The sequence below is a fragment of the Lactuca virosa genome, chromosome 8 (genome assembly GCF_052849685.1).
Source record: "Lactuca virosa cultivar CGN04683 chromosome 8, Lactuca_virosa_CGN04683_v6, whole genome shotgun sequence".
NCBI classification, from domain to species: Eukaryota; Viridiplantae; Streptophyta; class Magnoliopsida; order Asterales; family Asteraceae; genus Lactuca; species Lactuca virosa.
In genome coordinates, this window is record NC_136433.1 from 312,529,072 (window position 1) to 312,601,160 (window position 72,089).

The window sequence follows — 72,089 nt, forward strand, 5'->3', positions numbered from 1 at the left end:
AATCCAAGATACATAGGGCCTTTTGAGATTCTCGCTAGAATCGGCCCCGTAGCTTACAAACTCAACCTACCCCACGAACTTAGTAATGTACATCCTATCTTCCACGTCTCGAACTTGAAAAAGTGTCTATCCGACGAGACTCTTGTAATCCCACTCGACGAGATCGAGATCAACGAGAGCCTCAACTTCGTGGAAGAACCTATAGAGATTATGGACCGAGAAGTCAAACGAACAAAACAAAGCCGCATCCCAATTGTGAAGGTTCACTGGAACGCCAAGCGAGGACCGGAGTTCACTTGGGAGCGTGAGGATCAAATGAAACTTAAATATCCTCATCTCTTTGCTTAGTTGTGCTGTAATAACTTAGCTGCTTGAATCCAAAATTTCGAGACGAAATTTCCTCTAACGGGGGGATGATGTGACAACCCGAAATTTTCTTTGTATAATTTCCACGGTTAAATACGTCAAATAATAATATTCAAAAACATTTCAAATGCATTTTGGCCGGATTTAAACCCGTTTGGTGTTTTATTTTATTTTTCATCAAACAATTTATTAATTGGAAGTGACGTAATTAGTGGCGTGTAATAAACCGGACAACCCGACACCTTAACTAGGTGTTCACGGCCAAACATGGGGTGTTTGGGCCGTAAACACCCTTCTATCCAAGAACTCATGCATACAACATGAGTTTACCCCTTGTCGTCACTTTTTACCACCTTCCACTCAAGAACACAAGTTTTTCTCTCAAGTATCATCATCTTCTTCTTCCAAATCCGCCCAAAAATGTAAGTTTTCTTCCTAGATACTTTTAAACAACACTTAATCTAGTGTTTCTACACCTTCTCATCCAAAGGATTCCAATTTTTACTTAGATCTTCAAAGAATCTTCAAATCTTCAAGAACACCAAGAACACATTTGCGTTTTTGGGTCCTAAATCACCTCTACAAGCTTCCTATAAGTAAGTATACTTCATCTAACTAGTTATTGGCTTAGTATTCATGGATTAAACACCCAAAAACCCCAAGAACATGGGTTTACGGTTTTGGAACATTCCAAAACCGTAAACACCCCAAATAAGGGTTTTGAAGCCCCAAACTCCTTCCAATGCTTGAGTAATGCACTAAGGACTTACATGCATGAACTAGGAACCCCAAAAACGTGTAAGGATGAGACAAACATGAGTTTACGGTTTGGGAAGGCCTCCTAAAACTGTAAACACCTTCTAAGAATGTTTAAGTGCCTTAAAGACCTTCCTATGCTTGTGTAAGTGACTAGAACCTTGCATGCATAGCCTAGAACCACCAAAACACAAGAGAAACGAACCAACATGAGTTTACGACCGTAAACTCATGTGTTTACGGCCGTAAACTCCCAAGGGAGTGGTCCAAGGACCGTAAACTCCAAGAAGTGTCCATTTCTAGCCCCAATCACTTCCTAAGCCATGGATTCGAGTCTAGCATAATTCCTTGAGTAGTTTAAGACCTTTGAACACCCAATGGCACCATTACCATGAGTTTACGGCCGTAAACTCATGGGGACAATGGTCCAGAAACCGTAAACACACTTAAGTGTAACCAATTGAAGTGTAAACTACATAGTGAGGCCATACACTCCTTAGATGCAACCTTTAGCACTCCTTGCACTTGAAACAAAGTGTCTTCATGCATTAGAGTGTCTTTACTTACCTAATTAGTGATTAAATAACTAATTAGATACATTTATGTATCACTACATGTTACATAGGATCCGTGTGTGTGTTCAAGTCCTCACTTGACACCTAGCATCCTACCCGACACTTCCATCCACTTCACTCATTGCAGGTGAGTTCATACCCCTTAATCAACCTTTTAAATGTTTTTAAAAGCTTTTATGGGGGGAATACAAGTTGAATCAATCAAGTTATAGTATCAATCACATGTGATTTATAACTTGCAACCAAAAGGATTTTTATACTTTTAACTGCTTTACCAACAAAACTGCTTTAAGTGTTTATCAAACTCATTTTCATGTTAAATTGTTATAAAAATATTTCTAAAACTCTTTTAAACTCCTTCTGTTCCCAAACCATATCTACACCAATATATTTATATAAGTAAGACTTGAAGGACTTAGGACTGATAACTCACCTTACTTCCTGTTCTTGTTTGATTGTGGACTTAGGGTATATTGTTATCTGTCCGACTGTCGTTGAATTCTTAGTTATATATTATATATATTCGTGTTGAATATTAAAGTCTTCACTTCAGTACAATACCTTTGTGTATCAAAGGCATGCAACCAACCTTACTATTTAACTATAATAGGTATAGTTAAGGATTACTACTCGTGTATACTATTACAATGGTACCTACCAGAGTCCGAACAGTTATGAGTCAATACATGTTAAACACTATAAAAAGAGAATACTATATACTATACAAGAGAACACTCTATACACTATACCAGAAAGTACCTTATACATTATACAAAGAGAACATACTACAACAGAATGTGACATACTATCTCTCGATACGACACTTCACTGTGCTATCACCATGTAACCAGAGTCTCCTGGAGGGAGAGCAGGCATTATGTGTATAGATCTATACGGGACAGACACTCCCACATCCCGACTGCTAGCTACAGTCCGAGCCGACTAGGCCCAGGGGTGACAAAATGTCACATTTCTACAGATGACTCGGAGGGTCATCAGGGATTCGATCGTCAATCAGCATGGTTACATACAAGTTCACATTTCGACCTTTAATTAATACATTAAGAATTAAAGGCAAAACAGACTCCCCGAGGTGTATTGTACATTTAATACTACCTGGAGTCTGCATTTTCATTTCATTAGCTGGCAGTGATGCTGCTGGGGTAAAACACTATTTTCCCAAATTACTTTACGTGAATGAAGTCTAAAACTATATTTTCCTACTAATAGTTTCTCTGGGAAAACTTTTACATTTTCAAAGGGTCAAACATACATACAACCGGGTCTTGGTAGAAGACCACTTTTACTGGAAAACATAGGGTTTTCCTAGGGAGCATACTATTTTCCAACATTGAGATCAAATATTATACTACATGGTTGTAATCATTTTTTTTACAAGCAATGACACTAAATACTCATGAACTCACTAGCTTTATGCTGATACTCGCTTTCAAAATAACTTGTATTCTCAGGTCATCAGTAGACAGGTGCAGATGCAGCTTTTGAGAAGATGGAACACATACAAGACTCCTCTTTAATTTGATTATACTTTTGGTGTCTAACAAACTGTACAGAACACGCTTGTATTACAATTATTATATTAATGCAATGGATGTTGTTGCTTGTCTTTACTATTATGCATTGTTATGATACTGTACATGACGTCCTCCACCCCAGAACGTATTCCGCCGTTCTCGGTTTTGGGGTGTGACAGATTGGTATCAGAGCATTGTTTATAGTGAATCAAGTATATCAACCCATAAAAGATATACGAACTATAAACACATCGGGATTAAAACACTCTGAGCAAGAATATATACTATTAAATAAGGAAATATTTAACTAAGTATATATATACATCCATTCACACTAAGGGTCAGTATCATACTAGAACAGAACAAAAGTATTAAGATTGTTGAACAGCACAATTAGGCTTAGAGACATATAGTCAAATATGGGAGGATGTAGCCTGATCAACTACATTTACCTAGGAGTGACTAGCCTGTGCCTAAGAGTGGTTGTGGTGTTGCAACAAGTCTAAAAACTTACCAACACTACTACAAGAACATTTGAACAAGAATACTATAGGAGTATTCTGCATTTCCTGTAATTTACATATGTGAGAACTAAAAAGGTCGTTACTAGTAGGGCAATAGTTGCTAAGTGGATACACTACAGTACATGTGACTAAGACGCTATAGACTTAGAATCTGTGATCTTTGCTTTACTTCCTGTTCCTTGTTTGGTTGTGGATTTAGAGTTAGGGTCACTTATTCGAAGGTCTATCCTGTCTCGATTACATGTAATTGGTATGCATTATGCAAGTATTGGGTCGACTAATAACGATCATCTTATAAGTATCTTAGGATTAGTACGTCTACTAACTATCTTCTCTCCATTCTTGCATAGATACAATGGCTGATTCAAGGGTAACCCAGAGAGGGGTGCCCGTCGCCAGCAGAAGATTATCTACTCATCCTCTCTCTTCCTAAGAAGAATAGCCTTCCTCTTCAATACCTCCGTCTCACCTGTCTGTAAAACATTCCCGACTTTGAAAGTACTATAACTAGCCCTCTAAACTGCCAACATTCTCCTTATGGTTTGATGTAAGACCAATTGTTAAGTCGTTTTTCCTGAACTCATTTTACATCAGTAATACCAGTAATATTGGCAGTTGTCTAATCTATTTGGAAGTTCATGCCCTTGTGTTTTCTTACTCTATTGATATGCATCTATCTAATTGTTGGACTATGGCGATTTATTCCATGAGACACTCTCATCATACTTACAATTGATTCTCACTGTTGTCATCATCTTTTAAAATTTTTCAGTAAAAGATGCCTCCTCGCAAGCGTCCGACCAGACGCACGCCTATGGATCAAACACCACCACCACCTCCCCCACCGCAGTTCGACCCGGTGATGTTTCAAGCAGCTGTGACTATAGCTGTGACCGCCGCGCTGGCGCAAGTCAACTCTGGTGGTGTTAGTGGAACGGGAACTGGCACAAACTCCAGCCATGGTGAAATCCACCCACGTGCACGAGAGTGCACCTATAAGGATTTCATCAGCTGCAAACCTACTTACTTCAATGGAACCGGAGGGATCCTTACACTGTCCCAATGGATTGAGAGAACCGAAGCGATCTTCGAAATGTGCTCATGCCCCGAAGGAAGTAAGATAAAATTTGCTGCTTGCACCTTCACCCAAAGGGCCTTGACGTGGTGGAATAGCCATGTCAAATCACTCTCCCTGGTCGCAGCCAACGTCATGGGCTGGGACACACTGAAGGACCTCATGACGAGGGAGTACTGCCCGAGGGGCGAAATTCAGAAACTTGAGGAGGAACTCTGGAACCTCAAAATGCAGGCTTCCGACATCGTAGCCTATACGGCCAGGTTCTGCGACTTGGTGGCTCTATGCCCTAACATGGTGCCCACCGAAAGCAAAAAGATCGAGCGATACATCTGGGGTCTAGTACCCCCATATCGAGGGAACGTTCTATCATCAAAACCTGCGACCTTCGAAAGTGCCAAGGAATTGGCCCAAAGGCTGATTGATCATGAAGTTCCCTCCACTCCATCAGCTACTACAACCACCACTTCTGCCCCAACCCACACCTCCAACAACAAAAGAAAGCGGTGGGATCGAAAGAAAGGAAAATCAACCAAATCCTCTTCCAATAACCAATAAACAGTGGCTGTCCACGCTGCCACTACTCCTAATGCCCCTGTGCCCGCCAAAACATATGCGGGGAATCTATCCAAGTGCGATAAGTGCTCTTTCCATCATAACGGCCCCTGCCGTGAGATGCACTGCACCAATTGCGACCGGAAGGGCCATACCGTCTGGTTTTGTAGAACACCACCCAAACCTATTTCCCAAATCCCCAGTTCGGGAGCAAGCCAGGCCTGTTACGGCTGTGGCGAAGTAGGGCATTTCAAAAGAAACTGTCCGAAGGCTGGGAACGCAGGAGGAACTGGCAGACTACTTGCTATTGGCCACAATGAAGCAGTGGCAGACCCCACCGTAGTGACGGGTACGCCTTCTCGATAACTCTTATGCTTGTATCATATTCGATAGTGGGGCAGAAAGGAGCTTCGTTAACCAAAAATTCAAACATTTACTTAAACAATCACCGCAACCACTAAAAGAAACCTTCGTCGTAGAAATGGCTAACGGAAAGACAGAGAGTTCTAACGAAATCTACATAGGTTGTACACTAACGTTAGATAATCATTCGTTTCCTATCGACCTCATACCGGTAGCGATCAAGAGTTTCGATGTCATCATAGGCATGGACTGGCTGAGTCTCCACCGTACCGATATCCTGTGTTTCGACAAAGCCATCCGTCTAAACCTACCCAATAACGAAACCTTAATGATCTACGGAGACAAACCCAGTACGAGTCTTCGTATCATCTCTAGTATTCAAGCTCAGAAGTACCTGCGTAAGGAATATCGTGCATTCCTTGCACACGTCGTCGACACGAGCCAGAAAACGAAAGACCTAAAAGACTTCCCCGTAGTACGCGATTTTCCTGACGTCTTTCCAGAAGAGCTAGCAGGTTTACCTCAGCAACGTCAGGTCGAGTTCCGAATCGACTTACTCCCCGAAGCTACCCCCGTAGCAAAATCGCCTTATCGCCTAGCGCCTGCTGAGATGCAAGAACTGTCCGGTCAACTTAACGAACTGCTCAACAAGGGCTTTATAAGACCAAGCTTCTCACCCTGGGGAGCACCGGTCTTGTTCGTGAAGAAGAAAGACGGATCGTTCCGTATGTGCATCGATTATAGGGAACTCAACAAACTGACGGTCAAGAATCGTTACCCTCTTCCTCGCATAGACGATTTATTTGACCAACTGCAAGGGGCGAGCTACTTTTCCAAGATTGATCTAAGGTCCGGGTATCATCAGTTACGAGTGCTCGAGCAGGATGTTCCGAAAACAGCCTTCCGAACTCGCTACGGACACTACGAGTTTGTAGTGATGCCGTTCGGACTAACCAATGCGCCCGCAGTCTTCATGGACTTGATGAATAGAGTATGCCGTCCTTACTTGGATCAGTTCGTCATCGTCTTCATTGATGATATACTTATCTACTCTAGAAGTAAGGAAGAGCATAGCGATCATCTGCGACAGGTCCTGGAAACCCTACGATCGGAGAAGCTTTACGCAAAGTTCTCTAAGTGCGAATTTTGGATCCGAAGAGTCGAATTCTTAGGACACGTGGTTAGCGAAGAAGGAATCCATGTGGACCCATCCAAGATCAAAGCTATTGAGAACTGGTCAACACCGAAGACGCCTACAGAAATTCGCCAATTTCTAGGCCTCGCTGGCTACTACCGAAGGTTCATTCAAAAATTTCTCTCGGATTGCGAAGCCTCTTACGACATTGACCCAGAAAGGCGTGGCCTTTGACTGGGTAGAGAAACAAGAGAAGGCATTCCAAACCCTAAAACGAGCCTTGTGCACCGCACCGATACTGTCCCTCCCCGAAGGGATAGAAGACTTCGTAGTATATTGCGATGCATCCAATCAGGGGCTCGGCTGTGTTCTGATGCAACGAGGTAAAGTCATCGCCTATGCCTCAAGACAGCTGAAGACACACGAGGTCAACTACACCACGCACGACCTCGAACTAGGAGTGGTTGTGTTCGCCCTAAAGATCTGGAGACACTATCTGTATGGTACGAAGAGCATCATCTATACCGACCACAAAAGCCTCCAACACATCTTCAACCAGAAAGAACTCAACATGAGACAACGACGGTGGGTCGAGCTACTCAATGACTACGAATGTGAAATTCGTTATCATCCGGGTAAAGCCAACGTAGTAGCAGACGCTCTAAGTCGGAAAGATTATTCTGGTCGAAGAGTCAAGTCATTAACAATGACTATCCATTCGCGTCTCTCCGCACAAATAAAGGAGGCTCAGTTCGAAGCCTTGAAACCTGAAAATATAGAAGGAGAATCCCTGCGAGGAATGGATAAGAACCTACAGGTCAAGGGTAACAGAACCTTATATCTCATGGACCGGATCTGGACCCCGAGACACGGTGGCTTCAGAGACTTGGTCATGAAGGAGGCGCATAACACTCGATATTCCGTCCACCCGGGTTCAGATAAAATGTATCTGGATCTCAAGAAATTATACTGGTGGCCTAATATGAAAGCGGAGATCGCTACCTTTGTAAGTAAATGCCTTACTTGCGCCAAGGTCAAGGTCGAATACCAGAAACCATATGGTCTACTCCAACAACCGGAGATACCTGAATGGAAGTGGGAGCGGATCACTATAAACTTCATAACCAAGCTACCCAAGACAACGGGTGGGCTTGATACCATATGGGTCATCGTCGATAGATTGACCAACTCCGTACATTTCCTACCCATCAAAGAAACTGACAAGATGGAGAAACTCACAAGAACATACATCAGGGAGATTGTACGGTTGCATGGTGTTCCTATATCTATTATCTCCGATAGGGATAGCAGATTCACTTCGAGGTTCTGGCAGTCCCTACAAAGCTCCCTGGGAACGAGGCTGGACATGAGTACAGCCTACCATCCTCAGACTTACGGACAAAGTGAGAGAACCATCCAAACTCTCGAAGATATGTTGCGAGCATGTGTGATCGACTTTGGTAAGGCTTGGGATACCCACTTACCCCTCGTCGAATTTTCCTACAACAACAGTTATCACACGAGCATCAAAGCTGCTCCATTCGAAGCCCTCTACGGCCGAAAGTGCAGGTCCCCTCTGTGCTGGGCTGAGGTGTGGGACACTCAATTAGCTAAAGGACGAGTTCCTGAAAGCACTCTCACAGGTCCAGAGATAATTCGGGAAACAACGGAGAAGATCGTTCAGATCCGTGAACGATTGAAAGCCTCCAGAGACCGACAGAAAAGCTACGCAGACAAACGAAGGAAACCTTTGGAATTCCAGGTGGGAGACCGGGTCCTTTTGAAAGTCTCACCCTGGAAAGGCTTGATACGCTTCGGAAAGCGTGGAAAGCTGAATCCAAGATACATAGGGCCTTTTGAGATTCTCGCTAGAATCGGCCCCGTAGCTTACAAACTCAACCTACCCCACGAACTTAGTAATGTACATCCTATCTTCCACGTCTCGAGCTTGAAAAAGTGTCTATCCGACGAGACTCTTGTAATCCCACTCGACGAGATCGAGATCAACGAGAGCCTCAACTTCGTGGAAGAACCTATAGAGATTATGGACCGAGAAGTCAAACGAACAAAACAAAGCCGCATCCCAATTGTGAAGGTTCGCTGGAACGCCAAGCGAGGACCGGAGTTCACTTGGGAGCGTGAGGATCAAATGAAACTTAAATATCCTCATCTCTTTGCTTAGTTGTGCTGTAATAACTTAGCTGCTTGAATCCAAAATTTCGGGACGAAATTTCCTCTAACGGGGGGATGATGTGACAACCCGAAATTTTCTTTGTATAATTTCCACGGTTAAATATGTCAAATAATAATATTCAAAAACATTTCAAATGCATTTTGGCCGGATTTAAACCCGTTTGGTGTTTTATTTTATTTTTCATCAAACAATTTATTAATTGGAAGTGACGTAATTAGTGGCGTGTAATAAACCGGACAACCCGACACCTTAACTAGGTGTTCACGGCCAAATATGGGGTGTTTGGGCCGTAAACACCCTTTTCTCCAAGAACTCATGCATACAACATGAGTTTACCCCTTGTCCTCACTTTTTACCACCTTCCACTCAAGAACACAAGTTTTTCTCTCAAGTATCATCATCTTCTTCTTCCAAATCCGCCCAAAAATGTAAGTTTTCTTCCTAGATACTTTTAAACAACACTTAATCTAGTGTTTCTACACCTTCTCATCCAAAGGATTCCGATTTTTACTTAGATCTTCAAAGAATCTTCAAATCTTCAAGAACATCAAGAACACATTTGCGTTTTTGGGTCCTAAATCACCTCTACAAGCTTCCTATAAGTAAGTATACTTCATCTAACTAGTTATTGGCTTAGTATTCATGGATTAAACACCCAAAAAACCCAAGAACATGGGTTTACGGTTTTGGAACATTCCAAAACCGTAAACACCCCAAAGAAGGGTTTTGAAGCCCCAAACTCCTTCCAATGCTTGAGTAATGCACTAAGGACTTACATGCATGAACTAGGATCCCCAAAAACATGTAAGGATGAGACAAACATGAGTTTACGGTTTGGGAAGGCCTCCCAAAACCGTAAACACCTTCTAAGAATGTTTAAGTGCCTTAAAAACCTTCATATGCTTGTGTAAGTGACTAGAACCTTGCATACATAGCCTAGAACCACCAAAACACAAGAGAAACGAACCAACATGAGTTTACGACCATAAACTCATGTGTTTACGGCCGTAAACTCCCAAGGGAGTGGTCCAAGGACCGTAAACTCCAAGAAGTGTCCATTTCTAGCCCCAATCACTTCCTAAGCCATGGATTCGAGTCTAGCATAATTCCTTGAGTAGTTTAAGACCTTTGAACACCCAATGGCACCATTACCATGAGTTTATGGCCGTAAACTCATGGGGACAATGGTCCAGAAACCGTAAACACACTTAAGTGTAACCAATTGAAGTGTAAACTCCATAGTGAGGCCATACACTCCTTAGATGCAACCTTTAGCACTCCTTGCACTTGAAACAAAGTGTCTTCATGCATTAGAGTGTCTTTACTTACCTAATTAGTGATTAAATAACTAATTAGATACATTTATGTATCACTACATGTTACATAGGATCCGTGTGTGTGTTCAAGTCCTCACTTGACACCTAGCATCCTACCCGACACTTCCATCCACTTCACTCATTGCAGGTGAGTTCATACCCCTTAATCAACCTTTTAAATGTTTTTAAATGCTTTTATGGGGGGAATACAAGTTGAATCAATCAAGTTATAGTATCAATCACATGTGATTTATAACTTGCAACCAAAAGGATTTTTATACTTTTAACTACTTTACCAACAAAACTGCTTTAAGTGTTTATCAAACTCATTTTCATGTTAAATTGTTATAAAAATATTTCTAAAACTCTTTTAAACTCCTTCTGTTCCCAAACCATATCTACACCAATATATTTATATAAGTAAGACTTGAAGGACTTAGGACTGATAACTCACCTTACTTCTTGTTCTTGTTTGATTGTGGACTTAGGGTATATTGTTATCTGTCCGACTGTCGTTGAATTCTTAGTTATATATTATATATATTCGTGTTGAATATTAAAGTCTTCACTTCAGTACAATACCTTTGTGTATCAAAGGCATGCAACCAACCTTACTATTTAACTATAATAGGTATAGTTAAGGATTACTACTCGTGTATACTATTACAATGGTACCTACCAGAGTCCGAACAGTTATGAGTCAATACATGTTAAACACTATAAAAAGAGAATACTATATACTATACAAGAGAACACTCTATACACTATACCAGAAAGTACCTTATACATTATACAAAGAGAACATACTACAACAGAATGTGACATACTATCTCTCGATACGACACTTCACTGTGCTATCACCATGTAACCAGAGTCTCCTGGAGGGAGAGCAGGCATTATGTGTATAGATCTATACGGGACAGACACTCCCACATCCCGACTGCTAGCTACAGTCCGAGCCGACTAGGCCCAGGGGTGACAAAATGTCACATTTCTACAGATGACTCGGAGGGTCATCAGGGATTCGATCGTCAATCAGCATGGTTACATACAAGTTCACATTTCGACCTTTAATTAATACATTAAGAATTAAAGGCAAAACAGACTCCCCGAGGTGTATTGTACATTTAATACTACCTGGAGTCTGCATTTTCATTTCATTAGCTGGTAGTGATGCTGCTGGGGTAAAACACTACTTTCCCAAATTACTTTACATGAATGAAGTCTAAAACTATATTTTCCTACTAATAGTTTCTCTGGGAAAACTTTTACATTTTCAAAGGGTCAAACATACATACAACCGGGTCTTGGTAGAAGACCACTTTTACTGGAAAACATAGGGTTTTCCTAGGGAGCATACTATTTTCCAACATTGAGATCAAATATTATACTACATGGTTGTAATCATTTTTTTACAAGCAATGACACTAAATACTCATGAACTCACCAGCTTTATGCTGATACTCGCTTTCAAAATAACTTGTATTCTCAGGTCATCAGTAGACAGGTGCAGATGCAGCTTTTGAGAAGATGGAGCACATACAAGACTCCTCTTTAATTTGATTATACTTTTGGTGTCTAACAAACTGTACAGAACACGCTTGTATTACAATTATTATATTAATGCAATGGATGTTGTTGCTTGTCTTTACTATTATGCATTGTTATGATACTGTACATGACGTCCTCCACCCCAGAACGTATTCCGCCGTTCTCGGTTTTGGGGTGTGACAGCAATTACTACTAAAAGAATACCAATCACCGTACCTTTTCAGATGGTAGAAATAGCGAAACAAGGCAACATTGAGTGGTATTTTATGGGCAACACAGAAAACTTCAAATTTTAGCACTTTCGATACCGCATTAGGGTACAGTTGCACAAGATGGACCTTGTAAAAACAAAGCACCTCCAAAAAGAATGTAACATCCCAAAAATCATAACCAAAAATTTCATTTTTGATGTAACGATTCATAAAACGATTTCTAGAAAACATCATCAAGTTAATTCATTTCTCAAAAGCCATTGATCATATGTCTCATAAACAAGTCATAGAAAAGTACTAATGTTAGAGTACAATCCCAAGAACATCATAATGCGGAAAATAATGGTTTGATGCGCTGCTACCGAGCCGACTCATTTCCCTTCGAAGAAGAAGGACCTAAAACAAAAACTGAAAACCGTAAGCACAAAGCTTAGTGATTTCCCCTATCATACCACATACCATACATAACACATACATAACCGGGTACTAGCTACCCCTTAGGTCTCTTTCAACCGGTAACTTTCCTAGCATATCAGGGTGCTGGCCTGCCCCTTCGGCCCTGTCGGCCGGTAACTTGCCTAGCATATCAGGGTGCTGGCCTACCCCTTCGGTCCTATCGACCGGTACCTCGCCTAGCATATCATGGTGCTGGCCTACCCCTTCAGTCCTTTCGACCGGTACTGGGGACTATTTCACCCCTACTTCTACCACATAACATCCTAGTGCATAAACATATAAGTCATATACTTCCTATCTTATTCAGGTACTGGCATACCCCTTCGGCCCTATCAACCGGTATTGGGGTCTATCCTACCCCTCCTACCTCTATCACATAACATCATAACATACTAGCACATAAAGCATAATAGATACCAGATAATTACCACAAAGACAATCATCTCTACTATAACTCTTACTAGTCGGTCGGCATTTGTCACACCCCCAAACCAGACGGCGGAAACGTCCGGGGGTGGATGACTTCATTTGTAGTATCACAACACATGCATTATAGTAATCAGAGTACAACCAACCACTGTATTTAAAAAGTATAAGTATTTACATGTGTTTCATCATTGTATACTGAAACCAAATAGTTATACAAACTAAGAAGACAAGACACAAAAATAGCTCCATCTTCTCAAAAGCTCGGGGAGTACCTGTCTACTGGTTCCCTGAGAATACAAGTAATTTGAAAAGAGAGTATCAACATAAAGCTGAGTGAGTGCATAAGTATTTATGTTTGAATGAATGTTTTCTGTTTCTTAAATATGTAAACTGTTCCAGAAAATCCTATATTTTCTGTTGTATATGAAAAGTAGTTTTAATTACATAAAACTGTTTTATTTGTAAACCAATGTTCTGTATTTGTATTCCTTTTGTAAACTTGTATTTGAGAGTGTGCCTGGTTTCTTCAATTGTTATTGTAAACTGTAATGTAATACTGTAATTGTATCTTGTAAACTAGTACTTTGAAAACGTACTTATGTTTAGTTAATTATACACTAACGTATTGTTAATATCTTTTATATGAGTTATTATAACCATACTGACTAGATGGCCTGACCCAACGCTATGAATACGTTGAAAGTTGTTGATAACAACTGTCACTCATAGGCGTGTAGGTCTGACTGTAGCTAGCAGTCTGAGTGCGGGGTTGTCAATCCCAATATAGATCTATACACACATTGTTTCGATCCCCGACTGGAGATGTTATAATGTCGGGACTTTAGCTATATTGTTTAAATGAATTAAACAACCTGTATCAAATGACTCATAAAAAGCATATAAGCGTTACATGTATAATAGTTATGAAAACCCAATCATTCTGAAATAAATGATTGACAGTTTGTTCTTGAATTAGTATTCTTAACATGTATCTAAAAGATGTATATCCTTGGTTAGTTTTGAATCAAACCTTTGTTCTTGTAAAACAATGTACTTTAGTATACTTGAATCGTGACATAATGTTCTGTGAATCATAAATTATACTTATTATAATTTATATGTACTTTCTGAATTGATACCGAGTATTCATGAATGCAACCCCTTGCTCAACATGTTACAAAGGGTAGTTGAACTTAATGAACTAACTTTTATACTTGTATACATATACAAATATATATAAGTAAAATTTAAATGACACTCGGACAGATAACTGATACTTATAATCCCACATCCAAACAAGGAAAAGGAACCAAAGTGGTTTATCAGTCCTAAGCCTTTTAAATCTTATTATATATATATATATATATATATATATATATATATATATATATATATATATATATACAAATATGATTTTTGGGAGAAATATAAGTTTATAAAAACATTTAAAAGAAGTTTAATAATTTGAAATACATTTTGGTGACTTAATGTCATTTCGATACAATCATTGAAAACTATTTGATTTGATGATAACTAAAATCCATTTTGATAAGATATTTGAAACCATTTGTTTATAACACAAAATCTTTGTGTTAGACTTGTATCCCCCCCCCCCCCCTTAAAACAGTAAAAACTATGAAAATACGGGGGTATGAACTCACATGTAGTGAGTGATTCGAGTGAAAGGTCGATATAGGATGTTAAGTGTCAAGTGAAGCCTCGAGCACAAACGGATCCTATTAAGCATATAATGACACATATATGGATATAATTAGTGTATATAACAACTAATTATGATAGGGAACCACTTTAGGGACTAGGAAACACTTGAATTGAAGTGTTACAATCACATATGATTGCATTAAAGGGGGTTTACGGCCACACAAAGGTGTTTACGACCATGGAGTGTACGGTCAAGGAGTGTACGGCCAATGAGTGTACGGTCAAGGAGTGTACGGTCGTACACTCATGGAAGAAACATGCAAAAGTGGTGTTTACGACCCTATCTAGCATCCATTAAGTGTTCACGATCCTATGTTAGGACATAAGATGAGTTTGCGGTCAAGACATGCACCAAACAAGGGTTTACGGCCACAAGACGAGTTTGCGGTCGTAAAATCTTGGAGTTCTTGCATTAGATGATGATTCAAGACTAGGAATCAAGTGTTTCTCAAGCTTAACTAGAAGATAGAAGTGATACTCACACTTTTGAGGGCTCCTATGGAGTTCACGGCCCAAGAACAAGTGTGTGTTCTTGGTGTTCTTGGTGAAAGTGATGAAGATTTGAAGATCTATCCAAAAGAGATAATTTCATGGATGAAATCACAGCATTTTACTAGATTAAGAAGTTCATAAACCAACAAATGGAAGAATCACTTACACTTTGGAAGATTAGGATGAAAAATCTTGATGATACTTGAGAGAGAATTGACGTTCTTGACTTGGATGTGTGAGAAATGAAGGAAAATGAATGAATATCATATATGTGGGCATGAGTTGACGGCCACCTTGAGTTTACAGTCGTACACTCATGTTTACGGCCGTACACTCATGTTTACGGTCGTAAACTCCTCTTGATGGAGTTCTTGGCTCGAAAACAACACGATGAACTTAAGTTAACTCATGCCTAAACCCAAACCTTGAATGTACTAGGCTTAGAACACTCAAACAGACCCTAAACAATGCTAAAAGATAGCAGAAACGAGTCTGACTGTGATTGAATTGAATGACTGTACAAGATAGAAATTTCGGGTTTGCACATCATCCCCCCGTTAGAGAGAATTCCGTCCCGAAATTAGAGTTTAAGCAATTAAGCAATTACAAATAACTAAGCAAAAAGATGAGGATATTTCAGTTTCATTTGATCCTCGCGCTCCCAAGTGAATTCAGGTCCCCGCTTGGCATTCCAGCGAACCTTCACTATAGGAATATGGCTTTGCTTTGTTTGCATGACTTCTCGATCCATAATCTCTACTGGTTCTTCCAAGAAGTTGAGGCTCTCATCGATCTCGATTTCGTCGAGTGGAATTACAAGAGTCTCGTCGGACAAACACTTTTTCAAGTTCGAGACGTGGAAAACAGGATGTATGTTACTTAGTTCTTGAGGTAGTCGGAGTTTGTAAGCTACTGGACCGATTCTAGCAAGAATCTCGAATGGTCCTATGTACCTTGGATTCAGCTTGTCACGCTTTCTAAAGCGTATCATGCCCTTCCAGGGTGAGACCTTCAACATGACGCGGTCACCAACCTGGAACTCCAAAGGTTTTCTTCTTTTGTCAGCGTAGCTTTTCTGTATATCTCTGGAAGCTTTAAGTCGCTCCCGGATTTGTACGATTTTCTCCATAGTTTCGCGAATGATTTTCGGACCAGTGAGAGCATCGTCATGAACTTGACTTCTAGCTAGCTACGTGTCACCCACTTCAGCGCAACACAGAGGTGATCTGCACTTGCGGCCATAGAGAGCTTCGAAAGGAGCAACCTTTATGCTAGTGTGATAACTGTTGTTATAAGAGAATTTGACAAGGGGTAAATGAGTATCCCATGCCTTTCCAAAGTCTATCACACAAGCTTGCAACATATCTTCTAGAGTTTGAATCGTCCTCTCACTTTGTCCGTCAGTTTGTGGATGGTAGGCTGTACTCATGTCCAATCTAGTTCCCAAAGATTTTTGTAAAGACTGCCAGAAACGAGAAGTGAATCTACTATCTCGGTCAGAAATAATAGATATTGGCACACCATGCAGTCTAACGATTTCCTTGAGGTAAGTTCTTGTTAGCTTCTCCATCTTGTCGGTCTCTTTGATTGGTAAGAAGTGTGCGAATTTGGTTAATCTATCGACGATTACCCAAATAGTATCATAACCACCCGATGTCTTGGGTAACTTGGTTATGAAAGCCATTGTAATCTGTTCCCACTTCCATTCAAGGATTTCAGGTTGTTGCAATAAACCTGAAGGTTTCTGGTATTCTACCTTGACTTTGGCACAAGTAAGGCACTTACCCATAAATGTAGCAATTTCGGCCTTCATGTTAGGCCACCAGTATAGTTTCTTGAGGTCTAGATACATCTTGTCTGAACCTGGATGAATGGAGTATCGGGTTTTATGTGCTTCATTCATAACCACGTCTCTGTAACCACCGAACTTTGGTGTCCAGATCCGGTTCATGAAACAATAGACTCCATCATCCCTGACTTTGAAGTTTTTATCCATTCCTCTCAAGGTTTCACTTGCTACGTTTTCAGGTTTTAAGGCCTCGAGTTGAGCCTCTCTGATCTGTGTGGACAAATGTGAATGGATTGTCATGGTCAACGACTTTACTCGGTGTCCCGAGTATTCTTTCTACTAAGGGCGTCAGCTACTACGTTAGCTTTACCAGGGTGATAAAGAATCTCACAATCGTAGTCGTTCAGTAGCTCCATCCACCGTCATTGTCTCATGTTCAGCTCTTTCTGATCGAAGACATGCTGGAGACTTTTATGGTCCGTGAATATTGTGCATTTCGTGCCATATAAGTAATGTCTCCAGATCTTCAGAGCAAATACCACTGCTCCTAGTTCAAGGTCATGTGTTGTATAGTTGACTTCATGTGTCTTTAGCTGTCTTGAGGCATAGGATATAACCTTTCCTCTTTGCATAAGAACACATCCAAGCCCTTGATTAGAAGCATCACAGTACACTACGAAATCCTCTGTTCCTTCAGGAAGAGACATGATTGGTGCACTACACAGAGCTCGCTTCAGTGTTTGGAACGCTGTTTCTTGCTTTTCTCCCCAGCTAAAAGTTACACCCTTTTGCGTCAGGGTGGTAAGAGGCTTAGCTATTCGAGAGAAATTCTGGATGAATTTGCGATAGTAGCCAGCAAGACCTAAGAATTGATGGATTTCTATAGGTATTTTGGATGCTGACCAGTTCTCAATTGCCTTTATTTTGGAAGGATCGACGTGTATTCCTTCTGAACTGACCACGTGACCTAGGAAATCAACTTTCCTGATCCAAAATTAACACTTTGAGAACTTCGCATAGAGTTTCTCTGATCTAAGAGTTTGCAATACTTGACGAAGCTGTTGGCCATGTTCCTCTTCACTTCTTGAGCAGATAAAGATGTCGTCAATGAAGACTATGACGAATTTGTCCAGGAATGGACGGCACACTCTGTTCATTAGATCCATGAACACAGCAGGTGCATTCGTCAATCCGAAAGGCATCACTACAAACTCGTAATGACCATAACGAGTTCTGAACGCGGTTTTGGGAATGTCATCCCCCAAAATCCGTAACTGATGATACCCAGATCTTAAGTCTATTTTTGAGAAGTAGCTCGCACATTGAAGTTGGTCGAACAGATCATCAATGCGAGACAGAGGATATCGACTCTTGATGGTAAGTTTATTGAGCTCGCGGTAGTCTATGCACATACGGAATGATCCATCCTTCTTCTTTACGAACAAAACCGGTGCTCCCCAGGGTGAGAAGCTTGGTCTTATGAAACCTTTGTTAAGGAGTTCGTTAAGCTGGCTGGATAATTCCTGCATCTCAGAAGGTGCAAGACGATAGGGGGATTTGGCTACAGGAGTAGCCCCAGGGATTAATTCGATTCTGAATTCGACTTGTCGTTCGTGAGGCACTCCTGGAAGATCATCGGGAAAAATGTCAAGAAAGTTGCAGACCTCAGGAATGCTCACGATGTTTTTCACTTCTTGCTTTTTGTCTACCACGTGAGCTAAGAAAGCACAGTACTCTTTGCGAAGATACTTCTGTGCCTTGATGCAAGAAATGACCTGGAGGTTCGTTCCGGGTTTGTCGTCGTAAATAATAAGAGTTTCGTTAGTTGGCAAGTTCAGACGAATGGCTCTTTCATAGCATAGGATGTCAACATGGTTGGAGCACAACCAATCCATACCTATTATGATGTCAAAACTTTTGATGGAGACCGACATAAGGTCTATTGGGAATGAAAAGTTATTCAAGGTAAGAGTACATCCTAGGTATATATCGTTGGTGGATTCGGATTTCCCATTAGCCATTTCGACTGTGAATGTTTCTTTTAGTGGTTGGGAGTTTTGATTTAGCAAGTGTTTGAAATTATGGCTCACAAAGCTCTTCTCAGCACCACAATCAAATAGAATGCATGCATAAGTGTTGTTGAGAAGGAACGTACCCGTGACCACTGCAGGGTCTGCTACCGCTTCTTCATGACCCAAAGCCAAAATTATCCCAACTCCACCGACATTTCCAGCTTTTGGATAATCTAATGCCCCACATCACCACATTGGTAGCATGCTTGACCTACTCCAGCGGCAGGTACTTGGTTAAGCGGTTGGGGTGGTGATTTACAGAATCGGGCAATATGCCCTTTTCTGTTGCAGTTACGACACTGCATTTCCCGACAATTTCCGTTATGGTGAAAATTGCACTTGTTGCACTTGGGGAGGTTACCAGCATAAGGCTTAGCTGGTGCAGGGTTAGCATGAACAGCAGCAGGTACAGTAGCAGCATTGATTGCAACTAGCTGTTGCTTCTTTGAGGATTCCTATGAAGACTTGCCCTTCCTCTTGTTCCAACATTTCTTCTTGTTGTTGTTGTTGTTTCCCTTCGGTTGTTCTGGTGCAGCAACCACTGAGTTTTGACGGGCTCCGTGGTCAATAAGAGACTGTGCTAGCTCTTTGGCACTGTCAAAAGTAACAGACCTCGAAGCTAAAACACTTGACTGAATTTGGGGCGACAGAACCCAAATATATCTCTCAATCTTTTTGCTCTCCAGAGTAACCATATCCGGACAAAGAATTGCCAAATCACAGAATCTACTGGTATAGGTTGATATATCAGAACCAACCATTGTAAGACCCCAGAGCTCTTGCTCGAGTTTCTGAATTTCCCCTCGCGGACAGTATTCCCGCATTAGCATGGCTTGTAAGTTCTCCCAGCTTCTCGAGTTAGCCACTACCAGATTCGGTGACTTAACATAGCCATTCCACCACGTTAAAGCTCTATCCGAAAAGGTACAAGCAGCGAATTTGACTTTGCCGCTCTCTGGACAGGAGCAAATTTCGAAAATTGCTTATGTCTTCTCAATCCACTGTCTTAATGCCATAACTCCTCCAGTCCCATTAAAGGTCATGGGTTTGGCATTTGAAAAATCTTTATAAGTGCACTCTCGCGAGTGCCCATGACTCTTGTCATGGTTAGAAGGATGTGTACCAGCTCCCGACCCACTAGCACCAGGAGTATTGATATGAGACATGGCAGCCGCTACAGCCGCCGTGACCACTGCTTGAAACATAACAGCGTCGAACTGAGGAGGTGGTGGCGGATATGGCGTCGGTGCTTCATTAACAGTGTTACGTCTTGGATTTCTACGAGGAGGCATCTTTTTCTATAAAAGTTAAAAGATACAAAGATGGTAAGATATCAAGAGTAAGTATGAATTTTGATATCTCTGAACTAAAACATTTAGTTCAACATGAATCTTGTAATGAATTGGAAATAGAAGTCTACGACAAGTACAACTTGTAACAAGATGATATGAAATTGAGTGGTTAATTTTTTTTAAAGAGTATGAAAATGCATGTCGATAATATTGGCATATTGAATACATAAAGTCTAGAAAACTTGACCCTAAACAGGTCTACAATATACCAAATTCTGGGAAAAACATCGACATCATACTGACCTACCGAAAATGAAATTTTCGCGGTCGTACTGAAATACATGAAAAATAACGCTTAGAACATATCTGTAGACTTAACTATAACCAAAAGAGTGAACAGAGAACGAGTAGAGTATTATCCATTTCTTAAACCAAAAGAAAGCATAAGTAGAGCATTTCCTACTGGCGACGGTTATCATTTAGACGAACCCTCAACTCAGACAGCTGACGCTCCACATCAAGCAGATGTCTTTCATACACTGTCTGGCGTGCTCGGAGATCTATGAATTCAGCTCGAGTTACAGCTAACTCTTGCAGCAGGGCCTCATTGTCTCTCATTGCTCTGTTATGTGCAAGTTCAAGATTGCGAATACTATCCGTATTGGCATTCGTGTCAGCATCAAGCTCCACAGTTTGTTGAATGGCTGCCACTCCTAGCTCAACATTTCGAGCCACTCAGCGAACCAAAATAGGGAGAATTCTGTCTGCAGAGCCTCCTTCACTTATGTTGTAGAAGCTTCGATCTCCGTTGTAGGGTAAGGGTTGACCTTGCTCTCGACTCCACCTACCCAAGTTCTCAGCCCATGAAGGTGCCGGACCTAGGAAATTTTGTCGTGGATTAGGATTTTGGGCAACTGGTGGTGGATTATAGGCTTCTGATTCGGAATCATTGTCTTCAGGAAAATTTTCTAAAAAATCATCATCTAATGGAATTTCATGATTCTCTTCCGGCTCTGCATCTTGTCCTTGATTGGGAAAATAAGGGTCTCCAGGTAAATGAAATCCAGCCATTGTTATCTAAGCCAGAATAGAGATAAGAGATATAGAATATAGTTAGTAACGATAGATTAAGGATACAAGTTTCTACGAGAGAGACTTACAGTTAACAAGTAATGTATTCTTTATGACTTGTTCTAGGTATTACTATAACTATAAAGTGTATACTAATTATATATAACTTGGGTATAACTGGCCTTTGATTAAATGACCCGGCTCTAAATCCACAACCAAACAAGGAACATGAAATGAAGCTAAATCACATATTCTAAGTCTATATAACTTTAATTATATATGACTGTAGTATACCCTTAATATTTATAGTTCTACCCTCAATTGTTCTATTGTTTTCACATGTTTGTTATTAGTATATAGTGCCTAAAATACCTCTATAGTATTTTAATCTTTATGTTCAGTTCTAGAGTTCTTCTAAATATGTATGGTTGGTAAGTTTTAGACATGTCGCAACACCACTATCACTCCCAAACACATGTTGGTCATATCTCGAATCAATATAGTTGATCAGGCTATATTAATCCCAGATATGATTACATAACTGCCAAGGTTTGACTGTAATGTCCAACATCCAAATACTTTTAAGTTCTTATGACTGTGATACTGTACTTATAGGTATGAGTGTTAGTATACTTCTTGTAAAAATACTTAAAATTTTAAGAAGTATACTTGTAGTCAGAGCTCTTAGCCCCAAATGTATTTATAGTTTGTATATCTTTTATGGATTGATATACTGAGTTCACTATAAACAATGCTCTGATACCAATCTGTCACACCCCCAAACCAGACGGCAGAAACGTTCAGGGGTGGATGACTTCATTTGTAGTATCACAACACATGCATTATAGTAATCAGAGTACAACCAACCACTGTATTTAAAAAGTATAAGTATTTACATGTGTTTCATCATTGTATACTGAAACCAAATAGTTATACAAAAGAAGAAGACAAGATACAAAAATAGCTCCATCTTCTCAAAAGCTCAGGGAGTACCTGTCTACTGGTTCCCTGAGAATACAAGTAATTTGAAAAGAGAGTATCAACATAAAGTTGAGTGAGTGCATAAGTATTTATGTTTGAATGAATGTTTTCTGTTTCTTGAATATGTAAACTGTTCCAGAAAATCCTATATTTTCTGTTGTATATGAAAAGTAGTTTTAATTACATAAAACCGTTCTATTTGTAAATCAATGTTCTGTATTTGTATTCCTTTTGTAAACTTGTATCTGAGAGTGTGCCTGGTTTCTTCAATTGTTATTGTAAACTGTAATGTAATATTGTAAATTGTATCTTTGTAAACTAGTACTTTGAAAACATACTTATGTTTAGTTAATTATACACTAACGTAGTGTTAATATCTTTTATATGAGTTATTATAACCATACTGACTAGATGGCCTGACCCAACGCTATGAATGCGTTGAAAGCTGTTGATAACAACTGTCACTCATAGGCGTGTATGCCTGACTGTAGCTAGCAGTCTGAGTGCGGGGTTGTCAATCCCAATATAGATCTATACACACATTGTTTCGATCCCCGGCTGGAGATGTTATAATGTCAGGACTTTAGCTATATTGTTTAAATGAATTAAACAACCTGTATCAAATGACTCATAAAAAGCATATAAACGTTACATGTATAATAGTTATGAAAACCCAATCATTTTGAAATAAATGATAGACAGTATGTTCTTGAATTAGTATTCTTAACATGTATCTGAAAGATGTATATCCTTGGTTAGTTTTGAATCAAACCTTTGTTCTTGTAAAACAATGTACTTTAGTATACTTGAATCGTGACATAATGTTCTGTGAATCATAAATTATACCTATTATAATTTATATGTACTTTCTGAATTGATACTGAGTATTCATGAATGCAACCCCTTGCTCAACATGTTACAAAGGGTAGTTGAACTTAATGAACTAACTTTTATACTTGTATACATATACAAATATATATAAGTAAAATTTAAATGACACTCGGATAGATAACTGATACTTATAATCCTACATCCAAACAAGGAAAAGGAACTAAAGTGGGTTATCAGTCCTAAGCCTTATAAATCTATATATATATATATATATATATATATATATATATATATATATGATTTCTGGGAGAAATATAAGTTTATAAAAACAGTTAAAAGAAGTTTAATAATTTGAAATACATTTTGGTGACTTGATGTCATTTTGATACAATAATTGAAAACTATTTGATTTGCTGATAACTGAAATCCATTTTGATAAGATATTTGAAACCATTTTTTTATAACACAAAATCTTTGTGTTAGACTTGTATTCCCCCCCCCCCCCTTAAAACAGTAAAAACTATGAAAATACGGGGGTATGAACTCACATGTAGTGAGTGATTCGAGTGAAAGGTCGATATAGGATGTTAAGTGTCAAGTGAAGCCTCGAGCACAAACGGATCCTATTAAGCATATAATGACACATATATGGATATAATTAGTGTATATAACAACTAATTATGATAGGGAACCACTTTAGGGACTAGGAAACACTTGAATTGAAGTGTTACAATCACATGTGATTGCATTAAAGGGGGTTTACGGCCACACAAAGGTGTTTACGACCATGGAGTGTACGGTCAAGGAGTGTACGAACAAGGAGTGTACGGTCAAGGAGTGTACGACCGTACACTCATGGAAGAAACATGCAAAAGTGGTGTTTACGGCCCTATCTAGCATCCATTAAGTGTTCACGATCCTATGTTGGGACATAAGATGAGTTTGCAGCTAAGACATGCACCAAACAAGGGTTTACGGCCATAAAAGGAGTTTACGGCCGTAAACTCTTGGAGTTCATGCATTAGATGATGATTCGAGGCTAGGAATCAAGTGTTTCTCAAGCTTAACTAGAAGATAGAAGAGATACTCACACTTTTGAAGGCTCCTATGGAGTTCACGGCCCAAGAACAAGTGTGTGTTCTTGGTGTTCTTGGTGAAAGTGATGAAGATTTGAAGATCTATCCAAAAGAGATAATTTCATGGATGAAATCATAGAGTTTTACTAGATTAAGAAGGTCATCAACCAACAAGTGGAAGAATCACTTACACTTTAGAAGATTAGGATGAAAAATCTTGATGATACTTGAGAGAGAATTGACTTTCTTGACTTGGATGTGTGAGAAATGAAGGAAAATGAATGAATATCATATATGTGGGCATGAGTTCACGGCCACCTTGAGTTTACGGCCGTACACTCATGTTTACGGCCGTAAACTCCTCTTGATGGAGTTCTTGGCTCAAAAACAACACGATGAACTTAAGTTAACTCATGCCTAAACCCAAACCTTGAATGTACTAGGCTTAGAACACTCAAACAGACCCTAAACAATGCTAAAAGATAGCAGAAACGAGTCTGACTGTGATTGAATTGAATGACTGTACAAGATAGAAATTTCGGGTTGTCACAGCATTGGTGCCTTAGACCCACTTCTACTAGAAGGTAACACACCTCGTAAAGCTGAGCGTCAAATATCACAGAAAGGAATCTCTAACAACTGCTCTGATGACTCACCGACTATCATTATCATAACAACACTTAGTCAAAATCCATAATACTTCTTAGGGTAAAACGACCATTTTACCCCATCGGTCTAATTTGGACCATACCCAAGGCCCAATTCCATATTTTCTTTCCCAGCCTACTAATGGCCCCCTAAAGGCCTACTAATGGCCCAATTTTCTAAATTGGGCCCAACTCTTCAAATGGGCCTTTTCAAAAGCCCAATAGATCCTTAGCCCAAAATAAATAATTTCAAGTGGCCTAATATGGCCCAAAGGCCCAATACTCTAAATCTCAGTCCTAAGCCCATAAACTATGCTCCACAGTGGGCCATGGGGCCCAACTATCCAGGCCCAAACTTTTAAGGCCCAAAAGCCCAAGTTCGTCACTCTGCATGCGTACACGCGGCGTACCTGGCACGTACGCCCAACGTATGCTGGCTTTGACCAAAACGAGAAGTTGACCCAGTACACGTAGCGTACTAGGGTGTACGCACGACGTACCGGCCAGCTTTCTTGGGACTTCATTTGTGACTTAAACCATTAAGTCCTCACGTCCAAAATGTAGATCCAGGTCCTTTGAGACCCCCTAACCCATAAAGTCACAAACTTTATGTGCTTGCATGCATGGTTGGGGTCAAAACATGATTTTTGGTCCTTAACCCAACTTTGTGACCTTCAAACACTTGCATGGTTGTGGCTTAACCATCAAGGTCTGATTTTTATTACTCTAAGTGCTTCTAAGAGCCCAAAAGGACATCTCCTATGTTCTGAAACTATCAAGGTTCAAGCAACCTCAACAATGGAGTCCAAAAGTGACATAAAACACCCCAAAATCAAATTTAAACATGAAATGATCAAGTTTGAAGCTTGATACCTCAAATGAGTCAGAAATGGTGCTAATCTACTGGATCTACATGCTCCCTTTGAATCCTTGCTCCTTCTTCAAGCTTCATTCTCTTTTAAACACCAAAACAACACTAAAATGCTCTCAAATGGCTTCTAAATCACAAGAACACACAAATCTGAGTTAGGGTTTTCATGGTGGCTGTCTAAGGGTGAGAGGGAGGCTGGACCAAAGGCATAATGTCCTTTATATAGAGATCAAACCCTAAAATTTAGAGTTTTAGAATCTGCATGCGTACGCTGCGTGTACTCATGGTACGCTCATGGTACGCTGGGCGTACATGCATGGCTTCCGCGTTCCAATCTCTTGAGTATGTTGAGCGTACATGGCAAGGTACGCTCCGCGTACGGTGCTTCCTTAGCCCAATTACAAGGGCCCAAAGGTCTAAGCCCACCCTTTTAAAACTATTAACCTTATATAAATAAAAATAGTACCTTATAAATCTCGGACGTTACAAAGAAGGTAGATGGAGGTAACCTTAAGCCACAAACAAGATGCCTAAGATAAAACCCAACCTTACCAGAGGGGGCTTTCAGAATAGATGATGATAAAGACGGGAGTTGAAAACCAAGTATGGGCGATAAGTGATACTCATGCGTATATCGATCTAACATAAGGCTATCCACCTTAGAGACAACTGTTGCCATGTCATTACAAGTGGCATCCATGATGTACCAAGTAAAAAAAAGAATATGATATAGAAGCTTCTAACAAACTCAAGCTTTATCCGTTAAATAACAACAGAGACTGGTTAAAACATTAATTAGGGACAATCTAATCAAAACAGACGACACGACTTCTGACGACGTGAATATTTAATGCACCCCATGCGACAGACATTTCAATAACCAAGGCCGATACTCAAATCTGAACGGAAAAATATTTTGACAATATTCTTTATCCTTCAGACGGGGGGGGGGGGGGGGGCTAATCGTGTACCCGAGTCGGTTTTTTTGAGATAGCCCCATATCGAACCGGGTCCCCTAGGTCGAGCAGTAAAGAACCACAACTTGTCACGAACGAATAACCGTACATGAATTTCAAAATCATATCCCAGAGATCATGCAAAAGGAAGAATACGATGCAATAAAGTAATAAAAGGACAAAAGGTGCACCTCCCTAGAGACCGAGTAACAAACGAAGAACCAGACCAAGCCATGAACCTACAGAACCAAGAAAGGCCTATAAGACTCTCAAAAGCGTTGTAACCAGTATGAAAAAATAAGGGGCAATAAACACTATATACAATATCAGAGCAATTCTCATATTCACAATCTAACTTGGGCGTCAGAGAGCAATACCGGGGTCCAACCCTCGATATGGTTTCCTAACCCAGTAACTTTTTATTCCGTGCAGAGCGGATCCCAAGATGCTTATTAGACAGAATCCCTGAATGAAGAGCTAAACATGCATCCGAAACTCTCCGTAACAACAATCTACATCCTAGTTAGCGCCATATAGGTGTTTGACCTGCCGTAAAAGGTAAAAATCATATAAAGGACAAAAATAAATAAATCTTTCGGTGTATTAGACATTAAAAAAATATATTAGACATAACCAAATATTTTATGTAAATTTGTGGCTTTAATGTAACCTAGAAGAAATAATTGTAAAACACTTTGAAATGCAAATGAAATTAACAAATGTCATCCGTCCATATACACATGACTCCATCCGCTGCTGACACCCAAAACGCATCTTCAGCCTTTTTCATCCTCATCCATCAAATATATCATCAAACCCTTTTCCCTTTCTTCTCTCGAACAATTTCCTTCTCCATGGACTCGATTCCCGATCTGTCGCCGGTTAACTACCAACATCAGCCTTACCCTGCCAGCCCAACTACTAACGGCGCCCACCCACCTTATTCCGATGTAAGTGCCTTCATCTCTTTCGAAATTATCAATATCATCATCTGCTTGACCTGTAACAGTTTCTAAGTTTCACTACATATTTTGTTTGTGGGTTTTGTGTTTGTTTCTTGGCAGATGATAGTAGCAGCAATTGTTGGTCTAAAGGACAAAGATGGGTCCAGTAGACAAGCTATAGCTAAATACATAGAACGACATTATACAAATTTGCCTCCTACTCACTCCAACTTGTTGACTCACCACCTAAAGCGAATGAAAAACGAGGGTCAGCTGACGATCGTCAAACACTCTTACATGCTTCCACTTCCTAGATCTGTTCCTTTCGAAACTCCCGCACCCGCACCCGCACCCGCACCCGCACCCGCACCCACACTCACGTTGGACCATGATATCGCTGACTATTCTGTTACGTCTACTGATACATTCGGTACTACAGCTGGCTTTAAAGCTGATAATTCTTCTGTTCAACCTAGGAGAAAGCCAGGCCGTCCTCCCAAACCCAGACACGAATTCGGGTTCCAGGTACAAAATCAGGTGCCAGATGAACAGCCAGCAACTGAGGTCCAAGCTTATGAACCTGAATTTGAGCAGCACTTGGGTTCTTCTGGGCAGGAGTTGCAAGGAAATTATGCAGGGGCTGCTGAACCCATCTTTGCTTCATTAGGTTTGGGTGATGATGGTGTTGCCCCAAGTGTTGAGTCTCCTGAGAAGGTAGTGGTTTCAGCCAAGAGAGGCCGTGGTCGGCCGCCAAAGAGTTCCAGAGCTGTTGTAACAAGTTCTGGTAGTGGTGGTGGTGAGGCGGAGGCAGAGAGGAGAGTAAGGCGTAAAGTTGGCAGACCTAAGCTGATGTCAATCATGCTGTTCAATGGTGGTGGGAATGGGAATGGGATTGGGAAGAAGAGGGGTGTTGGCAGACCCAAGAGAATTGGGAGGCCTGTGACTGTGCCTTTGTCAGGAAACGTGATGAGGCCAAGAGGAAGACCTAGGAGGGCCCCTGCACCAAATGTATCTGTTAATGCCAATGGTGCTGATATTGATACTGATACTGAGGCTGCTTCAGTTTCAAGAGCCCGGGGTCGGCCTCGCAAACCTTCTGACACTGATGCTGCAAACAAGCTACTAAACTCCACTTCACAATCATTTGGATGGCCGACTGAGGTAAAACCTTTCTTCTATCTCGTTTTATTTACTTAATTTCCATTTCTACTGTGTAAATTTATACCTTTGATCTGAGAAACTACTACTAGTTTGATTTAATAATGTAGATGACAAAATAAAGGTATCTTTTAGCATCTTAAAGTAATGGGGTGTGCCAAATAGGAGAGAATAACTTAATGAACAGCCGGCATGTCTTCTTAGATATATTGTGAAAAAAAGCTAAATCAGTGAACTTACTGGTTGCGTTGGATGTTGCTTTTCATGTGTTTAAATATTTATGTTCGGGGCAAATTTGTAAAAAAGTTAGGACTTAATTTCCTCTAAGTCATCCTATCCTGATTCCTCATTAAGTCAAATAGAAGCACCCGTGTATAGTATTAGTAGCTTACTGGATTAAGTCCATAAATTAGCTAACTTTAATAATTAAAATGCTATATACATAGAAGATGTTGGTATACTGGATTTTGGGCTTGTTGTTGGATCTTTATCCGTAGATTTGTAGGAATATGGTAAATAATAAGACATAATGATTTATGATGCGCCCTAAAAGGCATGGGTGTAGAAAACTGCAAATGTTTCCTAACGGGCTGTGTGATCCTACATTTAGGGATATGGTAAAATATGGATACATTAGAATTAGATTTAGAGAAGGTTAAGTTGCTATTGGTGGATGAAGGATGACAATCTGAAGTGATTTGGACGTTTTCCATGTAATGTTTGGATAAACTCAGTTAAAAAAGGAGAGAAGGTTAAGTTGCTATTGGTGTGAGCTTTTTATGTATTTGTGACTTGTGTAGTAACAAAGCTGCTTAATTTTTTTTCCCCGTCTTTTAATTTAATATTTACTTACACAAATTATAACATATTTTAAATATGAATTCTAATTAATTTAAAAATTTACAATACAATATAGATGTTAAATTCATAAATCGATAATATTTTGAGTGTTGTAAGAAAGTATCCTACTTAAGTTTTATATATTTTAATTTTTCATTTTGTTAAATTAAAAAAGTTATATATAATATATAATTGTAACAATAGATATGTTAATATATTACTCCATAGTCCATATACCAAAATTAATGAAAATATATTGTTCAGTTAATAAAATTCATCAATATAAAGAAATGTGTATTTATAGTAACTCAAGTTCAGACATATAGATGCATACAAAATTGGAATAAAAATCATATTAAATATAAGTGCAATTAAGATGAGGAAATATTATTGTTATAGTGAGGAATGAGGATATGATGAGGTTTTTGTGGTTGCTAAAGTTGCATTTAGGTGTCAGAAGAAAGTTGGAAAAAGCTTGCAGCCATTCGACATGCTCTTAGGAGTTAGGAGAAAGTAGATATTTTCTAAGATTTAGTTAAAGAAACTTAAAATTCTTCAACTCTTAGTGTTGGTTTTTGAATTGTTCATGTATATCCTTTTAGATTGAGGAATCAGGAGAAAAAATTGTTGTGTAAGTTTGGAAAATAGTTTTGAGGAGTCTAGATATTTTAATGTTGTGTATAGGTATTCTCTAAAGCACAATTGACCTGAAGAGATTGTAACAATCCATGTGAATATATGTATTATGAAATACTTAAAAGTAGACTGCTCCCTTAATATTTGGATAAATGATTAAAAAATATTATTAGAGAAAATGACCACACACTTGGGGAAATGGAAGGAGAAAATAAATGAGGTAAAATTTGTAAAGGTTAGAACTTAATGGGGAAAGTGATCATTTCTATTAAGTTGTATCTGCATTAAGTTAAAAAAAAAAAACAACAACACCCTAAAAGGGCATTCGGTTCGTAGAATGTTTTGGCAAAGGAGTTGGAATATAAGGAACTGAAATATGTCATGCATGAACTCCACTCCTTTGTGTATTTTGTGTTGGTGTTACTTGTAAATCTGATCTGACTAAGCATTTAAAATGTAAATAAAGACGAATGAATTTTAGTTTTTACATTATAAATACTTTCAGAAGGTACTTAAATTATCCTTTTTATCAATTTCTTGTTTACCCAGTCTTTTTAGATCTACTTGTAGGTAAAAAGCAAGTTATAAATATTAGATAAGTAATGGTATTTCCTCAGAAAGGTAAAATTTTAAATAATAAAATAACCCTTGTAAAAAACATAAGGGTATTGGAATTGATTTAACAAATACATAACAATGTTGAGAAGCTTACATCAAAATCTTTGACTTTTTTGAACTCCAGTTTGTACCAGGGACGTCGGTACTCGTGACAGATCCACAGCAGCTTGTAGCTTTCCAAGAATTGAAGTCAAAATATGAGCATTTAGTAAGTCAACAAACCCCCCTGCCCTACATCCTTCTACTATCTTTATCTTTTTGGGATTTCATTTATACCTATATTTTTGTTTACAGATTGTCAGCTTTTCGTTTCTCTTTAGACTTTAGATTGAAAGGGTTGTTAAATGCAAGAGTTAGCATTTATTTCTTCATTATCAGTTATAGCATCCTACTTCCAATTATTGTCATTCAAATACAAAACAGATAGAATTAAAACTGAAACTGCAATGCGATATAATTACCTAATCAGGTAGATTCAAACAATGCTCTAAAGGTAAGATGATATAAATGAAATATGTTGCTACTTCTTGCATTTAACCCTTTTATAGTATCTATTCTTGTATGTATGTGTATGTCTAAATAAATGGCAACTCAGTTTTGTGTTATAACATCTCACTCTCATTTGATACATTACATTATTTTATTTTCGAGGAATAGCATTAGCATTGTATATTGAGTTTTTTTTCTTCCCATTATCATACTTTCAGTTTCTTCTTATTCTTACTTTGAAAAATCTAGCAATTACACTCTGCTGAAAGTGGTTTGTATTGGATAGATGTGTCAAAGTACAGTGCTGTAGTATGATAATATGAGAGTAGCAAACAAATAAATACAAGTATGCTGCTATTTCTTGCATTTAAACCTTGTGTAGTTTCCTAATTTTTGAAGCAACTGTTTTGTTGTGAGATTCTCACAGATGGATGACAAGATGTAGCAATGCTATTTATTTGTGTATTAAGCATCTCACTTTCATTTGTTGCAACAGAAAATTGGTTTATCTTATCAAGACATTTTACCTTGAAAATTATAACATTGTACTTGCAGTTTTCTTTTTTCCTTTTAGGGCATTAATACTCTGAAAAATCTACCCAGTGAAAATTGCTTTGTATTACTATTTTGACGACTTTGCTATAAAGTGGGTAGAACATTCAAATCAAAGTAACTTCCAATGTTGTAAGTAATATGTAAAATGGAAAGTAGGATAATGTCATGATGAAATAAAATAGTAAAGTTAAAGTTGGTTGGTATTTCTTGACTTTAACCATGGGATTAAACTTTAAACGCAGCAATTGAAAGCGAGGGAAGTGTTGAATGTGGCAAGGCCATACATAAACATAAACTCCGAATATGCAGCGTTTGAGCTACTGCAGGACCTGGAAACACTCTTGGGAATGGACACACCATAACATCATTTCTTGGAAATTAGGACTTTGTACGTTTAGATTCATGCTACTTGAGTTTAGGGTATTTTGGTAAAAAGGGCTTGTAAGACACACTACTAGGCATATGAATAATTGTCGTTTGTTTGCTTTTTTTTTTGTCCATGGATTAATGTAATCGTGATATGCTAACATTTTCATCTTCTTTGTGTTAAAATCTTCACTTAGGTAGAGTGTTTGCTAATCAAACACTTACCAATAAATATATCCAGACATTCACAAAGTGTGTTGCTATTTTGTTTAAAACATACAAATCACATGTCCTAAAATATTTTAATAGCCTTTATATTATTATCTTCGTTATTGTTTAATAATAGAAAATGAAAACTTTATTCAAAATTGTTTAACCCATATTGTTTTTTTTTTTCAATTTACACAAAACAATTTTGAAACAAAATATTGTTTTACACAAAACAATTTTGAAACAAAATATTGTTTAAAAAAACAAAAATACAATGCTGTATACATATCACCAATAATCTCCACAAGAACATACACCATCTCTAAAATGATGAAACCTATGAGAATCTCTCACAATTATCAGCCTTCCCACAATCTTGGATACATATTTAATCACATTATGACAATCCGCACACACCCGTAAATTTTTAAAAACACGAATGGGTCGCCCACTGGGTATCTTAAGTACCCCAAATGCCACCGCTAACTTTTCACTATGATACTTGAGCATATGCTCCTTTTCCTCCTCTTCCACATCATGCAACACCAATTTAGGCAAAGATACATAACCCTCTTTTTTCAATTTAGAATCCAAATCATCAAGAAAAGCGTATATGTCGGGGGTATCCGAATGTGTCAAATCCCCAACCGAAAACGTGTGAATCTTGTTTTGGACCTCAACCCAACTATAACCAGGAACCTTTTTTACCCCTGTGTCCCTCATTTTTAACCTCATTGTCCCCACATCACCCCACCTACCCGAAGCTGCGTAGAGATTTGATAAAAGAACATACATACCCGCGTTATCGGGCTCCATTTGGAAGACTTTTTTCGCGGCTTTTTCGCCTAATTCGGTGTTGTTGTGAATCCGGCTGGCACCAAGTAAGGCCCCCCATGTGGCGGCATCCGGTTCCAAGGGCATGTTGTTGATCAAATTCCGGGCAGCATCTAGGCGGCCTGCCCGACCTAAAAGATCAATCATGCATGTGTAGTGTTTTGGATTTGGAGTTATGGAGTAATCGGTTTCCATTGTGTGAAAATACTGTGTGCCAATGTCCACTAATCCGCTATGACTACACGCAGATAACACACCGACCATGGTCACTTCATCTGGTTTGACTCCTTTCCTTTTCATCGACTCAAAAACTTTTAAAGCCTCTTTACCAAATCCATGCCTTGCATACCCTCCAATCATTGTGTTCCATGACACTATGTCCTTATCCCTAATTTCTTCAAATGTAACATGAGCTTCTTCTATGTTTCCACATTTGCAATACATAGCCAATAGTGCATTCCCTACATACCATCCGGATCCCAGCCCTACTTTCACAAGCTGCGCGTGAAATTGTTTTCCCAATTCTAATGCGGTGATCTCCGCACACGTGCTTAAAATGCAGGAGAAAATAGACCGATTTGCCCTTTCTCCGTCTCTTTTCATCTCTATGAACAATCGCAAAGCTTCTTCATTGTGTCCCAAATGAGCATGCCCTGCAATGATTGCACCCCATGAGATGCAATCACGCCTGGGCATGTTCTTGAATAACTCCATACCAAGATCAATGAAGCCGTTCTGTGCAAACCCTGTAATCATAGTGTTCCAAGAACTAACGTTTTTGCAAGGCATTGCATCGAACAGCTCCTTTGCTATGTCGAGTTTCTTGGACTGTAGATATCCAGCGATTATTGCATTCCATGAAACCGAGTTCTTCACAGGCATTTCATCGAACACCCTTCTTGCTTCATCCAGCTTTTCATTCTGCACGTAGCCGGATACCATAGCTGTCCATGTATACACATCTCGAATTGGAGACTCATCGAATAACTTCTGGGCTTCGGATAATTGCCCGTTTTGAGCATAACCTGAAATCATCGTATTCCAAGACACTTCATCTCTCTTTGGCATTTTATCGAACAGGCATCTTGCATCAACTAGTCTCTTCTTCCTTACATACCCACCCATCAAACAGTTCCAAGAAATCACATCCCAGGATGGATTTGATTCAAACAATTTCTGTGCTTCGTCTATCCTCCCGTTTTGCACGTAGGCTGCAAGTATTCCATTCCACGAGATAGAATTCTTGTTTGGCATCTTATCAAAAACCATCCTTGCTTCTTCAACATATCCGTTTTGCGCATAACCAGACAACATAGCATTCCAAGAGACCGCATCCTTATGGGGCATTTGATCAAACAGTCTCTTCGCAGCACCTAGGTTCCCATTTCGGACGCATCCCGTAATCATCACATTCCATGAAACTAAATCTCTTTCGGGCATTTTCACGAACATCTGGTGAGCAAGATCGAACCGATGGTTCAGCAAGTATCCAGATATCATTGCATTCCATGAAACTGAAGTTCGCCGGGTCATCTTTTCGAAGATACATAGAGCTGAATCGCATTGGCCACTCCGCATGTAGTTGGTGATTGCGTTGTTCCATTGCACTATGTTTGAGTCTGAAACGATTGGTGCTTTTGCGGGTGGAGAACGTTTTGGGTTTCCAAGATTGGGTTTATGGAAATTACGCCTTGGTTGTTGTTTCTTCAGTGGGCGTATACAGCTGCTGTGCAGCAGTCTCATTGAGTGGCAGCTTGTACCATAACTGGTTTTTAGGTTTGGTAATTGCTTCCTCAGGATCATACGCTAGATGGTTATAGAATACAAATTGATCCTTGTGTTACCATTTATTAGCAATATTTCTCCTTCCCACTCCGAGAATCAACAAATACAACTTTGGGGGTATGTGAATAATGAATACCAAAGCTTCTATCTCTTTCAGGGTTCAAGTATTGTTCGACATATAAGTGGATTTTGAATAAATATAGGAGTAATTTAGATTTGTTATTCTAAAAAAAAATCTGAAGACACAGGTGAATTTAGAAGTAATATAGGAATAAGTTTACTTTTCTAAAAAAAATTGTGAATAATGAATACCAAATCTCACTTTACTTTTGAAGTTTGGTTTGTATGATTTTTAGTTTTGTAACTTTGGAAATGTGGATACGTGGATTTAGAGGTAATAAGGTAATATAAAAATATACTAGATTTGGTTTTTTGCAGTTCAATATATATATATATATATATATATATATATATATATATATATATATATATATATATATATAATGAATACGAGATCCCAATTTACCGTTGAAGTTTGGTTTGTATGATTTTAGTTTTGTAACTTTGAACTTTATCTTTTACTATTTGTATATGTAACTAGCTGGTTGTGTCACACCCCCAAACCGGAACGGCGGAAACGTTCGGGGGCGGAGGACGTCATATACAGTATCACAACAATTGCATCATAGTAACCAAAGTAAACACAACCATTACAATGAAAATATATATGGTATTTACATCTGTTCGATACATAGTTTGTATAACAGCAGAAGTGTAACAAAAATATAAAAGACGTGACTTTATATGCTCCGTCTTCTCAAAAGTCTGCGGGTGTACTTGTCTACTGGTTCCCTGAGAATACAAGCGGTTTTGAAAGAGTATCAGCATTAAAGCTGGTGAGTTCATAAGTATGTTTTTGTAATGAAAACCTGTCTGTGAATCTGTAAAATGTTTGCATGTTCTCAAGAAAATCCAATATTTTCTTTAGTAATGAAAACAGTCTTAAACCCTAAAACCAAAATGTACGTTCGTTACTGTATTCTGTGATAGTATAATACATATATGAAAAATGTTAGTTTGTATGCCTGGTTACCAACAATTGTATTGTATAGTACGTTCTGTATGAAAACCTTTGTAGGAAAACCCTGGTTACCACCAGTATTTATAGTATGATCTGTATGAAAACACTGGCTACCACCAATATGTATAGTAGTTTTATTATGTCACAACTAGCATTTTTAGTTAGGAAATTTTGTCTTCATCAACTCTTGTATAACTTGTAATCTAAGTTGATGTCATGTACTATGTTCATTCAAATTCAATCATTAGAATCAAAACTCACTCGTGAAGTTCAAAACCTAATTCAATACACCTCATATACTCAACTATGGGTCTGAAACCCTAAATATTCCGGTTCGAATTTAGTATGGACTAGGATCCTCTTATTGGGCCTAATGGGCCAATAAACCTTCTATTTGATGATTTTGGGCCAATGAAACCCACTTGGGCTCTAATTGGACCCATATTCGTCAAAACCATAACGATTGGGCCATGTTGGGCCTAAAAAAACTCACTTATTCTCATGGGCCTTTATGGGTCGTGAACCACCTTAATAAACTATGATGGGCCGTAAACCCATCCTCTCATGGTAATTGGGCCCTAAACCCCATCCTTTACCACCTTTGGGCCGTGAACCCTCATAAGGGCCCAATGGGCCAAAAACCTTCAACTTGGGTCTCATATTATCGAAATTAAGCAAGTGTGGCCCAAACTCTTTCTCCTCTCTTTTTCCTTTCCCCCCTTCTCGGCCCACACACATATAAAAAAAGGGAAAACAAATTAGCAAAGGATAATTAAGAGTGCCACCTCATGTTTACAAGGTGGATTTCCATGCTATTATCCAACAAACCTCCATACTAATCTCATGTTTCAATGCAACATCAAATCACCTCTCTCTTCTGTGACAACCCGAAAAATTATTGCCTTCTAGCCTTGTTAAGGGTCATTCTATTGGGTTTTAAGCCTAGTACACTTAAGGAATGAGTGTTAGAATGTACCTGCTAGAGACATTGTGCAACATTCAAGCCTTAAGACCACTAAAAAGGAGTTCACGGCCAAAGCACATGAGTTTACGGCCATACAGTCAAGGTTGGCCGTAAACTCCCCTATAAGTCTCTTTCCCTTCACTTTTCCTTCATTCTTACACTTTCACCTCAAGAACACTTGAGTTCTCTCTCAAGTATCATCGAGATTTTCATTCCCGATCTTCAAAAAGTAAGTGATTCTTCCCTCTAGTTGTTGATTATCCTTCTTACTCATGAATCACCCTTTGATTTCATCCATGTTAATCAACGTTTTGCTAGATCTTCATATTTCACCAAGAACACACACTTGTTCTTGGTGGCCGTAAACTCATCTAAGACCCTCAAAAGTGTGAGTATTCCATCTATCATCTAGTTAGGCATGTTATTCACTAGATCATAGTCTTGAAACAACAATCTAGGCATATTAACCAAGAGTTTACGGCCATGGAATCTCCCTTGGCCGTAAACCCTAATTATGGCGAAGTTTTGAGCCCTAAACACTTCTAGACACTAGCTATCCTTTGGGACACATGAACCTTTGAGAACCCTTCCCTTTAAGACCCAAAAAGGCACCATTTGGAGAGTTTACGGCCATACACATTTGGTGTGGCCGTAAACACCTCAACACCTCCTAAAAGGTTAGTTTTGCTCACCCTTTTGTAGAGCAATAGTCCCTCAAGCTTCCCTACCATTCAAACACCCTCTTATGCACCTTTTACCATGAGTTTACGGCCCTAAACTCCATGGCCGTAAATCCATGGCCGTAAACACCATTTCTTGGCCATAAACATCCCTTTGATGAATCACATGTGATTCCATCACTTAAACCAAGTCCCTAAGGGTGTTTCCTTTCATATAGTTACTTATAAACACTATATTCATGCCAATACATGCCATATATGTCATTTAGGGCTTATTGTGTCTCGTGACTTCATTCGTGGAACTTCTCATCCTTACGCGCATATTCGTTTGAATCACCCACATAAGGTGAGTTCATACCCCTATAATGAATCTTTTAACTGTTTTAAATGCTTTTAAGGGGGGGGGGGAATACAAGTTGAACACAATGATAATTGTGTAATTGTTTGTTATAAACATCTTTCAAAAGATTGCTTATGTCGTTTATAAGTGGTCAAAACATTTCAAAAACTCTTTTAAAGTTATGTTACTTTATAGTTTAACAAAACTCCGTTTTTAAAAGTACCAGCATAACTTAGTAGAAAAATGAGTCTTTTAAATAACAGTTCAAGTAAAATACTAGTAAACTATAAGGGGTATAGTTTAGAGGTTCAGTTCATACTAGATGCTAGAACATACTATAAAGAGAAACAAGGAGGTAGATACAATACACGATAACATAAAGAGAAACAGGGAGGTAGATACAATACACGATAACATAAAGAGAAACAGGGAGGTAGATACAATACACGATAACATAAAGAGAAACAGGAAGGTAGATACAATACTTCAGAACGAACATAGTAAGATACTATAACGGAACGAACATACTAAGATACTATAACCGAACGAACATACTAAGATGCTATAGCATAGAACAACTACAGGATCTAATTATAACAATGAATCACTAACTCATTGTTCTAAACAAAAGGTGATAGTTAAATTGGGTATACATGATCGTATAACTTTAATGTGAATTTACACGGCCTAGCAACTGGTTTGTTGAAGTCGCGTTTGGTCCCCAGAATCTCTTGACAGGGAGAGCGTATAGTATGGGTACTATCCTTCACATTATGACCTTAATAAAACAAACATGTTTTAAGGCAATCAGTACGTCAGGATGTCAATTCAAAAGACATCTGTGTACTTATAATTTCCCATTACTTTCATTTTGTGACAGTTCCACTTGAAAGTTAATGCAAACTATTTTTGACTCAAGATAGTTATAAACTAGGGAAAACTTATATTTTACAAACGACACACAAGACAGTCGAGCCTAGTACATTCAGTAGAAGGGGGCCTATAATGCTAACTTTATGATTCCTTAGAGTATGCATTCAGGGATATATATTAATCGGATCCGACATGTAGTAGGATGTGTGATTTCCGCTTCATTTCCTGTTCCTTGTTTGGTTGTGGGCTAAGAGCAGATACACCCAGCCTACTATCTATCCGATCTTAGATACATATATGTTTCCGTATACCCTAAGTAATCATAAGGGGTACCAGGTATGGGCCAGGTCATAGGACACTAATTTAATGCAAAACATACTTTTCAAAAAGAACTTTTGGTATACAAAACTAGAAACTTACCAGTAAAGGGTTTAATCCATTTTATTAAACCAGTATAAACTTAAAGAACCTTAGGTGGTTAATTCTGTAATACCTTAGTTTATACATCAGGGTTATATATAATTAATACCCGATAGGTAGTTGGATGTGTGCCTTCCGCCTCATTTCCTGTTCCTTGTTTGGTTGTGGGCTTAGGGCAGATACACACAATTAACTATCTGTTCCATATTAGATTATATATAGCTAGTATAAACTAAGTGATTATAGAAGGAACCACTGTGGTTACCATTTTTATTATAAGAAATAAGGGTTTTCTTAAAGAATCTTTTCATTAAATATAAAGGAACTATTACAGTTAACTCCGTGAGTACCAAGTGAATACGCCAGGGTTATATACACCAATGAACTAACAAACAATGGGATGTGTGCCTTCCGCCTCATTTCCTGTTCCTTGTTTGGTTGTGGGCTTAGGGCAGATACACACAACCGATTGTTTGTTTACTCTGGGTTTTATATAACTTGTATCCATTTAGTACTCATAGAAAGGATTGTAGAGTCATTTTTTGTGACATCCCCATTTTCACGGCCAGAAAAGACCGATTTTGTTTATGCTTTGTTTAAAAATCAGAGTAACATTTTAAATAAAAGTGTTGCGGAATTTGTTCCCAAAATAAAATTATGATAAAGACTTATCAAAGCATTTCCGTAGAAATGTATTTCATTAAAAACATCGGGATGTCATGTTCGATACAGATCAAAAGCATAAACAGTACAATATAGCCTTACTACATTTATTCATAATCTCTCATCCCAAACATCATATCTATGCTCGTGCGCCACTACCTGTAATACAAGAAACTGAGTGGGTCAGGCTTGGGAGCCTGGTGAGCACATAGGGTTTTCAACCCACAATAAATAAGTTTATTAATTTCATCAATCAACAATAACCCGATTACCCGTTCCCGTTATCCTCACATTACGTCCCTAAAACACCTATCATAAGGGACCTAGACTAAGGATCAATATCGGGATGGACACTACTGCCAAGGGGTCTCCTCAGCAATAAATGTCCTAAAGGCAACCATGAGGGGGATGGAGTACACCGGTGAACACATCGTTCACAAACACCTACAGGTTGCGAGCCTGCTAGTGTTCCACTGGACTGTCTAGAAGAGTCCGTGGTCGTCATCCATACTCCGCTAGATGACAGAATCAATAACAACAACATCGAGGCCTCTCATCATTTTATCACACATTGTCTTATTACATCTACCCATGTTTTACCCCAACATTTTTGTAGATATAAAATACATATACAGTTTAAATTATTTAAAACATGTATAAAAATCTTTCATCACCATAGGCAGCAAGTATTCAGATAATATGCACACATAGCACGTAATTAATATAAAATACTTCATATCTATGTGTAAGATGAAAGTAACTATGCACTCACCTGATTAGGTGGTGACTCGGTATTTGAACAGCACTTCGTTATCTCAAAACAATTTTTCCTTGACCAAAACCTAGTATTAATACCACTAGAGTTTAGTTTTAACGTTAACCGTGACTAATTAATAGTCTAGCTATTATTATTATTATATAAGCGTTAAATAACACTCAATATATAAATAATAATAGCCCAAATAATTATTTTAAGGACCTAATAACATTACTATAATTATTTAAAAGTTATATTAAAAATTTCGTAGGCGTACCTTACTTACAGCGGGTTTTTCTCAAAACCGGGCTTCGCTGGAGCAGCGTTTCCGAGCCGAAAGGTTCTTTTCTCGGGACTCCGGGAGCCTCGGAACTTCCTTCGGGTGCTAGGGGGTTTACCTAGACTTTTAGGGGCTCAAGGGAGCTTAGAGAGAGAGTTTAGAGAGAGAAAGTGGAAGAGGAAAGGTGTAAGAAATGAGAGAACCCGACACTTCTATTTATAGTGAGTTGGGGCATGTGGTGGCCTTCTGGTGGTGCCACTTGTCCAAATTCTGGTGGTGTCACATGTCCAATTTCTGGTGGTGCCATGTGTCCAATTTCTGGTGGTGCCACATGTCCAATTTCTGGTGGTGCCATGTCACCCAATATCGCGTATCGGCCTCCCGTCTTAGAAAAATCATAACTCTCGCATACGAGCTCCGTTTTTGACGTTATTTATATCCACGCGAAGGCGGGAACGTAATCTACAACTTTCGTTTAGACTCCGTTGGCTAATTTTGAATTTATTTTAAAAGTTATATTTTTAACAGGCCGGGACAGGATTGGTCCGTTAAAAATTCATAACTTCTTCATCCGACGTCCGTTTTCGTCTGTCTTTTTATTGTTACGCCACAATTAAAGAGCTCTTCGATTCTCGTTTAGGTCGTGTCGGCTAAAAACTCGCTTTATCATAAATTCACTATTCACGCTTCCCGGTATCGTGCCGGTTCCGTCGTGAAACTTCGTCGGGTCATAACTTCTTCGTTATAACTCGGATTTCGGCGTTCTTTATATCTCCGGAATCCTTGTTTTGACCACTACAACTTTATGTAAAGATATCGGGCTTATCTCATATTTTAATTTTTTTACGCTTATTTTTATTCTTTATTAATTATACATTTATAATTAAATAATAAGCACATAAATTCACAAAATACTCAAATATTTCATTTTTATTACATCAAAAGAGTTACAATAGTTGACCTAGACTATTACATCGTCTAAAAATGCTTAGCCCCGAAACCCGGGCGTTACAATTCTCTCCCCCTTAGGATGATTCCGTCCCGGAATCATGCGTCAGCAAACAGATGCGGATAGCGACTCATCATGTCATCCTCTGTTTCCCAAGTGAGATTCGGCCCATTCGAATGTTTCCATCGGACTAGCACTAAGTCGACCATCTTGCGTCGTAACTTCTTAATCTTACGGTCAACAATTGCCTCGGGCTCTTCGATTAGCCTCTTATTCTCATCCATTCTTAACTCCGAGATTGGAATTATGTCGGGAACTTCTCCCGTGAATTTCCTTAGATAACATACATGGAAGGTGTTATGAATACCATCGAGTTGTTCGGGCAATTCCAGCTTGTAAGCTTGGTTCCCAATCTTCTGAAGAACTTTGAACGGTCCAATAAACCTTGGACTCAGCTTTCCTCGTTTCCCGAATCGTATAAGTCCTTTCCACGGTGAGACTTTAAGCAAAACGGAATCCCCAACTTCGAAGGTCATCGGTCGTCTTTTCTTGTCAGCATAGCTCTTCTGACGATCCTGAGCTGCTAACATCCTTTCCTTTATCACCTTCAGTTTCTCAGCAGTCTCATGGATTATCTCGGGGCCCATAAACTGCTTTTCTCCAGCCTCAAGCCAACAAGAAGGCGTACGACACTTTTGTCCGTACAAAGCTTGATAAGGTGCCATCTTGATGCTCGAGTGGAAACTGTTGTTGTAGGAAAATTCTACCAAAGGTAAGTGCTCATCCCAGTTACCTTGGAACTCGAGGGTACATGCTCTCAACATATCTTCAAGCGTTTGAATCGTTCTTTCACTCTGACCATCAGTCTGCGGATGGTAAGCTGTACTCAGACATAACTTCGTACCCAATTCCTCTTGTAGACTTCTCCAAAACCTTGACGTGAAACGACTATCACGATCCGATACAATTGTTAGAGGAACACCGTGAAGTCTCACAATTTCCTTCACGTAAGCATTTGCAAGCTTATCCATAGACCACCTTTCATTGGCAGCTATGAAGTGTGCACTCTTTGTGAAACGATCCACGACCACCCAAATCATGTCGTGACCGTTCTTCGTCCTGGGTAGTTTAGTCACAAAATCCATGGTGATGTCTTCCCATTTACCCATGGGTACAGGTAAGGGTTCTAAACTCCCATATGGTTTCTGATGTTGGGCCTTAACTCTTGCACAAGTTACACACTCGGCCACATATTTCGCAACGTCGAGCTTCATCGTCGGCCACCAGTAGTAGGGTTTTAGGTCCCTATACATTTTAGTGCTACCGGGATGAATCGAGTACATGGTCTTGTGAGCTTCTTCCATCAGAAGATCTCTTATTCCTCCAGTCTTAGGTACCCAAATCCGATCTTGGAATACCTTTAGTCCTTGACTGTTTGTACCGAACACTAATGTTTTTCCCAAACGTTCTTCTTTTCGGTCACTCTTCTCTGAAGCTTCTTCTTGAGCTTCCCTGATACTTTCCACAATGGTCGAGACAACTTCTATTCTCAACGCTCTTGGCCTTTTTCTTTCAAGGTTGACTTTTCGACTGAGAGCATCAGCGACAACGTTTGCTTTACCGGGGTGGTAAAGTATCTCACAGTCATAGTCCTTGAGTAATTCTAGCCAGCGTCGTTGCCTCATGTTCAATTCTTTCTGATTAAAGAGATATTGGAGACTCTTATGATCGGTGAAAAGTTTGCACTTCGTGCCATAGAGGTAATGCCTCCATATTTTTAGAGCGAAAACTACCGCCGCCAACTCCAAGTCATGAGTCGGGTAGTTCTTTTCATGTTCCTTCAACTGTCGAGACGCATATGCGATCACCTTTTCTCTTTGGGTCAAAACACAACCCAACCCAACACCAGACGCATCGCTATAAACAGCGAAGTCTTCAACTCCATTGGGTAGAGAAAGTATCGGTGCCTCGCATAGTTTCTTCTTTAGCTTCTCGAATGCTTCTTTATGCTTATCACTCCAAGCATAGGTAGCTCCTTTGTGGGTTAACGCTGTTAATGGACTAGCGATTGAAGAAAATCCTTGGATAAACCTTCGGTAATATCCGGCTAATCCCAAAAAGCTTCGGATCTCCGTGGGACTTTTTGGTTGTTCCCACTTCATTACCGCTTCAATCTTTGCTGGATCGACCATTATCCCTTCTTGGTTGACCACGTGACCCAAGAATTGGACTTCTCGAATCCAAAAATCACATTTGGAGAATTTAGCATACAGCTTCTCCTACTTCAAGACTTCTAACACTTCCCGCAAGTGTCTACCATGCTCTTCTTGGCTTTTTGAGTAAATCAGAATGTCATCTATGAACACTATCACATATTTATCAAGAAACGGATTACAAACCCTGTTCATTAAATCCATGAATGCTGCTGGAGCATTGGTTAGTCCAAACGACATAACCAAAAACTCGTAGTGTCCATATCGTGTTCTGAATGCAGTCTTCTCTATATCTTGCTCTCTTACCTTTAGCTGATGATATCCTGACCTCAGGTCGATCTTTGAAAAATAACTTGAACCTTGCAGTTGATCGAACAGGTCATCAATCCTTGGCAACGGATATCTATTCTTTTTTGTTGCCTTGTTCAGCTCTCTGTAATCAATACACATTCTCATACTTCCGTCTTTCTTTTTCACGAATAACACCGGAGCTCCCCAGGGTGATGAACTAGGTCTAATGAAACCTTTGTCCAATAACTCCTGAAGTTGCATCATCAGCTCCTTCATCTCCGTCGGTGCTAATCGGTAAGGTGCTTTTGCTATTGGTGTCGTTCCTGGTAACAAGTCAATACGGAATTCTACTTGTCGATCAGGCGGTAATCCGGGAAGATCTTCGGGAAATACTTCCGGATAATCACACACGACAGGAATGCTCTGTATCACCTTCTTTTCCTTCTTAGCATCGATCACGAATGCTAAATATGATGTACATCCCTTGGTCAAACATTTTCTGGCTTTCATTAGAGAAATGATTCCAGAATTTACCCTGCGTTTGTCCCCATACACCATAAACGACTCTTTCCCAGGCGGGTTTACTTTTACGATCTTCTTTTTGCACAGTATTTCCGCATCATTGGTGCTAAGCCAATCCATTCCCAACACGATGTCGAAACCGTTAAGTTCGATAGGCAATAATTCCTCGTGAAACTTATTCCCGTTCAAATCAATTAAGATGTTTTTCATACGATGGCTAACAGGTACAAACTTGCCACTAGCGACTTCGACTAATAAGGCATTATCTAGTCTATCGACAGGCAAAGCTAGCTTTCTACCAAATTCATGCGAAATAAAGGAGTAGTTGGCTCCAGAATCAAATAAAATTTGGGCAGGCAATTTGTTTACGAGAAAGGTACCTGAAGCGACATCAGCTTCTTCCTTAGCAGCTTCCAGTGTCATCTGGAAGGCTCTAGCCTTCGGCTTTGGTGGAATGTTGGGTCTTCCTGCTTCCTTCTTCTTCGGGCAGTCCCTCGAAATGTGCCCCTCCTCGTTGCACTCATAACAGACCTTCTTAGTGAATGTGCATTCATTGGCATAGTGCCCAGGCTTCCCACATTTGAAACAAGTGACCCCTCCGTCACACTTCCCAGAGTGCTTCTTCTTGCACTTGTCACACCACTTCACTTCGCCTCCTCCACCTCCTATCGAACTAGACTTTGAGAATTTACCCTTTTTGCTGGACCCCGAGGGTCCGTCAAACTTCCTCTTCTCACCAACCTCTGACCTTTCCAGACCTTTCTCCCTGATCTGGGTCTCAACATTTCTGGCAGCCCAGATGGCGGCTTTCAACGTGGTTGCTTGCTTAACCATTGGACCATAGTCCGCTGGTAGTCCAAGGGCAAACTTATTGACCTTTGAGAGTTCTGTTGGAACTAGGTATGGAATAAGCTTCATTTTCTCCGTGAAACTTGCAGCGTATTCAGCAGCGCTCATCTTTCCCTTCTTCAAATTCTGAAACTCGTTATTGATTTCCAGTAGGTCCTGCTCTGAGCAGTATTGCAGTTTCAGTTGTTCCACAAAATCTTCCCAAGACATTTTACTCGCTTCTCCCTTGGGCATAGAGTCAGCTAACAGCTTCCACCAACTCAACACGCCAGATTTCAACAACGGGATCGCAAGAGCGGTCTTCTGCCTGTTGCTGCATTCGCAACTTTCAAACATTGTCTCCATTTCGGAGATCCAATCCATAATTTGCACCGGCGTCGGGCTTCCGGATAGACACGGTGGCTTAGACGCCATAAAATCCTTGTATTTACATCCTCTTCCATCATTTCCTCCATTACGATTGCCTTGTCTAACAATTTGTGGGTTGTCTTGACTAACGGTACCACTGAAGTTTCCACCTTCCGATGGCCCTCCATTCACTTCGGGCTCTTCAACTTGGATTGAAAGTTCTTCACGATTTTGTCGAAGCAGACGTCTAGTTTCTTCCATCTGATTATCCAACATCGCCTGAATCATCAATTGTACACCAGCCATCGTTACTGGCTCAGGTGCTGCAGCTACAACAGGTATTTGCTCAATTACAGGTGGTCGATTCCTGTTTTCGTTTGCGTTTCCAGCTCCACTGCGGGTTCTTGCCATTTTGATCTATACACCGAATATGGTGAATTTAGATCTTTATTCGGGATAGACGTTTAAATCATCCTTATCTCTCCGAAACGTTTACATGTTAGTTCTAATATCGTAGTTGTACGTTTAGAATCCTAAACACATAAGGTTTCCAGATCCGGTCGGCAACAGACCATAGATCCGAACAAATAACAGCATATAAGGCATAAATCATTTAGCACATAAAAGCATTTTAGGCACAATTCCTAAAATAAGCTAGTGCTCACACATCATAATAATTGCTTAGCATTCTAAGTTTAAGTCTAGAAATCCTACAAATTCCTAGTTCGCTTAAACTAATGCTCTGATACCAACTGTTTCATCCCCATTTTCACGGCCAGAAAAGACCGATTTTGTTTATGCTTTGTTTAAAAATCAGAGTAACATTTTAAATAAAAGTGTTGCGGAATTTGTTCCCAAAATAAAATTATGATAAAGACTTATCAAAGCATTTCCGTAGAAATGTATTTCATTAAAAACATCGGGATGTCATGTTCGATACAGATCAAAAGCATAAACAGTACAATATAGCCTTACTACATTTATTCATAATCTCTCATCCCAAACATCATATCTATGCTCGTGCGCCACTACCTGTAATACAAGAAACTGAGTGGGTCAGGCTTGGGAGCCTGGTGAGCACATAGGGTTTTCAACCCACAATAAATAAGTTTATTAATTTCATCAATCAACAATAACACGATTACCCGTTCCCGTTATCCTCACATTACGTCCCTAAAACACCTATCATAAGGGACCTAGACTAAGGATCAATATCGGGATGGACACTACTGCCAAGGGGTCTCCTCAGCAATAAATGTCCTAAAGGCAACCATGAGGGGGATGGAGTACACCGGTGAACACATCGTTCACAAACACCTACAGGTTGCGAGCCTGCTAGCGTTCCACTGGACTGTCTAGAAGAGTCCGTGGTCGTCATCCATACTCCGCTAGATGACAGAATCAATAACAACAACATCGAGGCCTCTCATCATTTTATCACACATTGTCTTATTACATCTACCCATGTTTTACCCCAACATTTTTGTAGATATAAAATACATATACAGTTTAAATTATTTAAAACATGTATAAAAATCTTTCATCACCATAGGCAGCAAGTATTCAGATAATATGCACACATAGCACGTAATTAATATAAAATACTTCATATCTATGTGTAAGATGAAAGTAACTATGCACTCACCTGATTAGGTGGTGACTCGGTATTTGAACAGCACTTCGTTATCTCAAAACAATTTTTCCTTGACCAAAACCTAGTATTAATACCACTAGAGTTTAGTTTTAACGTTAACCGTGACTAATTAATAGTCTAGCTATTATTATTATTATATAAGCGTTAAATAACACTCAATATATAAATAATAATAGCCCAAATAATTATTTTAAGGACCTAATAACATTACTATAATTATTTAAAAGTTATATTAAAAATTTCGTAGGCGTACCTTACTTACAGCGGGTTTTTCTCAAAACCGGGCTTCGCTGGAGCAGCGTTTCCGAGCCGAAAGGTTCTTTTCTCGGGACTCCGGGAGCCTCGGAACTTCCTTCGGGTGCTAGGGGGTTTACCTAGACTTTTAGGGGCTCAAGGGAGCTTAGAGAGAGAGTTTAGAGAGAGAAAGTGGAAGAGGAAAGGTGTAAGAAATGAGAGAACCCGACACTTCTATTTATAGTGAGTTGGGGCATGTGGTGGCCTTCTGGTGGTGCCACTTGTCCAAATTCTGGTGGTGTCACATGTCCAATTTCTGGTGGTGCCATGTGTCCAATTTCTGGTGGTGCCACATGTCCAATTTCTGGTGGTGCCATGTCACCCAATATCGCGTATCGGCCTCCCGTCTTAGAAAAATCATAACTCTCGCATACGAGCTCCGTTTTTGACGTTATTTATATCCACGCGAAGGCGGGAACGTAATCTACAACTTTCGTTTAGACTCCGTTGGCTAATTTTGAATTTATTTTAAAAGTTATATTTTTAACAGGCCGGGACAGGATTGGTCCGTTAAAAATTCATAACTTCTTCATCCGACGTCCGTTTTCGTCTGTCTTTTTATTGTTACGCCACAATTAAAGAGCTCTTCGATTCTCGTTTAGGTCGTGTCGGCTAAAAACTCGCTTTATCATAAATTCACTATTCACGCTTCCCGGTATCGTGCCGGTTCCGTCGTGAAACTTCGTCGGGTCATAACTTCTTCGTTATAACTCGGATTTCGGCGTTCTTTATATCTCCGGAATCCTTGTTTTGACCACTACAACTTTATGTAAAGATATCGGGCTTATCTCATATTTTAATTTTTTTACGCTTATTTTTATTCTTTATTAATTATACATTTATAATTAAATAATAAGCACATAAATTCACAAAATACTCAAATATTTCATTTTTATTACATCAAAAGAGTTACAATAGTTGACCTAGACTATTACATCGTCTAAAAATGCTTAGCCCCGAAACCCGGGCGTTACAATTCTCTCCCCCTTAGGATGATTCCGTCCCGGAATCATGCGTCAGCAAACAGATGCGGATAGCGACTCATCATGTCATCCTCTGTTTCCCAAGTGAGATTCGGCCCATTCGAATGTTTCCATCGGACTAGCACTAAGTCGACCATCTTGCGTCGTAACTTCTTAATCTTACGGTCAACAATTGCCTCGGGCTCTTCGATTAGCCTCTTATTCTCATCCATTCTTAACTCCGAGATTGGAATTATGTCGGGAACTTCTCCCGTGAATTTCCTCAGATAACATACATGGAAGGTGTTATGAATACCATCGAGTTGTTCGGGCAATTCCAGCTTGTAAGCTTGGTTCCCAATCTTCTGAAGAACTTTGAACGGTCCAATAAACCTTGGACTCAGCTTTCCTCGTTTCCCGAATCGTATAAGTCCTTTCCACGGTGAGACTTTAAGCAAAACGGAATCCCCAACTTCGAAGGTCATCGGTCGTCTTTTCTTGTCAGCATAGCTCTTCTGACGATCCTGAGCTGCTAACATCCTTTCCTTTATCACCTTCAGTTTCTCAGCAGTCTCATGGATTATCTCGGGGCCCATAAACTGCTTTTCTCCAGCCTCAAGCCAACAAGAAGGCGTACGACACTTTTGTCCGTACAAAGCTTGATAAGGTGCCATCTTGATGCTCGAGTGGAAACTGTTGTTGTAGGAAAATTCTACCAAAGGTAAGTGCTCATCCCAGTTACCTTGGAACTCGAGGGTACATGCTCTCAACATATCTTCAAGCGTTTGAATCGTTCTTTCACTCTGACCATCAGTCTGCGGATGGTAAGCTGTACTCAGACATAACTTCGTACCCAATTCCTCTTGTAGACTTCTCCAAAACCTTGACGTGAAACGACTATCACGATCCGATACAATTGTTAGAGGAACACCGTGAAGTCTCACAATTTCCTTCACGTAAGCATTTGCAAGCTTATCCATAGACCACCTTTCATTGGCAGCTATGAAGTGTGCACTCTTTGTGAAACGATCCACGACCACCCAAATCATGTCGTGACCGTTCTTCGTCCTGGGTAGTTTAGTCACAAAATCCATGGTGATGTCTTCCCATTTACCCATGGGTACAGGTAAGGGTTCTAAACTCCCATATGGTTTCTGATGTTGGGCCTTAACTCTTGCACAAGTTACACACTCGGCCACATATTTCGCAACGTCGAGCTTCATCGTCGGCCACCAGTAGTAGGGTTTTAGGTCCCTATACATTTTAGTGCTACCGGGATGAATCGAGTACATGGTCTTGTGAGCTTCTTCCATCAGAAGATCTCTTATTCCTCCAGTCTTAGGTACCCAAATCCGATCTTGGAATACCTTTAGTCCTTGACTGTTTGTACCGAACACTAATGTTTTTCCCAAACGTTCTTCTTTTCGGTCACTCTTCTCTGAAGCTTCTTCTTGAGCTTCCCTGATACTTTCCACAATGGTCGAGACAACTTCTATTCTCAACGCTCTTGGCCTTTTTCTTTCAAGGTTGACTTTTCGACTGAGAGCATCAGCGACAACGTTTGCTTTACCGGGGTGGTAAAGTATCTCACAGTCATAGTCCTTGAGTAATTCTAGCCAGCGTCGTTGCCTCATGTTCAATTCTTTCTGATTAAAGAGATATTGGAGACTCTTATGATCGGTGAAAAGTTTGCACTTCGTGCCATAGAGGTAATGCCTCCATATTTTTAGAGCGAAAACTACCGCCGCCAACTCCAAGTCATGAGTCGGGTAGTTCTTTTCATGTTCCTTCAACTGTCGAGACGCATATGCGATCACCTTTTCTCTTTGGGTCAAAACACAACCCAACCCAACACCAGACGCATCGCTATAAACAGCGAAGTCTTCAACTCCATTGGGTAGAGAAAGTATCGGTGCCTCGCATAGTTTCTTCTTTAGCTTCTCGAATGCTTCTTTATGCTTATCACTCCAAGCATAGGTAGCTCCTTTGTGGGTTAACGCTGTTAATGGACTAGCGATTGAAGAAAATCCTTGGATAAACCTTCGGTAATATCCGGCTAATCCCAAAAAGCTTCGGATCTCCGTGGGACTTTTTGGTTGTTCCCACTTCATTACCGCTTCAATCTTTGCTGGATCGACCATTATCCCTTCTTGGTTGACCACGTGACCCAAGAATTGGACTTCTCGAATCCAAAAATCACATTTGGAGAATTTAGCATACAGCTTCTCATTCTTCAAGACTTCTAACACTTCCCGCAAGTGTCTACCATGCTCTTCTTGGCTTTTTGAGTAAATCAGAATGTCATCTATGAACACTATCATATATTTATCAAGAAACGGATTACAAACCCTGTTCATTAAATCCATGAATGCTGCTGGAGCATTGGTTAGTCCAAACGACATAACCAAAAACTCGTAGTGTCCATATCGTGTTCTGAATGCAGTCTTCTCTATATCTTGCTCTCTTACCTTTAGCTGATGATATCCTGACCTCAGGTCGATCTTTGAAAAATAACTTGAACCTTGCAGTTGATCGAACAGGTCATCAATCCTTGGCAACGGATATCTATTCTTTTTTGTTGCCTTGTTCAGCTCTCTGTAATCAATACACATTCTCATACTTCCGTCTTTCTTTTTCACGAATAACACCGGAGCTCCCCAGGGTGATGAACTAGGTCTAATGAAACCTTTGTCCAATAACTCCTGAAGTTGCATCATCAGCTCCTTCATCTCCGTCGGTGCTAATCGGTAAGGTGCTTTTGCTATTGGTGTCGTTCCTGGTAACAAGTCAATACGGAATTCTACTTGTCGATCAGGCGGTAATCCGGGAAGATCTTCGGGAAATACTTCCGGATAATCACACACGACAGGAATGCTCTGTATCACCTTCTTTTCCTTCTTAGCATCGATCACGAATGCTAAATATGATGTACATCCCTTGGTCAAACATTTTCTGGCTTTCATTAGAGAAATGATTCCAGAATTTACCCTGCGTTTGTCCCCATACACCATAAACGACTCTTTCCCAGGCGGGTTTACTTTTACGATCTTCTTTTTGCACAGTATTTCCGCATCATTGGTGCTAAGCCAATCCATTCCCAACACGATGTCGAAACCGTTAAGTTCGATAGGCAATAATTCCTCGTGAAACTTATTCCCGTTCAAATCAATTAAGATGTTTTTCATACGATGGCTAACAGGTACAAACTTGCCACTAGCGACTTCGACTAATAAGGCATTATCTAGTCTATCGACAGGCAAAGCTAGCTTTCTACCAAATTCATGCGAAATAAAGGAGTAGTTGGCTCCAGAATCAAATAAAATTTGGGCAGGCAATTTGTTTACGAGAAAGGTACCTGAAGCGACATCAGCTTCTTCCTTAGCAGCTTCCAGTGTCATCTGGAAGGCTCTAGCCTTCGGCTTTGGTGGAATGTTGGGTCTTCCTGCTTCCTTCTTCTTCGGGCAGTCCCTCGAAATGTGCCCCTCCTCGTTGCACTCATAACAGACCTTCTTAGTGAATGTGCATTCATTGGCATAGTGCCCAGGCTTCCCACATTTGAAACAAGTGACCCCTCCGTCACACTTCCCAGAGTGCTTCTTCTTGCACTTGTCACACCACTTCACTTCGCCTCCTCCACCTCCTATCGAACTAGACTTTGAGAATTTACCCTTTTTGCTGGACCCCGAGGGTCCGTCAAACTTCCTCTTCTCACCAACCTCTGACCTTTCCAGACCTTTCTCCCTGATCTGGGTCTCAACATTTCTGGCAGCCCAGATGGCGGCTTTCAACGTGGTTGCTTGCTTAACCATTGGACCATAGTCCGCTGGTAGTCCAAGGGCAAACTTATTGACCTTTGAGAGTTCTGTTGGAACTAGGTATGGAATAAGCTTCATTTTCTCCGTGAAACTTGCAGCGTATTCAGCAGCGCTCATCTTTCCCTTCTTCAAATTCTGAAACTCGTTATTGATTTCCAGTAGGTCCTGCTCTGAGCAGTATTGCAGTTTCAGTTGTTCCACAAAATCTTCCCAAGACATTTTACTCGCTTCTCCCTTGGGCATAGAGTCAGCTAACAGCTTCCACCAACTCAACACGCCAGATTTCAACAACGGGATCGCAAGAGCGGTCTTCTGCCTGTTGCTGCATTCGCAACTTTCAAACATTGTCTCCATTTCGGAGATCCAATCCATAATTTGCACCGGCGTCGGGCTTCCGGATAGACACGGTGGCTTAGACGCCATAAAATCCTTGTATTTACATCCTCTTCCATCATTTCCTCCATTACGATTGCCTTGTCTAACAATTTGTGGGTTGTCTTGACTAACGGTACCACTGAAGTTTCCACCTTCCGATGGCCCTCCATTCACTTCGGGCTCTTCAACTTGGATTGAAAGTTCTTCACGATTTTGTCGAAGCAGACGTCTAGTTTCTTCCATCTGATTATCCAACATCGCCTGAATCATCAATTGTACACCAGCCATCGTTACTGGCTCAGGTGCTGCAGCTACAACAGGTATTTGCTCAATTACAGGTGGTCGATTCCTGTTTTCGTTTGCGTTTCCAGCTCCACTGCAGGTTCTTGCCATTTTGATCTATACACCGAATATGGTGAATTTAGATCTTTATTCGGGATAGACGTTTAAATCATCCTTATCTCTCCGAAACGTTTACATGTTAGTTCTAATATCGTAGTTGTACGTTTAGAATCCTAAACACATAAGGTTTCCAGATCCGGTCGGCAACAGACCATAGATCCGAACAAATAACAGCATATAAGGCATAAATCATTTAGCACATAAAAGCATTTTAGGCACAATTCCTAAAATAAGCTAGTGCTCACACCTCATAATCATTGCTTAGCATTCTAAGTTTAAGTCTAGAAATCCTACAAATTCCTAGTTCGCTTAAACTAATGCTCTGATACCAACTGTTTCATCCCCATTTTCACGGCCAGAAAAGACCGATTTTGTTTATGCTTTGTTTAAAAATCAGAGTAACATTTTAAATAAAAGTGTTGCGGAATTTGTTCCCAAAATAAAATTATGATAAAGTCTTATCAAAGCATTTCCGTAGAAATGTATTTCATTAAAAACATCGGGATGTCATGTTCGATACAGATCAAAAGCATAAACAGTACAATATAGCCTTACTACATTTATTCATAATCTCTCATCCCAAACATCATATCTATGCTCGTGCGCCACTACCTGTAATACAAGAAACTGAGTGGGTCAGGCTTGGGAGCCTGGTGAGCACATAGGGTTTTCAACCCACAATAAATAAGTTTATTAATTTCATCAATCAACAATAACCCGATTACCCGTTCCCGTTATCCTCACATTACGTCCCTAAAACACCTATCATAAGGGACCTAGACTAAGGATCAATATCGGGATGGACACTACTGCCAAGGGGTCTCCTCAGCAATAAATGTCCTAAAGGCAACCATGAGGGGGATGGAGTACACCGGTGAACACATCGTTCACAAACACCTACAGGTTGCGAGCCTGCTAGCGTTCCACTGGACTGTCTAGAAGAGTCCGTGGTCGTCATCCATACTCCGCTAGATGACAGAATCAATAACAACAACATCGAGGCCTCTCATCATTTTATCACACATTGTCTTATTACATCTACCCATGTTTTACCCCAACATTTTTGTAGATATAAAATACATATACAGTTTAAATTATTTAAAACATGTATAAAAATCTTTCATCACCATAGGCAGCAAGTATTCAGATAATATGCACACATAGCACGTAATTAATATAAAATACTTCATATCTATGTGTAAGATGAAAGTAACTATGCACTCACCTGATTAGGTGGTGACTCGGTATTTGAACAGCACTTCGTTATCTCAAAACAATTTTTCCTTGACCAAAACCTAGTATTAATACCACTAGAGTTTAGTTTTAACGTTAACCGTGACTAATTAATAGTCTAGCTATTATTATTATTATATAAGCGTTAAATAACACTCAATATATAAATAATAATAGCCCAAATAATTATTTTAAGGACCTAATAACATTACTATAATTATTTAAAAGTTATATTAAAAATTTCGTAGGCGTACCTTACTTACAGCGGTTTTTTCTCAAAACCGGGCTTCGCTGGAGCAGCGTTTCCGAGCCGAAAGGTTCTTTTCTCGGGACTCCGGGAGCCTCGGAACTTCCTTCGGGTGCTAGGGGGTTTACCTAGACTTTTAGGGTCTCAAGGGAGCTTAGAGAGAGAGTTTAGAGAGAGAAAGTGGAAGAGGAAAGGTGTAAGAAATGAGAGAACCCGACACTTCTATTTATAGTGAGTTGGGGCATGTGGTGGCCTTCTGGTGGTGCCACTTGTCCAAATTCTGGTGGTGTCACATGTCCAATTTCTGGTGGTGCCATGTGTCCAATTTCTGGTGGTGCCACATGTCCAATTTCTGGTGGTGCCATGTCACCCAATATCGCGTATCGGCCTCCCGTCTTAGAAAAATCATAACTCTCGCATACGAGCTCCGTTTTTGACGTTATTTATATCCACGCGAAGGCGGGAACGTAATCTACAACTTTCGTTTAGACTCCGTTGGCTAATTTTGAATTTATTTTAAAAGTTATATTTTTAACAGGCCGGGACAGGATTGGTCCGTTAAAAATTCATAACTTCTTCATCCGACGTCCGTTTTCGTCTGTCTTTTTATTGTTACGCCACAATTAAAGAGCTCTTCGATTCTCGTTTAGGTCGTGTCGGCTAAAAACTCGCTTTATCATAAATTCACTATTCACGCTTCCCGGTATCGTGCCGGTTCCGTCGTGAAACTTCGTCGGGTCATAACTTCTTCGTTATAACTCGGATTTCGGCGTTCTTTATATCTCCGGAATCCTTGTTTTGACCACTACAACTTTATGTAAAGATATCGGGCTTATCTCATATTTTAATTTTTTTACGCTTATTTTTATTCTTTATTAATTATACATTTATAATTAAATAATAAGCACATAAATTCACAAAATACTCAAATATTTCATTTTTATTACATCAAAAGAGTTACAATAGTTGACCTAGACTATTACATCGTCTAAAAATGCTTAGCCCCGAAACCCGGGCGTTACATTTTTACTTAGCTTTCATCAAAGCAGGAAATATAGGATTTTCTGGAGGAACAGGCGAACTTTTCTAAACAGAACTTACAAACTTACTACAACTTTCTACCACTTACATTACATCACTAAAATCTTATGAACTCACCAGCTTAAATGCTGATCTACGCTTTCAAAATAACTTGTATTCTCAGGAGACCTGTAGACAGGTACGCGCACTGGGATTCAGAAGATGGAGCAGTATAGCTTCAAGTCTTTTTTTAATTGCTATGTATTCTATATTATGTGAACCACATACTTTGTAAACACTTTCTTTCTAATGAAATGGTTGTTTATTACTTTGATTACTATGATGCATGTCTTGTGATACTAAACATGACGTCCTCCACCCCAGAACGTTTCCGCAGTTCCGGTTTTGGGGTGTGACAGATTGGTATCAGAGCATTGTTTATAGTGAACCAAGTATATCAACCGATAAAAGATATACAACTATAAATACAATGGGGCCGAAGTGCTCTGGATAAAAATATATTTTAAAAATATAAGTATACCTTATAAAAGTATACATACTTGCTTATACATATATACATACTAGAACAAGTATCACAAGAAGAACAGAACAGAAGAAGTTAAAGGTTGAACACTATGGTCAAACCTGGACAGTTATGTAATCATAGCTAGGATCAATATAGCCTGATCAACTATATTCATTCGAGATGTGACCGCCATGTGTTTGGGAGTGATGTGGTGTTGCAACGGTCATAAAACTTACCTAATACTAGTCAAGAGAATACTAGATCAAGTACATAGAGTTAGAATACTATAGGAGTATTCTATGATACTATAACGCGATAACAAGTTTAAAACATACCAAGTTCATTACATTAAAATGCTATAGGAGTATTTTAGGCACTATATAAATAACTTATGTGATAACTTAAAAGACCCTTACAGATAGGTCTATAATCTTGCAATGTATACTCCCAAGGTTATATATAATTGAGGTTTTATAGACTTAGAATTTGTGATCTACGCTTCACTACCTGTTCCTTGTTTGGTTGTGGTTTTGGAGTAGGGTCACTTATTCGAAGGCCTATTTAATCTTAAATTATATATAACTTGTATACATTGTGCAATTATAGGAGGACTCTGTAAGGATCACCCCATAATGTTTCACTTAAATCTCATAGATTCTTTAGTCGCTTCCATTCTCGCACGACAAACCCAGATAGATGTAACCACTTCCTCATAGTAGGCAACAGAAGAGTCCAGGAGGAACAAAAGCAAGATCATGAGAAGTTTTCAAAGAAGGATCAACCGAATTAACCAAAATGTCTTATGCGTCACACTAATAAATAATAATCTTGTTTAACTTAATGAGTTAGTGGAAACACTTCTCACATTATGTGTTAGGATTATTTTCTTACATGCAGCTGGTAACAGTTATTCAGGTAACAAATATTCATTCGAGGATAGCCATTCCAAATTCATAAAGTTTATTAGGTATAGACTCTTTTATGAATTGTTTCCAGAACCCTGTAGAACTCAGGACCCGATACACTCAGAACTAGGATAACCTTGTCTTTCAGCTTTCGGCTTATAAACCACTGCTATAGACTTATTCCATCTCGTCTTTGTATTCTTTTAGCAAAGATGCCTCCTCGCAGATCAAACAGACGCACTACTCTGATAACTCCAACTCCAACGCCACAATTCGATCCTGCTGCTCTCCAAGCAGCAATATCCTCCGCAGTGGCAACTGCTCTAGATCACTTCGGTGAAAGTGGTACCCTCGGATCTGGTAGCGGTAACCACTTAACCAACCCCGGAGTTACTCACGAACACCCAAGGGAGTGTTCGTACAAGGACTTCATGAACTGCAAACCCAATTCCTTTGATGGAAATGGTGGAGTCATCGCTCTGATGCGATGGTTCAAGAAAACAGATTCGGTCTTCGAAATATGTTCATGCTCAGAAGGGAGCAAAGTAAAGTTTGCTGCCTGCACCTTCTCAGACAGAGCCCTAACATGGTGGAACAACCATGTTAAGTCACTGACCCTATCACTGGCTAACTCAATAGGTTGGGAGAACCTAAAAGAGTTAATGCTGGAAGAATACTGCCCGTTGGGCGAAGTTCAAAAGCTGGAACAAGAACTGTGGGAGCACACTATGGTCGGCTCAGACATAGTGGCCTACACTGACAGGTTCAGCGACCTAGCAGCACTATGCCCCGGGATGGTTACCCCGGAGAGCAAGAAGATAGAAAGATACATCTGGGGTCTAACTGCCCCGATCTAAGGAGATGTGCTGTCTTCTAACCCAGCCACATTCGATAGTGCCAAACGCCTGGCCCAGCGACTCATTGACCATGGAGTCCGCCATGGTATATAAGTCCCCGTTCCCGAGCCATCAAAGGGAGAGGACTATAAACGGAAGTCGCGGAACAAGAGGAAGAAGAATCGAACAACACAGGAACCCCCGCAAGAGCAACGAACGAGCATTATGTACGCCGCCACAACATCTGCTACTCCAACACCTGCCAGTCGATATGCTGGAACCCTCCTGAAGCGTGGAAAGTGCAACTATCACCACACTGGAGTATGCCGGGAAATGCAGTGTCTGAACTGCCACAAAAAGGGACGCACAATCCGTTTCTGCAGGGCACCAGCTCAACCGATCTCCCAAGTCCCCGGAACTGAAGAAAACCAAGCCTGCTATGGCTGTGGTGAGACAAGACACTACCAGAGGGACTGCCCGATAACAAAGAACTCCGGAGCGGATGGACGAATTCTGATGATTACCGCAAGAGAATCAACACCGGAGTCGTCAACGAGCAACGGTACGTCTTCGATCTATGAATTACTTTAAAAATTAATTTATATTTATATAAGATTAAAACTTGGGGAGAACACTTAAAAGTAATCAAAATAACTCACTTATCGAAATAAGTCACAGTATTCAAGAGAACTAAAAGATCTGTTCTGAGAAGCTATGATGGCTTAGTATGTACGTTAGGGTTGTGCAGAGCGAAGATTTTGCAGACTTAGAGTGAGTGATTCCGCCTTAATTCCTGTTCCTTGTTTGGTTGTGGATTTGAGGCAGAGTTACTTAGTCGACCGTCCTATTCATCTTAATTATTCATAACTTGTATATTCCAGGCGATCGTAGTGGTACCAAGGAGGATCGTAGTATAAAGTATCGACACTAGATAACAAAGCACTTTTGCGGTATGTACGCGCACATCGCGGTACGATACGTAGAAGTGTTAACAACAAGAGGAAAACAGAAAACACTAGAACATATACAAAGAGTACATTTTCGAACACACTAGGGAGGTACATCGTCGTATAACAAACATTTCTTTCAAATCGGCCAAACTTTGTTCAGTAGAGAGTCCGTTTCTATCATTCGTCATAAGTTGGCGTGGTCCTCACCATACTAAGTTCATATGATTCTATCGCCGCGACCGTCAAATTCATGAAACCTTCGTCATTCGTAACGACAGTCCGACCAAAACCTCAGTTTTGTCTTTCGAATTCTAAACCCCGAAGTACTCGTGCGAAGAGTACTTTGTCCTCCGAAGCCTTGCCATCGTATGTTTCGCAAACCTTTCCGAAATACCACTCATCCAGCAGACCAAGTTCGAGCACAGAGGCTAAGGACGAATACAACCCACCTATCACTATTTAGTGTATACGCGAGGGTGGTATATGATTATGATTACGCAGATCTAGTATGTGTGTTTCCGCCTTATCTCCTGTTCCTTGTTTGGTTGTGGACCTGGGGCAGAGTCGCACATTCGACCGTCTTACTAATCCTAATTATATACGACTTGTATACACGAGGTAATGATAGATAGACCAAGTATGAATCCTATCATGAACAGTAAGGCAAAGTGCCAGGTCTATGAGTGGGTATTCTGCCAATAAGAGGAGCACAACCCCAGTAGTACTGCTATGAAAGCTAATTTTGGGACGAAATTCCATCTAACGGGGGGATGATGTGACAACCCGAAAAATTATTGCCTTCTAGCCTTGTTAAGGGTCATTCTATTGGGTTTTAAGCCTAGTACACTTAAAGAATGAGTGTTAGAATGTACCTGCTAGAGACACTGTGCAACATTCAAGCCTTAAGACCACTAAAAAGGAGTTCACGGCCAAAGCACATGAGTTTACGGCCATAAAGTCAAGGCTGGCCGTAAACTCCCCTATAAGTCTCCATCCCTTCACTTTTCCTTCATTCTTACACTTTCACCTCAAGAACACTTGAGTTCTCTCTCAAGTATCATCGAGATTTTCATTCCCGATCTTCAAAAAGTAAGTGATTCTTCCCTCTAGTTGTTGATTATCCTTCTTACTCATGAATCACCCTTTGATTTCATCCATGTTAATCAACTTTTTTCTAGATCTTCACATTTCACCAAGAACACCAAGAACACACACTTGTTCTTGGTGGCCGTAAACTCATCTAAGACCCTTAAAAGTGTGAGTATTCCATCTATCATCTAGTTAGGCATGTTATTCACTAGATCATAGTCTTGAAACAACAATCTAGGCATATTTACCAAGAGTTTACGGCCATGGAATCTCCCTTGGCCGTAAACCCTAATTATGGCGAAGTTTTGAGCCCTAAACACTTCTAGACACTAGCTATCCTTTGGGACACATGAACCTTTGAGATCCCTTCCCTTTAAGACCCAAAAAGGCACCATTTGGAGAGTTTACGGCCATACACGTTTGGTGTGGCCGTAAACACCTCAACACCTCCTAAAAGGTTAGTTTTGCTCACCCTCTTGTAGAGCAAAAGTCCCTCAAGCTTCCCTATCATTCAAACACCCTCTTATGCACCTTTTACCATGAGTTTACGACCCTAAACTCCATGGCCGTAAAACCATGGCCGTAAACACCATTTCTTGGCCATAAACATCCCTTTGATGAATCACATGTGATTCCATCACTTAGACCAAGTCCCTAAGGGTGTTTCCTTTCATATAGTTGCTTATAAACACTATATTCATGCCAATACATGCCATATATGTCATTTAGGACTTATTGTGTCTCGGGACTTCATTCGTGGAACTTCTCATCCTTACACGCATATTCGTTTGAATCATCCACATAAGGTGAGTTCATACCCCTATAATGAATCTTTTAACTGTTTTAAATGCTTTTAAGGGGGGGGGGGGAATACAAGTTGAACATAATGATAATTGTGTAATTGTTTGTTATAACCATCTTTCAAAAGATTTCTTATGTCGTTTATAAGTGGTCAAAACATTTCAAAAAATCTTTTAAAGTTATGTTACTTTATAGTTTAACAAAACTCCGTTTTTAAAAGTACCAGCATAACTTAGTAGAAAAATGAGTCTTTTCAATAACAGTTCAAGTAAAATACTAGTAAACTATAAGGGGTATAGTTTAGAGGTTCAATTCATACTAGATGCTAGAACATACTATAAAGAGAAACAAGGAGGTAGATACAATACACGATAACATAAAGAGAAATAGGGAGGTAGATACAATACACGATAACATAAAGAGAAACAGGGAGGTAGATACAATACACGATAACATAAAGAGAAACAGGGAGGTAGATACAATACTTCAGAACGAACATACTAAGATACTATAACAGAACGAACATACTAAGATACTATAACAGAACGAACATACTAAGATGCTATAGCATAGAACAACTACAGGATCTAATTATACCAATGAATCACTAACTCATTGTTCTAAACAAAAGGTGATAGTTAAATTGGGTATACATGATCGTATAACTTTAATGTGAATTTACACGCCCTAGCAACTGGTTTGCTGAAGTCGCGTTTGGTCCCCAGAATCTCTTGACAGGGAGAGCGTATAGTATGGGTACTATCCTTCACATTATGACCTTAATAAAACAAACATGTTTTAAGGCAATCAGTACGTCAGGATGTCAATTCAAAAGACATCTGTGTACTTATAATTTCCCATTACTTTCATTTTATGACAGTTCCACTTGAAAGTTAATGCAAACTATTTTTGAGTCAAGATAGTTATAAACTAGGGAAAACTTACATTTTACAAACGACACACATAACAGTCGAGCCTAGTACATTCAGTAGAAGGGGGCCTATAATGCTAACTTTATGATTCCTTAGAGTATGCATTCAGGGATATATATTAATCGGATCCGACATGTAGTAGGATGTGTGCTTTCCGCTTCATTTCCTGTTCCTTGTTTGGTTGTGGGCTAAGAGCATATACATCCAGCCTACTATCTATCCGATCTTAGATACATATATGTTTCCGTATATCCTAAGTAATCATAAGGGGTACCAGGTATGGGCCAGGTTATAGGACACTAATTTAATGCACAGTTTTCTAATACAAAACATACTTTTCAAAAAGAACTTTTGGTATACAAAACTAGAAACTTACCAGTAAAGGGTTTAATCCATTTTATTAAACCAGTATAAACTTAAAGAACCTTAGGTGGTTAATTCTATAATACCTTAGTTTATACATCAGGGTTATATATAATTAATACCCGATAGGTAGTTGGATGTGTGCCTTCCGCCTCATTTCCTGTTCCTTGTTTGGTTGTGGGCTTAGGGCAGATACACACAATTAACTATCTGTTCGATATTAGATTATATATAGCTAGTATAAACTAAGTGATTATAGAAGGAACCACTGTGGTTACCATTTTATTATAAGAAATAAGGGTTTTCTTAAAGAATCTTTTCATCAAATATAAAAGAACTATTACAGTTAACTCCATGAGTACCAAGTGAATACGCCAGGGTTATATACACCAATGAACTAACAAACAATGGGATGTGTGCCTTCCGCCTCATTTCCTGTTCCTTGTTTGGTTGTGGGCTTAGGGCAGATACACACAACCGATTGTTTGTTTACTCTGGGTTTTATATAACGTGTATCCATTTAGTACTCATAGAAAGGATTGTAGAGTCATTTTTACTTAGCTTTCATCAAAGCAGGAAATATAGGATTTTCTGGAGGAACATGCGAACTTGTCTAAACAGAACTTACAAACTTACTACAACTTTCTACCACTTACATTACATCACTAAAATCTTATGAACTCACCAGCTTAAATGCTGATCTACGCTTTCAAAATAACTTGTATTCTCAGGAGACCAGTAGACAGGTACGCGCACTGGGATTCAGAAGATGGAGCAGTATAGCTTCAAGTCTTTTTTTAATTGCTATGTATTCTATATTATGTGAACCACATACTTTGTAAACACTTTCTTTCTAATGAAATGTTTGTTTATTACTTTGATTACTATGATGCATGTCTTGTGATACTAAACATGACGTCCTCCACCCCAGAACGTTTTCCGTTCCGGTTTTGGGGTGTGACATCCTCCCCCCTCCTTCTTATTCACGGCCAAGGATCTCCCACCACCATTCTTACTCTCAATTCTAACTACTTCAAACACTCCCTAACACAAGAACTCCTCTCCACCATCCTTCTAATTCTCGTGAATTTTAAGGGTACATCAAGGGATCTCCATCAAAACTCATACATCCTTGGTAAGTTATTGTGAAACTCTATAACTTTTGATTCAATTTTACTCTAGAAATCTCTTCTTAACCCACATCATTTCATGATCCATGCTCTTAGAACTTCGTAGATCTCAAAAATCTCCTCAAGGAAACATCTAGGGCCAAAATCTCTTTCAAACTCTTCATCAAACCGAGAACAACAACCCAATGTGAGTTCATACCCCCTATTTTCAGTTTTTACTATGTTTTTGGGGAGAATACAAGTTGTTTTGTGTAGATCTATGTGTATATGCATGATTATGTGTGTTTTTCATGTTATATGTTGTGTTATGTGTTAAACTTTTGGATCTTTACTTGAACATGAAGTTTATCACTTAGATCTTCATAAAAACCATGAGAAAAGTATGTGTTGTCTTATATATTACATGTAAACTTGTAGATCTGAGATTTTACATTCAAAATAGCAAAAACAAGTGTTGTGTTCAAACATATATAACATAAACTCAAAAATCAGTTTTAACAGAAACGTTTTGGACTAATTACGGGCAGTTTTTACCACCTTAATTATAATATTTTTCAAAACTGTTTGACATGCAAAACGTTCAGGTTTATAACTTTAAAATGACTACTCTCACGCATTCATACGATTTTTCTACAATTTTTGGCAATTTTTACAAAACTGCCTATCATTTCAGGAATGATTTCGGACCAGTCTGTGAAGATGAACATTTTCATGCTGGTTTGAGGCCATTAAAAATCTTAATAATAATTATGAATAAATTAGACTCATTTTCCAAAATCTCAGAGTTTACGGATCCAAATTTCGACTTACGATGATTTTTCTATAATTTTTCTAAAAACAGGGACAGAAAGGTCAAAAACAAGGAAATTATTTTTATCATGCTAAAAGCTCTAAAACTAGTCTTAAATGCAAGTTTTGTTCTTAAAAGGGGCCTAAACTGTTATTTTTACCAAAAATGGGCCTTAATTGTAAATTTTCGGCTTAATGGGCCAAAAATGTCATTCTTACAAAAAGTGGGCCTTTTATATCATTTTGGTAAACAATTGAGCTAAAACTAGCAATATAATAACAAACGGGGGCTAATTAGGTCATTCTCATGTTTATTGGGTCTTAGTGACCCATTTATATGCTTGATAGGTCCTGAATACTCTTTACATGTTATTGGGATTTGTTGACCCATTTACATGCTCGACGGACCTTGGATACTCCTTGCGTGCTCATTCGGCCTGTTAATAATATACATGTGAAATGGGCCTTAGTTGTCATTTTACATATATATTGGGCCAGAGATATATAATCTCATTCCTTTTGAGCCTAGAAATACTTTACATGCTTAATGGGCCTTAGTTGTCCACTTACAGGTTCAGTGGGCCTAGAATGTACTTTATATGTTTCTTTTCGCGTAAATTCGATTAAGGATCTAGTGAGACATGTCAGTTGACACCTATTGAGTGTACGATCGTAGCCTGTAGTTATAACCAGAGTCTATTGGAGGGAGAGCGGGGATTTGTGTATAGATCTATACGGGGATGACACCCCACACCTGAGCTGTTCGCTACAGCTAGACTAAACTAGTCTAGGGTGACAAAAACTTTATTCTATTTCCGTCGGCGTCCATAAACGCCAAGACAGGCGAAATTGTCATTATCTAGTATGGTTATAACGACTCACTTAGAGGAATTAACATTATAAATTTACGGGAAAACCATTCTCATTTCTCTTTGGATTACTCGGTAACATACTCTCACTGGTACTCAACCTCGGGGATTGATATACCAACATTCTCTTTCGTAGACAACATCAGGTTGTCTGGGGTTATTCTCTATATATTCTCTTTTCTCTTTGGATTACTCGGTAACATACTCGCGCCGGTACTCAACCTCGGGGGTTGAGATGCCAACATTCTCTTTCGCAGACAACATCGGGTTGTCTGGGGTCATTCTCTTTATATTCTCTTTGTTATTCTCTCCATACTCTCTTTACATTCTAGCAAACATTAACACCCATGCATTAATACAAGATCGGACACAAACATATCAAACTGTTTTTCAGAAAATATCGGATTTTCTGGTGTTTACAAAGTAATACAAGTCATTTTCTCAAACATGCTTATGAACTCACCAACATTTTTATGTTGACCTTTTAAATTAACTTGTATTCTCAGGAAACCGTTGAGCAAGTTGGGCAGAAAGAAATCATGGATATTTTGTTATATTTTGTTTCATCATACTCTGACTATTTTGGCATGTAATATTGAAATACAATAATTGATGTAAACCAATGACAGTTGTAATATTACATGTGTGATGATGATGATGTTATGTTTCAATTATACTATGATGATACTACAAGAATAAAGTCACCCAAGCCCCCAAACGTTTCCGCCGTCTGGTTCGGGGGTGTGACAAATTGGTATCAAAGCATTGTTTATACTAAACTGGCATATCTAATCATACAAGATATGCAACTATAAATACAATGAGACTAAAACACTCTGAAAAAATAAAACCTAGGAGTGCATTAATACTATAATGCTAAAAGTCTCTGGAGGAAATTGAACACCGTGGTCAGCCCGGACAGTTATGTAGTCGTATTGGGGATAAATACAGACTGATCAACTAGATTTATTCAAAATACGACCAACATGTGGCTGGGGGTGATCTTGTTGGGAAATGAATCTAGAAACTTACCTCGTGTCCAAAAGGCTCTAAGGAACTCAAACCTAAACAATTAAAATACTATAGGAGTATTTGAAATGTTATCTACGTACACTCTCCTTATACACTTCTCACCCCTCAATTTCTCGCACAGTCGTCATGGAAGAAGTCCAACAAGGTATCCTTTACTATCAGGCCCTGGTGGCCAATGGATTGATTGAAGGAGAACCTGTTATGGGTCAGGAGGCAGATTCAGGTGCAGGACCTGAGGAATACATGGAGACCGACTATGAGTTCGGGGATCCTGACGAGGATATGAAGGAAGATAGGGACACTAATGAAGTCCCCAGCGAGCCTCCCACTTCAGAGGTGATGTAGGACTACCCTACAACACCGAGGGATCCCATTGATCGGGCTCGCTTATTAGATGAGGAGGTTGCCACTCTTCGGCAACAACTATTAGCAGCAGAAGCCCGAGTCGTGCATGCAGAGCATGAGAGGGATGAGGTCACTAGGAGGATGAGCGAGATGGCTGACCTTGTGGCGTGATATTTTGGCACCTGACCACCACCGGATGCACCCACCCATGATTAGGATCAGCTCCACCCCCCACTACTATTCGTTATGATTCTCTTTCGCTTACTAATATGGTATTTACTAATGAAACAATTGTGTGTTTTCCTTATTTCATTTTATTGCATGAATTCACTTATATGCACAACCGAACCCCCAAAACCGCTAGATACTCAAGGATCTCGGAACCAAAATAATCCATGTACTCTATGGGTGGACTTAATATTCGTGCAGAATCTACTATTACTTACCACCATAAATACATCATAGGGATGTAGGTTGAAACATTTAGAACCATATAACAAGATGCGAAATTTATAGAGTACAACCAGAAATGACCATCGTTACTTACGATATTGCTTATCATCTTGCAGCAGAAAATGTCATCCCACTGAAATAACAAGCACACCCATGAGACACCAATCCAATAGATGGACTCTGCTACATTCCAAGCTGCTGTAACAGCCACCGTAACCGCTGCTATGGCACAACTCAACGCAAACAACACCAACAGAGGTGGAAATAGTGTCAACAACTCCAGTCGAAGTAACAACCCCAGAAACCAACGAGTGACAGCTTATCAAGGCACTCCAAACCCCAAACTTAAGAGCAGGAAGCGAGAGTCTGGGAGTAAGAGGAAGGGACAACCAACTCAAGGGTCCTAGAAGAAACAACATGCTGTTGCTGTCCATGCGGCCATGACACCTACTACATCAACACCAGCAAGACCATATGCTGGAAGCCTTCCAAAATGCAATAAGTGCAATTTCCATCATAAGGGAGCCTGCCGGAAGCCGTATTGTAATAGACGCAACAAGAGAGGACACACCGCCCGATACTGCAGATCTCAACCACGACAGAACCAACAACCAAACAACAACAACAACAACAACAACAACAACAACAACAACTGCAACCGCAACCGCAACAACAATAACAACTACAATAACGCTGGGGTTAGTCACACTTGTTACAGATGTAGATGAACCGGTCACGTCAGACGTAATTGCCCCAAAACCAACAACCAGAGGGTAGGAGGATCAGGAAGGACCTTGACTTTGGGTCAAGGCGAGGCAATTCAAGACCCGACTATTGTTACTGGTACGTTCCCACTTAACAACACCTTCGCTTCCATCTTATTCGATAGTGGAGCTGAGCGAAGCTTCGTTAGTAACAAATTTAAACACTTACTAAAACAACAACCCCAGAAGCTAAACGAAGCCTTCACGGTAGAGATGGCTAATGGGAAAACTGAAACAAGCAAAGATGTTTACGTAGGGTGCACATTAACACTAAACAACCATTCATTTCAAATAGATTGAATGCCAGTAAATATTAGGAGCTTTGATGTGATAATCGGCATGGATTGGTTAAGCCCCCACCGTACTGATATTATGTGTCACGAGAAGGCCGTTCGCCTTCAACCCCCCAACCATGAAACCCTAATAATCCATGGTGATAAACCTGGCACCAATCTTTGTCTTATCTCGTGCATCAAGGCACATAAATGCTTGTACAAGAAGAATTATGCTTTCCTCGCACATGTTGTGGACAAAGCCAAAGAGGAAGTAAACATTAAAGACATTCCAGTGGCATGCGACTTCCCGAATGTATTTCCTGAAGACCTTCCGGGAATACCCCCCAGAAAGGCAGGTCGAATTTCGAATCGACCTCATACCAGGAGCCACATCAATTGCCAAATCACCCTACAGGTTAGCTCCCGCGGAAATGCAAGAGTTATCCAGTCAACTAAGCGAATTGTTGAGAAAAGGATTCATCAGATCAAGCTTCTCACCCTGGGGAGCTCTGGTCTTGTTTGTCAAGAAAAAGGACGGAACCTTCAGGATGTGCATCGATTATAGGGAATTGAATAAGCTCACTGTCAAAAACCGATACCCACTCCCTCAAATTGACGATCTATTTGACCAGCTTCAAGGAGCTAGTTACTTCTCCAAAATAGATCTAAGATCCGGTTATCATCAACTTCGAGTCCGAGAAGAGGATATTCCAAAAACTGCTTTCCGAACTCGATACGGTGATTACAAATTTGTTGTATTGCCCTTCGGTCTAACAAATGTCCCTGCTGCATTTATGGACCTCATGAATCGAGTCTACCGCCCATTCCTCGATAATTTTGTAATCGTCTTCATCGATAACCATTCACCCCCACCTAACCTCACAGATCAACGAAGCCCAATCAAATGCATTGAAGCCGGAGAACGCCACAAATGAAACACTGTGTGGGATGGGTAAGAACTTTGAAGCCAGGGAGGACGAAGCTTACTACTTCATGAATAGAATCTGGGTCCCTAAACTTGGGGGATTCAGAGAGATAGTCATGAACGAGGCTCATAGAACGCAATATTCTGTCCATCCAGGTTCGGATAAGATGTACCTGGACATTAAGCAACATTATTGGTGGCCAAATATGAAGGCAGAGATCGCCACTTACGTGGGCAAGTGTCTCACCTGCGCCAAAGTGAAAGTGGAGTATCAAAAGCCCTCTAGTTTATTACAACAGCCAGTAATACCCGAGTGGAAATGGGAAAGGATTACTATGGACTTCATAACCAAATTACCTAAGACAGCAGACAAATTGGATGCTATATGGGTAATTGTCGATAGGTTAACTAAATCCGCTCATTTCCTGCCAATAAAAGAATCGTACAAGATGGAAAGATTAACACAAATCTATATCAAAGAGATCGTGAGACTTCATGGAGTGCCCGTATCTATTATCTCGGATCGTGATAGTAGATTTACTTCATGGTTTTGGCAGTCACTCTAGAAGGCTATGGGGACACAATTAGTCATGATCACTGTTTACCGCCCTCAAACCGATGGCCAGAGCGAGTGAACCATCCAAACACTCGAAGACATGCTCCGAGCCTGTGTGATCGATTTAGGCAAGTCATGGGATACCCACTTGCCCTTGATTGAATTCTTGTACAACAACAACTATCACAAGAGTATAAGGGTTGCTCCTTTTGAGGCTTTATATGGTCGCAAATGTAGATCGCCTCTCTGCTGGGCTGAGGTGGGTGAAACCCAGCTGGGAAAAGGGAAATCACCGAGCATCACTCTGACAGAACCCAAAATCATTCGAGAAACAACATAGAAGATAATCCAAATCAAATCCCGACTCCAAGCACCGCATGACCGACAAAAGAGTTACGGTGACAAACGAAGAAAACCTCTGGAATTCCAAGTCGAAGATTGGGTACTATTAAAGGTCTCTCCTTGGAAAGGGATGATTCGTTTTGGGAAACGAGGAAAACTCAATCCACGATACATCGGGCCGTTCGAGATTCTAGCCGAGTTGGTCCGGTGGCGTGTAAGCTGCAGCTACCTGCGGAGCTCAGCAACGTACACCCCGTGTTCCACGTCTCGAACCTGATAAAGTGCTCATCAGATGAAACCCTAGTTATTCCCCTGGATGAGATCAAAGTAAATAAAAATCTCTTATTCGTTGAATAGCCTGTTGAGATATTGGACGGGGAAGTGAAGCGTTCTAAACAAAGTCGTATCCCGATTGTGAAGGTTCGATGGAACGCTAAGCGTGGATCGGAATTCACGTGGGAACGCGAAGACCAGATGAAGCAGAAGTACCCTCACTTATTCTCTCGTTCATGATCCTACCTTTCAAAAGAATTTCGGGACGAAATTCTCTCTAACGGGGGGATGATGTCACAACTAGCATTTTTAGTTAGGAAATTATGTCTTCATCAACTCTTATATAACTTGTAATCTAAGTTGATGTCATGTACTATGTTCATTCAAATTCAATCATTAGAATCAAAACTTACTCGTGAAGTTCAATACCTAATTCAATACACCTCATATACTCAACTATGGGTCTGAAACCCTAAATCTTCCGGTTCGAATTTAGTATGGACTAGGATTCTCTTATTGGGCCTAATGGGCCGGTAAACCTTCTATTTTATGATTTTGGGCCAATGAAACCCACTTGGGCTCTAGTTGGACCCACATTCGTCAAAACTTAGCGATTGGGCCATGTTGGGCCTAAAATAACTCACTTATTCTCATGGGCCTTTATGGGCCGTGAACCACCTTAATAAACTATGATGGGCCGTAAACCCATCCTCTCATGGTAATTGGGCCCTAAACCCCATCCTTTACCACCTTTGGGCCGTGAACCCTCATAAGGGCCCAATGGGTCGAAAACCTTCAACTTGGGCCTCATATTATCGAAATTAAGCAAGTTTGACCCAAACTCTTTCTCCTCTCTTTTTCCTTTCCCCCCTTCTCGGCCCACACACATATAAAAAAAGGGAAAACAAATTAGCAAAGGATAATTAAGAGTGCCACCTCATGTTTACAAGGTGGATTTCCATGCTATTATCCAACAAACCTCCATACTAATCTCATGTTTCAATGCAACATCAAATCACCTCTCTCCTCCCCTCCTTCTTATTCATGACCACGGATCTCCCACCACCATTCTTACTCTCAATTCTAACTACTCCAAACACTCCCTAGCACAAGAACTCCTCTCCACCATCATCCTAATTCTCATGAGTTTTAAGGGCATCAAGGGCTCTCTATCAAAACTCATACATCCTTGGTACGTTATTGTGAAACTCTATAACTTTTGATTCAATTTTACTCTAGAAATCTCTTCTTAACCCACATCATTTCATGATCCATGCTATTAGAATGGTCAAAAACAAGGAAATTATTTTTATCATGCTAAAAGCTCTAAAACTAGTCTTAAATGCAAGTTTTGTTCTTAAAAGGGGCCTAAACTGTTATTTTTACCAAAAATGGGCCTTAATTGTAAATTTTCAGCTTAATGGG

The 72,089-nt window shown here is 39.7% G+C and overlaps 2 protein-coding genes across 2 annotated transcripts; one reads left to right on the forward strand and one right to left on the reverse strand.

Moving 5' to 3' along the window:
• The first annotated feature begins 27,554 nt into the window (after nt 1–27,554).
• LOC145131031 (uncharacterized) lies at nt 27,555–32,700 on the forward strand. Its single transcript, XM_079065765.1, has 4 exons — nt 27,555–27,792; nt 27,907–28,947; nt 31,163–31,246; nt 32,325–32,700. Exons 1-4 carry the CDS (start codon nt 27,562–27,564, stop codon nt 32,442–32,444), a joined length of 1,476 nt encoding a protein of 491 aa, XP_078921891.1. The 5' UTR covers nt 27,555–27,561; the 3' UTR covers nt 32,445–32,700.
• A 194-nt stretch (nt 32,701–32,894) lies between these two features.
• LOC145133578 (Tetratricopeptide repeat (TPR)-like superfamily protein) lies at nt 32,895–35,462 on the reverse strand. The gene has a single exon (XM_079068505.1). It carries the CDS (start codon nt 35,293–35,295, stop codon nt 32,947–32,949), a length of 2,349 nt encoding a protein of 782 aa, XP_078924631.1. The 5' UTR covers nt 35,296–35,462; the 3' UTR covers nt 32,895–32,946.
• Nucleotides 35,463–72,089: the final 36,627 nt, after the last annotated feature.

Excerpts from the sequence above, each read along its gene's own strand:
- LOC145131031 (XM_079065765.1), top strand. The coding sequence starts at position 27,562 with ATGTCATCCGTCCATATACACATGACTCCATCCGCTGCTGACACCCAA. Across the intron at positions 27,793-27,906 it reads CCCACCCACCTTATTCCGAT|ATGATAGTAGCAGCAATTGT; the intron begins GTAAGTGCCTTC and ends GTTTCTTGGCAG. Across the intron at positions 31,247-32,324 it reads AGTCAAAATATGAGCATTTA|CAATTGAAAGCGAGGGAAGT; the intron begins GTAAGTCAACAA and ends CTTTAAACGCAG.
- LOC145133578 (XM_079068505.1), bottom strand. The coding sequence starts at position 35,295 with ATGATCCTGAGGAAGCAATTACCAAACCTAAAAACCAGTTATGGTACA.